Source organism: Gossypium hirsutum, chromosome D01 (assembly GCF_007990345.1).
Source record: "Gossypium hirsutum isolate 1008001.06 chromosome D01, Gossypium_hirsutum_v2.1, whole genome shotgun sequence".
Classification (NCBI taxonomy): domain Eukaryota; kingdom Viridiplantae; phylum Streptophyta; class Magnoliopsida; order Malvales; family Malvaceae; genus Gossypium; species Gossypium hirsutum.
The window spans coordinates 8,056,029-8,115,552 of NC_053437.1; the positions used below are offsets into that span (position 1 = coordinate 8,056,029).

Below are 59,524 nucleotides of genomic sequence, written 5' to 3' on the forward strand. Positions count from 1 at the left end.
TCAGCCCAAAATTGCTTGCCCAACCCAGCATTGGACAACATACATCGAACTTTCTCCAGCAATGTTCGATTCATACGCTCTGCCACTCCATTCTGTTGTGGTGTATCCCTAATTGTGAAGTGTCGAATAATACCATACTCTTGGCACACATCGAAGAACGGATCACTTTTATATTCCCCTCCATTGTCCGTCCTAAGCCGCTTGATTTTCTTGCCAGTCTGGTTTTCTATCATAGTTTTCCATTTAAGAAAAACTCCAAGCACTTCATCTTTAGTTTTCATGGTATACACCCAAACTCTTCTGGAAAAGTCATCAACAAAAGTAACAAAGTAGTGTTTTCCTCCCAACGAAGGTGTTTTGGAAGGCCCCCACATATCTGAGTGAATATATTCCAAAATACCTTTTGTATTATGGATAGCAGTGCCGAATTTCACTCTCTTTTGCTTTCCCAGAACACAGTGCTCACAAAATTTTAATTTGCAAGCCTTTGCACCTTTCAACAATCCTTGCTTTGCCAGAATTTGCAAGGATTTTTCGCTGGCATGTCCCAACTTCATATGCCACAACTGCATTGAGTCCAAGTCTTTGTTACCGGAAGCTGCAGCGACTGCTCCAATAACTGTACTACCTTGGTAGTAATACAAGTTATTTTTCCTGATGCCCTTCAATATCACAAGTGCGCCAGATGTCACTTTCAAAATCCCATCTCTCATAGTAACAACTGAACCATTGGATTCCAAGGCTCCCAATGAGATGAGATTTTCTTCAAACTGGGCACGTACCGAACATCAGTCAGAACTCTGGTTGATCCATCTTGATTCTTTAATTGGATTGAACCTATCCCAACAGTTTTACAGGCATTGTCATTGCCCATATAAACAACTCCTCCATTTAGTTCTACTAAATCAGATAACCACTCCCGGTTAGGGGACATATGATAGGTACAACCCGAATCCAATATCCACTCATCTGAATGGAACGACGATGATGATGCAACTAGTGATAGTTCAGAGTCACTAGTATCATGCTTTGCAACACAAGCATCTACAGCAGCTTTTCCCTTATTCTTCAGCTTTGGACAATTTTTCTTCCAGTGGCCTTTCTCATGACAAAAAGCACATTCATCTTTCCCGAGTCTGGACTTTGACTTTGATCTCCCCTTTTGAGTTTTCTTCCGAGTGTATGAACGACCTCGGACTACTAAAGCTTCTGTATCTCTGATTGAGTTTTTCTGTTTGTCCTTCTTTCTCTGTTCATAACTGTATAAGGCCGCACAGACTTCGCTCAGAGATATATCACTCCTGCCATGAAGTAGAGTAGTTTCTAGGAACTCAAACTCCTCAGGAAGTGACCCCAACAGCATCAAAGCCAAATCTTCATCTTTGAATGTCTCATCCATATTCAGCAAATCAGTGACTAACTGATTAAATTTGGTGATGTGATCATTCATTGTGGTACTTGGGACGTATGTGAAGCGAAACAGTCTTTTCTTCAAGTGGAGCTTATTTTGACTGTTTTTCTTCAAAAAATTTTCTTCAAGTGCCACCCACAACTTATTTGCAGAAGTCTCCTTTGAAAAAGCATACCTCTGCTCTCGAGAAAGGCATGATCGAATTGTGCCACATGCCAACCGATTGATCACCTTCCAATCTTTCTCCTGTACATCATCTGGTTTCTCTTCATCAATGGCAATGTCTAGACCCTGCTGAAAAAGGGCATCTAGAACCTCACTTTGCCACATACCAAAATGGCCCGTGCCATCAAAGATCTCCACGGCCAATCTTGCATTTGCAATTGTCGGTCTTGTCCACATGGACGATGTTGAAGCTCCTACACCGACCGTTTTCTCCATAATCTTTCAATATACCTAAGAAAATCTTTTCTGATGTGGAAGATCAGTTTAAACTGCAACCACAGAGCATACTACGAATAACCTTCGGCTCTGATACCACTTGTTGTTCCAATAGGGTCGGAAGCGTGTAAATTATTGTACTAAAAAATCACACAAAGTTCAATTCCCAAGAAAGAGAGGTGGATCACATGGATCTCTTAAATACCAAGTCTTTCCTTAGACAGAATATCCCTTCTATAGTAATTTAATAGCACAATTAAATACTACTATTATACCCTCAAATATTGAAAGAAAAATAGGACAAGAAAGAACACAAGAGTTTTAACGAGGTTCGGTAAATTATACCTACGTCCTCGGGCACTAACACCAGATGATAACTTTACTATCTTCAAAGTATTACAAACAAATAGAATTCCTTAAGAATTCTCAAATGGGAGAAGAGAGAAAACTAAGAGAGAAAGATTGGTTGGGATGGTTGAAATGAGAAATGGTTAGGCCTATTTATAGTTGAAGTTCAGGGACTAACTTGCAAATGGCCTAAAAAATTAGGGACCAAAATTGCAATTATCCCTTTCAACTTTAAACAACTTGCCAACTATTTTTTTTCTTTCGGTGCCAATTGCACCTCCCACCATTTTTGACTTTTCAACCCCTTTTTAATTTAACTTATCAACAAGAACAGCCTACGAAGACAAAACTCTCGTAGTTTTGAAGCATATGTGTGATGGACCTCTTGTAGCACAGATTCCTAAAGAGCTAATTTAGAATCGATTTTGGAAAGTGTTGTGAAAAAATATTTTTGAAAAGTTTTATTTAAATTTTAAATGTTTAGTATTGTTATCAAAAAAAATATTTTAAAAAAGTAAAATGTACATTTTAAACATGTTGTAAAGTAAAAATTATACATTTAAATAACATTTAGATTTATTAATATTAGATATTTCAATAAAAACATAAGAAATTGATTTATTGCGCTCATTGTCATCTTTTTATATAGGAAATATAAATTTTTAAAGTAAGTAATATTAATTGTCTATAAAATTTAATTTGAATATATAAATTATATTTAAATATTAAAATATAACCAATACAAATTTAAATATTAAATATTTAAATATATACAGTTGCATATTTGAAATAAAATTTAATAAAAAATAATTATACACTCATTAAAAATATTAATTTAGATTACATCATAATAATAACAAATTTCACTGTATATCCTATATATAATTTTATATATTTGAAGCTAAAAATTGTAGCTTTTGTATTTAGATTGAAAAACATTTTTTTTATTTAAAAAACTATCTATTTAATTATGAAAATGCTTTCGACAAAAAAATTGTTTTTAAAATTTAATAAAATTAAACAGAGAAAGCATAGACACAGACAAACTCATATTTGAAGTTATCTTTTATCTAAGGTTCAGTTTAGCATTATTTTTCAATAGTGTTTCTAAGTTAAAAAATGCTTTTGAGCAAAAATTAACATTTTTTATTTTTACTTTTTGTTAAAAAATATATTTCTACAAAACATATTTTTTTGTCTCAAAAACATACTATTTAATAATATTTTTATCTTAAAAAGATTTTTTTATTCCAGAAATACTTTTTAAAAGTAATATTAAAATGACCCTAAACATTTGTACGTGACTTTCGACTCATTAAATGAATGATTTTCGATTTTCAATCAATTTATTTATATAAAGAGTAACCTTGAGATTTACAGGTATATGATTTTTAAATTCACAAAGTAATAAATTACATTCTTTCCCTTATAAAAATTGTACAATATATTAACAAAGATCCATTAACTTGGCAACTACTCAATCTGAGAAAAAACCAAAGACAGAAGACAAGAATTAGCCGAGAAACATTAGCATATATTTTATAAAAAAGAAAAGGAAAATTGAAAAATAAAAGAGGAGTTGGACTGAAGGTAGCTATCACACAACTCCTTTTGGGGACATACCCTCGTAAGGTGTCAGAAATATCATATTGCCTTCCATTATGTTCAATGATTAAAGCTTGTCCAATCACATGACTCAACCAAATAAAGAAAACTAAAAATAAAAAAGTTGCAAGCCATCAACTTTTGGGGAATGGGAGAACACATACGCATATTATAAGAACAATGGTCCAAAATATTATCTCGTATTGTTCAATGTAATTGCTCAAATTTAATAAGCATTGGATTGTGTCACACGAGTGGGAACTCAAAGTTGTACCCTAACTCAGCCAATGTGTGTTCAGCATTTAAGTAGCTGCTAATTAAGCTTAGCAAACTGAAGTGTGGGTGACAGTAAAAAATAAGATCAGCAATGCCCAGTATGTTGACGTGCGAATGAGTCTCAATGGTTCCTGACCCTTGTGCCTAGGGGCGTGTGCTTGGTTGGCTTCTAAAGATCTTCATACCTAGATGCTAATAAGTCAATGCGTGGGAGGTGCCGCCCCCGATGCGCGCCTAGTGGCGCCAGGGAGTTGTGATCCGCGCCCGTCCTCAAGTCTCGATTTCGCGCTTTGGGACTCGAATTCGTGTGCGCCTAGAGGTCAAGTTGGTGCTCTTGTTTTCCCAATCTACTCGTTACTTGGATAGACTACTAGTAGCCTCCAGCAGCCCACTAGGGTCTGAACCGGTGTGCGATTCGTGACATTATTGACCATTTGTTGTAGAGATAATATTTTAAACAGCATCACATGGACAAAATGTAATGTAATTATTATTATTTTTATTATTTAAGTAAATGAAATAAAATAAGTAAAAATGGGTAAAATTGTCAACAAAACATACTATCAAAAAAATGTAAGCTAATCAATAACCAATTTTGCATAAAATTCAAGATAAAAAAATTATCATTTTACATTTTATTCCTCTCAATTATTATTTATAAGCTGCTCGATTTTGTTTTCTTGAACCTAGAAGTTTTTAGAACTTATTTCTTCCATTAAGCTAAAGTTTAATTTTAGTAAATAGTTATGTATTATTATTAAAGAAATATCTTGTTCATATATTTGTTCTGAAAAACAAGAACGTTAAGGGGATGTGTGAGAATTGATTATCTTACAATTAATTTTATTTTAAAAATGACATAATGACATTTTGGCCTTCTAACTTTATATATATATATATATATGTATAAAAGTCATTTTAGCCATACATTTATTTTTTCGCCTCTTTTAGCACTTAAATTTGTATTTTTTTTGTCAAATCATTAAAAAATAAATGAAAAATTAATATTTGTTAACTTTGCTAACGTGACATACACGCATGTATATCACATGTCAGCATTTAATTAATTTTTTTAATTTAAAAATATTTTGAAAAAAATATCATTATTGATATAGGTCCTTCAATTATGGCTAAAAATACTAAATCTATAAGCTTAATTTATATATAGTTTTTTTATAAAATTAAAGGACGAGATGCAAAAAAAATATTAATGTTTCGTTAAGGCAGGACGTTAATAATATTTAAGCAATTAATTTATGATTAGTACACGTGAGACCATAATAAAAATGAAAAATCCCAAGCCATAGAATATTAATGTACTTTCTCCTACATCCCTAGCCCTACAATACGAATATAAAATACAGGTGGATGAAAATGATTGTTCAGAAAATGATTTCCATTCACATCAGATTCCGAGATTTCTCAAATGGCATTATTAAAAAAAAACCCTTTTTTAGTTTTGTTTTTTTAAATTGGTCCCTGTCGAAAAATTCAAAATAATTTAATCTATATTAATTTTAAAAGTAAATTTTAAAGACGATTAATTACAATGTTAATCTTTCTCATCAATTTTATATTATTTTAATTGGCATAATAATAAATTCAGCTCTTAAAGTTTACTCATTCTATCAAATTGGTCATGGTTTAAGAAATTTAGCCTCCAACATTTTTGTAGATGTTGAAGTTAAATTTGTCGGCTTTTTTAAAATCACGGTCAATTTGATCAAATATGTAAATATTGAGGGCTAAATTAATTATTATATTAATAAAAATTATGGACAATTGATGGAAGAAATTATTGTCATTATTAATCATCCTTAGTTGTTTACTTTCAGAATTGATAGAAATTAGATTACTTAATTTAAAAAAAGCGGAGTCTTGGATTGAAAAAAAGTGGTGCTTGAGACACATAATAAAGAAGCTATTCTAGCAATTCAAGAATCTGGAAAGGAGCAATGTGAATCTTCTATGATCCGTTCTATTAAAGAGATTCTCCAACGAGTTTACACTATTCACTTACTACATGTTTTTAGAGAAGACAACGGATAGTTTGGCAAAAAAAGATATTTTCAAGACCTTTGGGCAAGGTTACATTCATACAACCCTCAGATGAAATCCTTCAATCTCTACACAATGATTTTTTTTGATGTAGTATAATTTCATCTTATACTGATTAGAGTTAAATCTCTTTTGTATAAAAAAATATTGAAAGAAAAAAAATACTAAATTTAATCCCCGGAAAGAAAATTTGATAAACCTTTTTTATTTTTTCTGGAAACGGGAAAATTAGTAAACCTAAGTATTAATATTGCAGACAAACTCGATAATACACGGTCATGTGTTCCATTTGTTAGAGACATGTTCGTGAAAATTATTTACCTTTTTAATTCTATTTTAATGATGTTGGTAAATGCTAATCTAGTGATTCATTGAAAGCATAAATTGAGAAAGTTTATAAATATATATATAATAATTTTTTAAAGAATATTTAATGTATTATTTTAATTAATCATTTAACACATTAGTTCATCTAATTATTAGATGGTTAAATTATAATAATTTTATCTTCGTGTCTCAAGTTCAATTCATCCTATAAGCACATTTGTATTTTTTTTATTTCATGTTGTTTCAAGTTTTTTTTTAATTAGTTTTTTAATTAATAAATATATTGTTTTCAAAAAAATTATTTTTTATTAATAAATTTTTTATTTATAAAATCAAATAATAAATATGTAATTATATAAAATATATATTTTTATATATATCATTATGTTAAAAATGTTTGAAATTAATGACTCTTTTATTTCTATAAATAAATTAATACCTATATAATAAAAAATATTTTTTTTATATTTATCATTATGTTAAATATATTTTAATTTTTAAAACATTAACTAATTTTTTTATATGTTTTTCTTTATATATAATATTTACATGTCAAATATTTATTTTATCCACCTATATTGTGGGTATGACGATTTTTAATATTATAAAATAAAAAATTATTTAAAATTTCATTATTATTTTTATATGTAAAATATTTCAAATATCATTGTTTTTCATCTACATTGTGGGTATGATATTTCAAATATTTTTATATGTGAAATATTTTAAATGCATATACAAAAATATATAATATTAAAATTTACTACACGATGATATGGATTGAAAAATAAATATTACACATATAAAAATTATGTTTACTACAAAAATAATATTCCAAACAATTATTTGATTTTACCGAAGAATAGAATCTCAATCTCATCTCTCTTAAGCCCTCCCCAGCGTTAGCTTTATGACATAAAGCGATAGGGGTTGTGGCGAAACGAAACTCAAATAAAAGGTTTATTAATTAAAAAGTTGAATTAAAAAGTCTTGAAAGCAATATATTTATTAATTAAAAAAACCTGAAACAACATCATTAGCATTGAATCATCTGACTAAATAAACTAATATATTGAAAAAGTTAGAAAGTGCGCCTATAGGATTAACTACATCCCTTAAATCATGGGATTTACAAGACATGTCATGTCAAATTTAATATAATCATTACAAGATATGATTCTATCAATTTTCTAAGATTAGTTATCAAAATAGCCTAAGCTGCCATATCTTCATTATTGGGCAAACCAAATTTCAATCTGACAGACTTCTCCAACAGGTTACCAAATTGGGCCAGTTCTTGCGGGCCAAATGATCTCCATCTACACAATAGATCTCCATCGGATACATTTAGTGCGATGGTCACAGGTTTTGAACTGCGGCCCGCGCTTTCTGTTTCTCTTCTTAAAATCGAACCATTTCCTTAAATATCACAAAATTCAACCCAAAACCCTAATTTTTTAAAACTGGCATGTATTTAAAATTTAACCGATGTTATTATTCATTGATAATGCATGAAACTTATATACCGACGATGCATCAAATATTATTTTATTTTCTTTCTATTTCTCTTCCCAAAATCAGTCTATTTATCAAAATATCGCAAAATTCAGCCCAAAACCCTAATTTTTTAAAACTGGCATATATCTAAAATTTAATTGATGTTATTATTCACTAATAATGCATGAAACTTATGCCCGGACGATGCATCAAATATTATTTTATTTTCTTTCTATTTATCTTCCCAAGATTGGTCTATTTCCCTAAATATCACAAAATTCAACTCAAAACCCTAATTTTTAAAACTGGCATATATCTAAAATTTAATTGATGTTATTATTCATTGATAATGCATGAAACTTATGCCCCAACGATGCATCAAATATTATTTTATTTTATTTCTATTTCTCTTTCCAGAACCGATCTATTTCTCTAAATATTGCAAAATTCAACCCAAAACCCTAATTTTTTTAAATCTAACATATATCTAAAATTTAACTGATGTTATTATTCACTTGTAATGCATGAAGCTTATGTACCGACAATACATAAAATATTAGTTAATTTTCTTTCCTTGAAATATGTTAGTTTCTAGATGAATAAAACGCTTTTATATTATATAAACAATCTCGAATTTCATTTGAATTTGATTTTTCTTTTCTTTGATGAATTTAAAAGTATTTTCTTTCATAATAGATTTTTTTTTTCAGATTGATTTTGTTGCGAGTTTTTTTAATACAAATTCTAATGTTTCTTTTAAGACATCAAAACAATGTAAAACCGCTACATGCCTTGGACATAGAGGTGCTCATGAGCCAAGTCGGTCCGTGTTCAAGTTGGGCTCAATTAAAAATTTAAGCCCATTTATTAGGCTTGGGCTTGGTCCAAAAAAGGGCCTAAAATTATACTCAAGCCCGACCCGGATAAAAATGCTAAAATTCAGGCTCAACTCGGCCCGCCCGTATTAATTTTTTATATAATTTTTAAATATATATAATACATCAAAAATACTAAAAATATCAAAATAAAAATTTTCCAACAAATTGAAAATAAAATTTTAAAAACATGTATACTTAAATAACACTAAGATAAATACAACTTAACAAGCAAATGCTTTTAAGAAATTAACAAAATTAACAAATGCCTTTAAAATAATAACAAAATTAAAAATAAAATAAGTTTTATACAATATCCAAACATTAACAATAAAATAGTAGCAACATAATAGTAAAATGATAGCAAAATAGGGAGAAAACAACAAGAAAATAACATTCAAAAACAAAACAAAAAAAAGAGCAGATTTTTTGTCTTTTAGTGATTTCAGGCCGAGCTCGGGCCAAAAATACCCTGCTCAAGGCTCGGCCTACTTAAAAAACGGGCATTATTTTTTTGTCCAAGCCCATTTTTTGAACCTATATTTTTGCCCAAACCCTCCCACATATCGGGCACCCGGCCCTGGCCTGAAGGCCTGACCCGTGATCAAGTCTACTTGGATAGGAGCAACCCAAATTGCAATACTTTTTTTTATTTATATTTTTCATAATAGATTTTGGTTAATATTTTATGGGTTATAATTTTACATCCACTATATTACGTGATATTCTATCACTGAAAACAGGGTAAATTATAATCATAGTCACTAATTTATTAGTAAATTTAGGTTTTGATTACTCGACTTTAAAATTTTATAAAATGATCATTGAATTATTAAAAATTTTATATTTAAATCAGTAGGTTGTTAACGTTTTTTTTTTAAGTTTGACTACCAATCTCTAAACAATTATTTGATTATTAGTATGGTGAATCAATACACATTGACAAGTAAAAGATCATATCTCAAATCCAAGACGATCTAGCGATCAGTATTGAAGATCGAAGAATAAATATGTTTGGATTTCGCTTTGTAAATTCACGACATTTAAAGTAGTTTCACGAAAAAAAATTAAACCTAGAATAGAAAGAGAAGAAAAACTTCCAATTAGTGCAGATGGTGCGAATGAGAAAGTCGTACAACAATTATTTTTAACAACTCAATGACTTAAACGAAAAATTTTAAATAATTCAATAACCATTTTATAACTTTTTTTAAATTAAGAGACCAAAACGTAAACATACCAATACTTTAATAACTTTAGATATAGTTTACTCTTAAAAATAAAACTAGGTGATTTCAATTTTAAAATTCTTTTATATATCATTCACAAATTGTGCATAAAATTACAAGATATCAATACATCAAAAACTAATTCATAGATTTTTTAAATAATAAAATTAGTAGCCTCTTAATTTAATATTAGATTTTATCACACCTATGACGTAGGTAAAAAATATTTTATGTTAAAAATATTATATTTTAAGGTTTTCTCAACAATGAATATACGTGACGTGGTAATAATTTGTATTTTAATATTATTGTACATGTGTTCTCTAATTGTATCTGTAATTTTTAATTCTTTTATTTAAAAATTATATAAAAATATGAAAAAGAAAAAAAATATTAATTATAATTTAAAATAAATAATATTTTATAATTTTATAACTAAATTCATCACCTGATTAAGGGTAATACAAAATTAATAAAATACTTAAATATAAATATTAGATTAAATTAGATATTGTACTAGGTGAAAATAAAAAATAAACAATTGTACTATAGTTTTTTTAACAGTTGTTTAAACTGTAAAGATAGTTATAAATATATTATATTTACTTTTATATTTTTAATTAATTTAATAACTAAGTTGATATTAATTAAATTGTGACTGACATCAAACTCAAGTTTAAATCTATTTCATAAAATGATTTTAAAACTGTGAAAATTGAACATCGATAAGACAATAAATTGCAAAGAAAGAAAACAGAATATACAAAATTTTACGTGAAAACTCCTTCAGAAAAAAATTACAGATGGAAGAGAAGAAAATTCACTATGTCAAATTCGAATGATACAAGAGGAGAGACGATTACGCCTATTTATAGGTTTAAAAACCTTATTTTAATTAAAGTTTAATAGAAATAGTGTAATAAGGTTAAAACACATTATTCTAATCAAATATCAAATAGAGGAAGTAAACTTTTATATGAACTCCACTTATGCGACTTGTACCGTACTGTGGGTCCAGTTGCAACCCTAACTCAGTATTTTACTTATTGAGGATCTGCGATGGACTACGACATTTATCCTCACAAATCCTCCTATTTTCCCACTTACATTTATTTTAACAGAAATTTATGTCACACAGCTCTAATAAAAATATTATCTTTTCTATTTTTATATTTTTTAAATGATAAATTTTTAAAAAAAATTATATATCCTCGATAATCACATCTAACTTCAACTAAAATTTTGTATTTTATTTAAAAAATATTAAATTATAGTTACAGGAACTAACAGAAAATAGAAATAATTGGGAATAGTTGAGAATGTGGAGAAAGCAACGTAATAGGGAAGCAGCAAAGCTGCAGAGTGCAGAGAAAATGAAAACTATCTCACAGTCTCAAATTTCGACAACTTATCGTACTTCGAGACATGCTTTAGTTTTTGCCCTGCCAATTCCAACTTTGCCATATAAATAAATAAATATTTTTATATAATAAAAAATGTGAACCCTAAGCAAGTTTTCTTCATCATTATTGAGGTCTCTATACAATCACCCGTATTCATAATTCCAAACTGAAAATATAAAATAAATGTTTAGAAAAAAGATTTTAAAATTAAAAAATTAAAAAGAAATACTTGTTAATTTATCATGAATGAGATCATATAAGTCAGGAAAAATAATAATAAACACCTATCGTCGATGATAAACGGTAAGTTCTATTAATTCAAGCGCAATATATTTGAAGTGATTACAAATACTTAACATGATAAAAAAAATCAATTCGAATGGTCTAAAGCAGCAAGTAAAATCGACAAAAGAATCGAGTATCACCAATTAGAAAGTAAGACGATAAAATCATCTCTAAAATTACTCACAAACTCAAGACTACATGCATAAATAAAACTACAAAATTACAAAACCTTGTACTAGACAAGACAAAAACTTCTAAAATTGAAGATTTATTAAACAATTGAAATGAAAAAAAGAAACATACAATATTTAAGACAACACGAGTCTAAATCAACTTATAAAATAATTTATTATTCTGAAATACTCTCAAAATATAAATAGGTTAAGAAGTCAATGAAGAGCCACAATTTGAGTATCTACGATCGATTCACTTTTCGAGAGAAACTACTAATGGCAGTAGAAGTTTAACGACAATAGGCACCATCTTTTGTCCATCACAAACTTGTAAAAATAACGAAGATGCCCACAAAACAAATCTGTAAATTAAAAAGAGAAAATATATGTGGAGTAAATGAATACTTAAAATTGAAATTAAAATATTATGATCATGCTTAACTGAAAAAATATGTTTAAATATTAAAATTACATTTAATTGTTTTTTTAAGTTTATAAGTACAAACATATTAAGAGTTTGAATAATTCAAAATAAAATTGATTAATCGAATCGAAACTCACACATGACAATTGTACATAATGAGACTTAAAGATTCGCACATATGATTACACATAGTGGATCTTAAATCTATGTATTTAAAACTCATAACCTTCGCCTTTGTCAATTATGCCAATGCCTCGTTGGCCTTAATTGATTCTGACAATAAATTTAAAAATGAGATTTATTTTCTAACCAAAACATAAACGAATAAATAAAATATTTATGTTTAAATTTTCAATAAACATTAATTTCAAATTTCATCATTAAACCATCTCTACTCTTATTTTTTTATAAAAGTATTTTTAATAAAAAGATATTAATAATTGGAAATGGGTTGAATCAAAACGTGTCCCTGTGTCCATTTAGAACATAAATTAAGGGAAATAAACAAGCAATAGAGTTCCAACCTCGACGGGATTAGGTAGTCTTTTTCTCCATTCAAATTTTATTACAAAAATTGCAGATGTTTTTTTTTTCTTTCTTGTGGTTTGACTTATTGTTGCTTGGCTTTGCCTTTATCACAATATTAGTAGGGGCCACGTTACCGTTATGATTAATCTCGAACACCACTATTTATTTCTATGGATTAGGGGAAATTAGAATTACCTACATGCCCTTGTAAAGGACATCAATTTTCAGTTATTAATGGATGGTTTTGTCAATAGATTTAATCACACATCTACCCTTTTAAAATACCAAAATTTATTAATAAAACATAATATATTAGTCACGAAAGCAACCATTTTCCATCCTTCTATTCTCACCCATCTCACCTTGAATGCCAAGAATAAAATTCAATTATTTATAATTTTTTTTAAACCCCAAAAAACCCCCAATATTTTAATTGTATTTTTTCTAGGCAAGTAAACTTCAAATTACTATTTTTATTGAAAATGTTAATTAACTATGTTATTGGGACTTGAATTTAAATATAAAATAGAATAAAAAGTTATTTTGTTTAGGGTGTTTAAGTTTCCGTTAAAACTAAATTAATCGATTAAACTGATTTAATTCGGTTAATCGATTTAATTTAGTCGGAAGTCGATTAATTATTTTTTGGAAGTTTGGTTATCGAGTAATTAACCGAACTTAATAATTAATAATACAAATTATATGTAGTTTTAATTTAAATAATTCGGTCAAATGAACATTATCAATTTAATTTATTTTTATATATTTTATACTTGTTTTAAGAAAAAATAAAAAAATATAAATTTTAGTTAATTCAATTAGCCAACCGATTAATCGAAATATTTTGGTTCGGTTATTTAAAAAAAAAATTGGTTCAATTAATGGTTAAAAGCTTAAAAAGTTTGATTAATTCAGTTAATACTAATTCGATTCGGTTAACTGATTGAACACCCCTATGAAAAAATATTCACAAATAGGATCTAAAAACATAAAATATATTTTTATATGTGTATGTATTTGAGTCCGTTCATAAAATTAAAATATTTTTCATCGAACGTGTATCAAATATTAACTTCACAAGTCAAAAATAATAATTTAATTGTTAATCCTAAAAGTTCCTTATTATAAGTTTTAAACTTCTAATTATTTGAATTTTCCTCCAATAGTCCAACAAACTTTGACTTACAAGGTACCTAATCATACTACAACTTGTAATCAAACACAAAAAAAAATAAATCAAAACAACTTTGAATTTTAATCAATCGACTGAATTTTAAAAAAAGAAAGAAAAAAATTGTCTCAAAGGACAAAATTTGTTTGCATTTCATTTTCAATCCCATTATCTTCATAACAAGTCAAGAAACATGCCCTTCAAGTAAAGAATCCTAACGCTTTGGGCAAAATCAAAGCAAATGTGTAAACCTAATTATTGCAAAAAAAAGGACCACAATTACTCAATATTTCATGCACCCATAATCTTTATTTGCCTTATCATTAAATTTTTAACCATCAGCATTAAATTTGGCTAATTAATTCTCGTTATTCATGGTTTTCTAAATCAAAGCTTAAAATATTTAATTGTTTTTTTATTTAGTCCTCCTACAGCTTGGATTTGTTACAATTTGATAACAAAAAATAAGGGTTTAATGAAAATGAAAATGAAAAATGGGCAATCTAAAAGACTTGATCTACCTACCTACCAAAGAGTATTCTAATGGAAGTTGTATTGTTAAGTGGTAAGTAGGCCATTTATTCATTGGATGCAATGATGTTTGCATTATAATTTGTAAACAAAATAAATAAATAAATAAATAATTGAATATATACAAGAAAAAAAAGGGGGAAGAATAAAATAAGGGTAAACCATCAAAATAGTCACTTTTGTTTGCCTCAGGTTACATTTTAGTCACTTATGTTTGAAATGTTACGTTTTAGTCATTTACGTTATTGTGTTATAATATTTTAGTTACTGAGTTATTAATTACCGTCAATGGTGTAATGGTAAACTGATGTGGCACATTAAATCATCATTTCAAATGAAAATATTAGGTTAAATTCTACAATTGATCCTTATATTTTTTCATATTGAGCAATTTAATTTTTTTCTTTTAAGTTCTTTTAACTTTTTTTTTAAATTTTCCATTATCTTCTACTTCTCCCTCTATTTTCCTCTCTTATTCATTTATTTTAATGTAGTTTTTTAGGGTTTCTGTTTGTTAAAACTAATCCACAAGCTCGTCTCACTTGAAAAAAAAATGCTCAAAAAAATAAAAGTATAGGGACTAGTTTTAACAAATGGAAAACATAGAAAAACTACGTTAAAAAAATTAAGAAGAGAGAGAAATAGAGGGAGAAGCAGAAGAGAATGAAAAAAAAGAAAAAGTAAAAAAGTAAAAAATTACTCAAAACGAAAAAAATATGGGGATTGATTGTAAATTAACCTAAAATTTTTGTTTGAAATGATGATTTAACGTGTTACGTCAGCTTACTATTACACCGTTAACGACAATTAATGTCTCAGTGACTAAAATGTTAGAATGCGATAACGTAAGTAACTTAAATGTAATCTGAGGTAAATAAAAATGACATTTTTATAGTTTATCTCATAAAAAAATGGTTATTATTAAGTGGATTATCATTTTATAGAAAGTGTTTAGTTTGCATTTTTTATATGATATAAATCACGAATAGTAATCTTAAATACTTCTATTTCCACTCAAGTCAAGCTCACATATTTATTTTTTATTTAAATATACTAAAACATTAATAATTCAATTTTATAGTTTTCATTATTTTCATAATTAAATTAAATAATTTTATTTATTTTATAATTAATAATTTATTACAAAATCTTTGATTTATTTCAATAAAATTGTTTTCTACCTACCTATATAAAAAAACATTTTTTTGTCTAAAATATATTCTTTGAATATACATTATAACTACCATTTTTGAAAGCTAGTAAATAACTAATAAAACAATAAAATGGTACCTTTTTGCCATGAACTGTGTAAGAACTAAATAAGAAAAAGGGAATAAAAGAAATTTAATAAAATTTCAAAAAAGAAAAGAAAAAAGGACCAATAACGGTAATTTTATCCAAATTCAGGGCCTAATCCAAATCTTCTTTTTTTTTGGTTTTTTCCTTCTTCTTCTTCTCTTCAGTTGAGTTGTTTTTTTCAGGTCCCTTGAGTAACGCCTGTATTTCAATTCAACCAGCACCAAGCCGCTTTGTTTCTACTTTCTATTTTTATTTTAATTTCCCAATAATAAATTAATTAAAATATATTTTCAAAAATATTATTTAAACCTTCTTCATCAGATCCGAATCGTTTTTTTTCTTTTAATTTTTGATAAAACCCAAAGTAAAATAGGAAAAAAAAAACCAGAAGCTCAGTTGTTTGTAAAACAGTTTTGTATTTTTTTTTGGTTGAAAGCTTTGTTTCTGAACAACCTTAATCTTTCTGTAAGAACTTTTTTTATTTTCCTAAATATTATCGCTGTGGTTTTTTTGCTATTTCTATGTTGTTCAGTTTTTTAACTGACGCTAGTTCCCTTGCAGTTGTTCTGTTTCTTTTAACGAAGTTTTAAACGTTTTGATTCACTGTTTTTCATTCTCCGTTCATTTTATACGGTGTTACGATCTTCTTTTCGAAAAATTTCAATGCAAGTTTAGCGAAGAAATTAGTTTGAATTTCTACGAGAAAAAAAAGTTACTTTTCTTGTCCAAAAAAATGATGTTATCGGCGTCGCCGACGAGTATAGTGAAAAGTTCGCTAGAAGAGATGTTAGAGTCTCTACGACGGCAAGATGAGGACGAGAAGCCTAAAGACTTGCCACCGGCTTTACCGTCTCGGCCAACATCCAAGGCTAGACTTCCCTCGGCTCGCCGCTCCCTTCCGACGAACTTCAGAGTCGATTCTAACGGCGAAAGCGGTGGAATTTCAACTGAAGTGGAACGGAAAGAGGAAGGTAAAAGGAAGGAAGAAGAGTTGGGAGTGAAGAGACATGTTTTTGGGAGCAGAAAGATGAGGAAATTTGTGAATGTGGATTCGCCCTATAATTTGGAGGCAGTTGAAGGGAAGAAAGGGGAAGATAGGGTTTCGGATGCTAAAGTTGAGGTGAACGATAATATTGGGCATTTTATTAAAAAAGTAAGTGTTAAAGTTGATTTTTTTTTTCAATTGCTTTGTTCTATAAGCTTGTTATCCGTGTTTTAATACCATTTAGGAGGGCATTTAATAATTCCTGGGGAAATTTGAAGAAAATTTTTGTTTTGTTTAACATTGATCCTTGTTTTAATACCATTTAGGAGGCATCTAATTAGAAGCTGGAGGGGAAAATATGTGATCTTTTATGAAATGAGAACCTGCAGATTAGTTTAGCCTCCTTTTTTTCTTTTAATATTTAAGTAAATCATTTTAATAGTTTTCTTCAACAATTAGTAAATACTAATGTGTGTCAAAGAAGTATTTTTCTTAATGAAATTGTAACAAGGAATGCTTTTGATGAAATGGGTTTGGGGGTGCTATGCTACAAATTGAGTACAATAACTTAATGGAGTCTTACTTTATAATTATAAAAATATGGTTTCATGACAACGAATTTGCAATGTTAGAAAATAGGCAGTATGGTTCATTTTTTATACTGCACTAGGGTTTATAACCCGGGATGTGTGTGATTGTCGAACATACTAGGAGGTTGGTTTCAGTTTTATGTAAATGCGATTTTTCCATACAGACAATGATATAAATTGTTGTTCAAAGGTTGTAAAGAGTGTGTTCGCTTCAAAAAAAAAAAAAGGTCTATACAAAATTTCGACTAGCACTTAATTTTTCTTTTGTTGAAACATAAGTAATGGGAAGCATGTGCTTGAACATTCATCTTCTGTGAAAATGATTACTAGTTTAGGTAAATGTATTCAATTTAAATAAATTGTATTTACTATGAGAGGATTGGTTACAGAAACTTCGTGTTTGGTGCCGGCTATCAAATGGGCTGTGGGGATCTGGAACTATACAATCTGCATCAGGAGAAGAATCATTTGTCTCCCTTTCCAATGGAAAGGTAAGTTCGGATCAGTCATGGTTTTTAAAAGATTGGATAATTAGTATTAAGTATTCATTTTAGCATGTTTTTATTTCGATTTACATTGTATTGTTGGTATAGGTTGTAAAAGTCTCAACCAATGAGCTCTTACCTGCAAACCCAGAAATTTTGGAGGGTGTGAATGATCTCATACAGCTTAGTTATTTGAATGAGCCATCAGTTCTTCAGAATCTTAAGTACAGATATTCTCGTGATATGATATATGTAAGCAGGATATAACCCTTACTTATGCACTTACTAAAGAGGATTATCTCTGCTTTCGAGCTTCATTTATACTCTTTTTTTTTCTTTATGTAGAGTAAAGCAGGTCTAGTTTTGATTGCAGTCAACCCGTACAAAGATGTCCAAATTTATGGGGAAGAGTTTGTCACGAGTTATAGGCAGAAGGCTACTGACATCCCTCATGTTTTTGCTACAGCTGACACTGCTTATAATGAGATGATGAATGGTGAATGAAGCCATTCTTTCCTTTTCTTTCTGAAGTTAGCATAAACAAGTGATAGTTTGTTTGTGTTGTTGTAATAACATGTTTCTGATTCTCTATCAATTGCCTGTTTTTAAAATTTTGCAGATCAAGTAAGTCAGTCTATAATCATAAGGTCAGTTGGAAATTTAATATTTGTTGTAATATGAGTACTGTAGCTTTTAAGCACAGATTTTTGTTTATGAACCGCAGAATCACATGAATAAATTTATCTTGCAGTGGGGAAAGTGGAGCTGGGAAAACTGAGACAGCAAAAATGGCAATGCGGTACCTAGCTGTCCTTGGAGGTGGCAATGGCAGGATAGGACGTAAAATCCTTGAGACACATTGCATACTTGAAGCATTCGGGAATGCAAAGACATCCAAGAATGACAATTCTAGCCGATTTGTGAGTTCCTTTTTCCTTCCTCTCTTTTACTATAAATTATTCTCATGGCTAAAAGAATCCTTGCTGATTGTATGTACCCTAGTGGACCAATTTCTACTTTGGTTTGTGTTTTTCACATTTGCTATAGCTCAGTAAAGTACTTCTTTATTACTCTGTTATGGTGCAGGGCAAGCTTACTGAAATTCATTTTACTGAAATGGGGAAGATATCTGGTGCCGAAATTCAAACTTGTAAGCATGTTGAATTTGAAAATTGCTATCATAACTTTGTAGTAATAAAATAACATAGATTAATCCTGGCCACTGACTTGATTTTTGTGCTAATGTTGATTCATCAACTAATAATCGTGGATAGTTCTTCTGGAAAAGGTGAGTTCCTGACCCAGTTACACTTTATATTGGATTTTATCTCTGTTATCATGTATGGTATCTGATGTGGATGTTTTTTATGTCACCTTTGAGCAGTCGAGAGTAGTTCAGTTGGCTGCTGGTGAACGGTCTTACCATATCTTTTATCAACTTTGTGCTGGTGCTCCACCAACTCTAAGAGGTACTATTTCATTTTACAGCATTTCATGGTCTAGTTCAGAAAAGTTTGGGCTCTGGGAAATATTTTTATGATCCTTGGAATCATGTCTTTGCAGAGAAACTGAATCTTAAAATGGCCAGTGAGTACAACTATCTTATCCAGAGTGACAGCTTGGTGATTAATGGTGTTGATGATGCTAAGAAATTCCTGAAGCTTGTGGTAATTTGAAAGGCTGGATTTAATGTCACCATAATAGTGTAGGCATTTGTTTACCATTTAATTTGTCACATGTCTTTTAAGCAATAGTTTCCCCATTTCTGCAGGAAGCCTTAGACATTGTTCAAATGTGCAAAGAAGAGCAAGAGCAAGCATTTGCAATGATTGCTGCAGTGCTGTGGCTGGGAAATATATCATTTCAATCAATTGGCAATGAACATTACGTAGAGGCATCAGCTGATGAAGGTAATAATATTTGTGCACAGAGAGAGAGAAACTGGATTCCTTCTTTGTTTTAGCATCTTTCGGTTAACTGGATTTGCTTGCGCCTTACATGAAACAATGAATATAATGCCTGGTAGTTAGCCCTTTGTTTTGCTTGCTAGTATAAGTGAGATCTTTTTCTTTTCCCCTTGTTTCAGCTTTAACCAGTGCTGCCAGGCTGATGGGTTGTACACCCAATGAACTGAATCAAGCTTTATCTACCCATAGAGTCCAAGCTGGCAAAGATAGTTTTGCTAAGAAATTGACATTGCAACAGGTTCGTTCAGTTTTTATTAGCAAAAGTATTCTTCTTCAATTCTCCCATCATAAGTCACATTCTATATTAGCTGTGGTGCACACATTGATGACACGATAATGTTCTTTTTGTAATATAGGCGATTGACTCGAGAGATGCATTGGCAAAATTCATCTATGCTAGCTTGTTTGACTGGCTTGTGGAACAAATCAACAAGTCACTTGGAGTTCATAAAAAATACATAGGCAGGTCCATAAGCATCCTTGACATTTATGGGTTTGAATCATTTAAGGTGAGTAGTTTATAATTGGCTGTTTAGATATTATAATTGTGTAGAAAGTTTGTTCAACTAATAATATTTCTTTTCTGATTTTCAGAAAAATAGCTTTGAACAATTTTGTATAAATTATGCAAATGAGAGGCTGCAACAACACTTCAACCGGCATCTATTTAAGCTTGAGCAAGAGGTAAGCAACTCAAATCTTAAGCTGGGTTTCCATTACTCTGCCCTTATTTTACTTGGCTTACAGATTGATTTTTAGTAGTCAAATTTCTATATGATCTGCTTCCCACTATCAAGAGTCTCTTCCTTTTTTGTATTTCAGGAGTATGGGTTGGATGGGATTGATTGGACCAAAGTTGATTTTGGAGACAACCAAGAGTGCTTGGACTTATTTGAGAAGGTAACTTGGTTGAATAGTTTCTTTGTCAGCAAAGCTCATTTGAAATCCATTGGAAGGACTCTTTTCAATATATATTGCGCGGCATGTGGTTCTTGTGTATTCTGTGGTTTTCCTTCTATTTAGAAATTGAGCTTGGTTTTATTGAAGTATGTTATCTTAGCTTCGGTGCTGATGCAGGCTGAAGTTTTTATTTCCTTGTCATATCTCGTTTCATTTCAAAGCAAAATGTTCCAGGTTAATCTGTTATTCTTCTTTTTAATTGTTTATTTTGCAGAAACCATTGGGGATATTTTCTTTGTTGGATGAGGAATCAAATTTCCCCAATTCAACTGATTTTACCCTTGCTAATAAGTTGAAGCAGCATCTGCATTCTAGTTCTTACTTCAAAGGAGATAGAGGCAGGGCCTTTGGTGTACGGCATTTTGCGGGAGAGGTCAGTCACTGGTCTTTCGAGGACAGTTAGAAATTCATTTTAAGATTTCCTTTCATTCAATTTCAAAGGAAACATAATCAAACCCTGAGTTGCAATTAAGAAAGTCTAATTTTTGGAAATGTTGAATTTGTTTACAAGTAGGTTCAAAGGTATTGCGTACTAGTAAAATTGTAATGCAAGAAGCATGCATGAAATTACTGATTTTTGGACTTCTGCCAGGTACTATATGATACTAATGGATTTTTGGAAAAGAACCGAGATTCTCTGAACTCTGAGTTAGTCCAACTTCTATCATCCTGTAATAGCCAGTTGCCACGATTGTTTGCCAGAAAAAGAATTAATCGATCTCTGAAACCAACAATTTCATCGGACACTCCAAAGCAAAGTGTTGGTACAAATTTTAAGGTAAAATTGCTTGCTTAATTGTTTTGATCCAACTATATCTGGTGTTGTCATGTAGTTCAAACTGATTGATAAAACTACAAAGATTTTTATGGTCTCCATTCTAATGGAGAAGGTTTTTTAACATTAATCTTCATCATAAAGCATTTGTACATTTGCCAATCCTTTGAATGTAATATATTATTGAGTGTTTTTGGTTCTTGTGTCTTTTTCTTGGGTATTTGACATGAATTTCCCTTTGAAATCTTTTACATTACTTTGGCAATGCCGGAGTATCTAATATAGTAGTATGAATATTGGTGTTTACTGCACAATGGCATGCTTTGTAGATGTTTAGGTTTTTTCTTCTGTACTCGCAGGGCCAACTCTTCAAACTAATGCACCAGTTGGAGAATACAAAACCTCACTTTATTCGCTGCATAAAACCAAACTGCAAGCAGCTTCCTGACACGTATGAAGAGGAGCTCGTCTTGCAGCAGCTTAGATATTGTGGAATTTTGGAGGTTGTTAAAATCTCAAGAGCAGGATATCCCACTCGAATGACACACCTGGAGTTTGCAGAAAGGTATCAGCTAATACCTTCTGTAGTTTATGGCTTGTTTTAATTAATTTTTTTTTAAAAGTATTCTCTCTTCAGCATACTTCTCATATATTCATGCATTTCATAGGTATGGGTTCCTCCTGTTGGAGACCAATGCTTCTCAAGATCCATTAAGTATTTCAGTTGCTGTTCTGAAGCAATTTAATGTCCTCCCCGACATGTATCGGGTTGGCTATACAAAACTGTATCTTCGAACTGGGCAGGTAAGTTCTATACTCCTGTTTTTCATGTTTCTTTTAATTTTTGTGCTGTGATTTCCAATATTGGTGCGTCTTTCCCCAAAGACTTCCAGTACCTATATGACACTATAGATGATTGGAAGAGCCAACCAACACAACTCTTGATCCATGTAAGATGGTTCCACTTGAACTGGGAGAAATGACTCCTCTTTATGGCTAAAAATCATGTTAGCCAAATTGGTCACAGACCTTTTTCAAGTGAAGCACAAATAACCAGATTGATATATAAATGTAAATGGATCATTGTGTGGCAAATAAAAACCTGAAATATCTCTTGATGCTCAGAGTTTGACATTAGAGTTGAAATACTGAAATTTGGAACATAGAGATGCCATGCCAACTTATTTCATTCTGTTCATGATTAAATTACATAACAATTTCTTTGATGCTGTTATTGTCTGACTGTGGCCGGCATACAGATTGGTGCTTTGGAGGATAGAAGAAAACAGGTGTTGCAAGGAGTAATTCAGGTTCAGAAATACTTCCGTGGTCACCGAGCTCGTCGCCTTTTCCATGAGCTCAACAAAGGAGCAAAAACCATACAATCATGTATTAACTTCTCCCAATCAACACTCCTTTCCAATAAAACTTTTTTTTTTCGTATTGAGGGTTTCGTTGCTTCTTTTATATTTTTCTTGTCTTTTTTGGTCATAATTAAGCATGGCTTCATACACTTAAGCTTTCTGCAGGATATTTTAGACTTCAGTCTTTAAGAACCAGCACCCTTTTTACACTTCAGAGGCTTGAAGTATAGATTTATTTATGTTTGTGGCACTAGTCCTTTTCTAGATTATAGGCACCCAACTTGGATTTTTTATTTATTTTCAATGGATTGACGGATATTTCCTTTGTGATGCAGTTGTTTGTGGTGAAAATATCCGAAGGAAGTATGCTATTGAGGCAAATAGGTGCTCATCGTTTGCTTCTCATTTACTTGATGAGCAGTTGGCGTCAGTCATATATTTACAATCCGGTAAAATCTTTGTCTGCTAGTTAAATTTGTGGCTTTCAGGTGTCTACAATTTTCTTATCATTATCTTGTTTTTCACCATTGCAGTAATCCGCGGGTGGTTGGCCCGCAGAGATTTCAATAACATGCCTAATTTGAAACAGTTGAACCGTGAAAGTGTAAAATCTAGACGAAAGGTGGGTAGGAAGATTTCTGAAGCAAAGGTATTCGCTACACTTGATACGGTAACATTCTAAGAGTACTCCTTTTTCAAGGAAGTTTTCTAAATCATTTTTATTCTCTTAGTTGCATGCTTCTGAGCATGTTTTACTTTCTCAATGGTCTGTAGTCTGTTGGATAGCTCTGACAATTTTTGCTTGACCAGGACATGCCACATGAGCAACAAATTCAAGTTGTACCTTCCGTAATGGCAGAACTTCAGAGAAAGGTTCTCAAGGCAGAAGCAATCTTGGGGCAAAAAGAACAGGAAAATGCCACTTTACGTGAGCAACTACAACAGTATGAAGCAAGGTGGTTGGAGTACGAGGCAAAGATGAAATCAATGGAGGATATGTGGCAAAAGCAAATGGCGTCGCTACAGGTGAGTTTTATGTTTATACATAAATATAAAAACATGTTTGCATTAAGGTGATTGTTGTTGACCAACACAAAAGGTCTTGATAATTGTTGGAAGTAACTGAAAAACCATTATGATCCTGATGGTTGCAGCTATTAACTTAGAATAAATGCATGTTTAATAATTTAATAACTTGATATCTACTGATTGTGATTGCATTTATTGCAGACAAGTCTTGCTACAGCCAGAAAGAGTCTTGCTGCTGACAGTAATGCTGGTCAGCGAAGAGGTGATGTGGTATCACCTCGGTACTATGATTCTGAAGATAATGTGTCCATGGGATCTCGAACTCCTGTTGGGAATATGCCTGATGTTGTTGGGGGTAGAGAGAATGGATCTTTGAATGCAGTGGGCAATCTGCTAAAGGAATTTGAACAGCGCAGACAAACCTTTGATGACGATGCAAAATCCTTGGCTGAAATCAGAATGGCACAGCCAACTTCTAACGTGAATACTGATGATGAATTTCGGAGATTAAAACGCAGGTTCGAGACATGGAAGAAAGAGTACAAGTTGCGATTGAAGGAAACCAAGGCAAGACTACATAAGCGTGGATATGAGTCAGACAAAACTCGAAGAAAATGGTGGGAGAAGCTAGGTTCAAGATCCTGATTGAATCCCAGTTTGAAATGATCATCTCCGTTGATTGGAGAATTGTTGCCAAAATTACCTGTATCAGTTCTCGGGTACGGTTAGTTAACATTTATGGCAACGAACATAAATGTTTCTGGCAGTCCATGGACAGGGAGAGAGACATTGTATTTGTATATCTCACCAATTTTTGCTACTTGTTGGGAGGAATTATCATGTGCATAGACAAATAGGGATTCCTCGCGTTGATACTGCTCTCTTCTTCGAGTAGTTTGGTTTAGTTTATGTATATTCTGTTGTCAAGTTATGTAAGATCCGACTTTCTAGTTTCTTGTATACAAACGAAATGATAATTGTTCATATGTTTTTTCCCTAAATTATTGTCATGTAATCTGCAATTTCATTGTGTGCTATATCTCTCATCTTTGTCAAGCATTTGACAGAATTAAAATTTGGTTAATCATTCTCATATGAATGGAAATCCCAGCCATCACGAAACCCTACACCGAACTTGATCATGAATTTCATTGACTTCTTAGTGATACAGGTTTAAAATTTCAGAGTGATGCGAAATCTACAGGTACATAGAGGATAGATACAAGCAAATAATGGAACAAGTTCGATCCAGGGCTGTTAATTTACGATCCAGGCACAAACTTGGTAGCATAGACCCAAGCATTGTTGGCAACAGGGTTGTCAAGGTGGTCCAAGAGATTTTCCAGTGGACCTTTGCCTGTGACAATGGCTTGAACGAAGAAACCAAACATAGAGAACATGGCTAGCCTGCCATTCTTGATTTCCTTAACCTTAAGTTCAGCAAATGTGACAGGGTCATCAGCAAGACCAAGAGGGTCAAAGTATTGGCCACCAGGGTAAAGGTCATTGCCTTCCCCGACTCCGGGGAGACCATTGATGCGGAATCCTTCGACTAGTCCCATGAGGACAACCTGGAACCCGAGGACAGCGAGAATGCTTTGAGCATGAACAAGGTTGGGGTTGCCTAGGTAGTCCAAGCCACCTTCTGAGAAAATTTGAGCTCCTGCCTTGAACCATACTGGTTCCTTGAAGTCAACTCTAAGCCATTTCTCAAGGACTTCTGGGGTGATGCAGCCTAGTGCTCCCAGCATTGCCCATCTTCCATGGATTACCTATAAAACAAGGAAAAATGACATTGGATCTAGCTTTAAAGGAGGCAAACAGTTTCAATTGCTAAGAAGGTTTACCTCAAGAGCCCTGTTCCTAGCAAAGGCCTCAGGGTCAGCTGACAAACCGGCAGTGTCCCATCCGTAGTCACCAGGGAACTCGCCGTTCAAGTAGGATGGAATCTGAGCTGAAAAGGGTCCCAAGTACTTCACTCTGTCTGGTCCATACCACAGTTCATTTCCCTACACATTACATTACATTACACACCAAATGCTTAGGAAAAGATAAAAGAAAAAAAAACCTTACCATTGTGTATTTGGCAGTGCCCACGGAGACATCTCTGAGAGGGTTAGCATTTCTGTTTTGGCCAAGAAATGGGGTTGGCCTAAGGACGGTTCCTGAGCTAAGCATTGAAGCCATTGCCTTTCAGAGTTAGAAGGGGGCAACCCTTTTTAAAAAAAATATATATATTCAGTTGATTTTAGCTGGATAGGAAAATGCAGAGAAAAGGAAGTGAATGTTTTATATACAAATATGTAGAGCCGAAGAAAGAAAGAAGAGAAAGAATGGGTTGGTAATGAAAATGAGATCAGCCAATTAAAACGCTGCAAAGGATTTGAAGTATCTCCAACTTTTATCCTTATATCCACATATATTATCTTCTTTTTCTTATTAGTCCACCCCTCCCCCAAATAATAAACGAAGCGAAACATGGTTATGGTTTGGGCTTGGGCTTCTGCATATAGGAAAGGAAAATTTAAAATTTATGCGGTGAGCGTGGATCGAACACGCGACCTTCAGATCTTCAGTCTGACGCTCTCCCAACTGAGCTATCCCCGCGAGTTGATTATTTTCATGTGGATAACTTATTTCAATACAAAAGCAACCAACCTTTCTTAAATAAAGTTATTTTACTGAATTAGCAAACGCCAATACAGCCATTGCTTGTTACATTTGGACATTCTTAAACTTTAAACAAAATTTATACTCTGCTAATGCTAAACTTTTTCCAATATATAGACTTTGCATGAGGAAAAAATAAAAATCGACCAGCATTCATTATGTGCAAAAACAACCACAGATCATTTACTGCCTACCATTTACAAATCTCATCTGTACCTATTTCTCCCTTGAAAATCATTCACGTCTCTGGGTTGCTGCTGGATTTTTGTTGCTTTTCAATATATCATCATAATCATCTAGGTTGGTGTTAAGATGCTCAAAGGTTGGGGAAGCGTGATGAGACTTTTATCTTCTCAAGGCACCATAACTTTTTGTTACCTAAGAAACATGAAGGAAGAGGTTCAGACTTCGGTTGGCGAGTCCAACAACACGGTGAAGTTACGAGTGGAAATATTTGTAATTTAGAAGTAGAAACTGCCGAAAGTGACACTGCCAAAAACAAAGAATAGAAGAACAATCACTAACCCGAGGTTGAGGCTTGTTAAATCTCCTTATAATCTCTTCAGCATCGTCTTCTTCATCATCATCATGCTTGTTCATGAGCACTTTGTGAACTAAAGAGTCTTCAGATTTCCTTCCTCCCTTAGATGTAGACCCTCTACCTCTTCCCCTAGGACCTGCTCTCTTGCGCCCTTTACCCTGAACAATTTCATCCTTTTCCTTCAATATATACAGAGCATTTGTTCAGATTGTATTTACATCATTCTTGAAACTGTGATTTCTGTGTACAGTCGCATAGAGAAGCAATAGAGTGGCAACATAGGATTGAAATTGACTGGGAGGTATTTCATACCAAATTGTTGTCAACCTCGTTTATCCCATGTTCTTCACTTGAAGCAGAGTTAACGTTTTCCTCGTCATCAGCAATACTTTGGACTGCAGCTGATGCGGAAACTGATGCAGACCTGCATTAGGAAAATCACCCATGAAATTTATCCAGTGATGACAAATTTCCATACTTTTAAGGAATTAAAAACTAAAACTTTAGTGGAATAGAGAATATGAATACTTCAAATAACAATTAATATAGTTGTGGTAAACTCAGTAGTTTCATTTTCAAGTAGCAGCAACATTGGCAGCCCCAGTATTACAAAGCAAAAAGGATTCAAGCAATAAAAGAAGAGCGTTTGCAGTTAGAAAAGGTTGAATTTTCCTACAATTGATATCGGATTGTACCCGATACTTATTTCTCTAGTCATAAATCAAATTACTTGTCAACAAGTTAAATCGAAGTGTCACCTCTGAGAATGGCGAAACCCCAACGTAGCATCAAGAGTTGTCTGGTTTAAGCCGCTAGAACCTCTGCCTCTGCCTCTGCCTCTGCCTCTGCCTCTACCCCTTCCTCTAGTAGAAGTTTTACCTTTAACAAGTTCTGAAGCATCCCCAGATGATCGAGAAGCGGTCAGTAGCCCTTTCCGGCCTCCATTGGCGGAGCTTAGTATCTGTGCTGTATCTTCATCATCACTAAAGGAGGCTGCACTTCCTATTCCTTTATCATTTTTACTGCAGACATTCTATAATATTGAAGAGCCAATAGTTTAGATGCAAAGAATGTTATATAAGAAAACATAATCAACATTTAAACAAATAGAAAGTGGAACATATGGAATCTTTGTAAGATTACCTCAAAGGATTGCACCCTGGAGGTGAACTGAAGGGTATCCTTAGGGTGTGAGGACCTTTCCTGAACACGTTCCTGCAAAATTAATAGATGAATTGAAGGTATAGTGTACTATTTCCATCCATTGAAGGCACTCAGTAAAGAATGATTGACTAAGGAACATTTTTGCTGTTGGGAATATAGCATTAAAAGTTTGCAGTAATATTTATATCAATCAACTTGAAATTCTTGCCTCCAAGCGTTCCCCAACTTTAAGAACTAAATCTTCTTCACATTTCAAAGCACCTGAATCCTTTCCAATTTTGTTCTGTCAATAAAAAGAGTGAAGAAAACAGGAAAAAGATTAAATAAGAAAGTGTCAAACTAATACGAGCAATTGAGCGAACCATAAGATTCTATCATAATATATTACCCAAAAGGACTTTATAACAGGAAGCTTCAATCGACATAAAATAAAACAAGAATTGAAAGCTAAAAGTTAAAACAACACGAAGCCTTTAACCAAAATGCAAGGTTGACTATATGGATCAGATAAAGCCATTTAGCTCTATTTAGGACCATATCTGCAGTTAAATCAGTAAAAGTAAGGTCCTTTATAGTACTTTCTGCCATGTCATCTTTGGTCTTCCCCTCCTCATTCTAACATTATAGTTTACACTGTTTTAACTACATATTTCTAACCTATAAAATACTTACAGGAGTTTCTTCGAGATTGTATTGCACACGGTTATAGAAAGCCAATTTTTCATCCTTATTAACAAAATTGTGCAGTGCGACATCCAAGTCATTGACCGGAAGGATCTCCATTTTCTGCAAAATGGACATGAAAAGGATGGGGCTAAAGGTGAAAAAACTTCATTATAAATATTTGATCCCAGCATGAGAGTCCCCATTTAGTCCAGTAACTGAAAGAAAACAGGAATCTGATACAATTTTCATGTCCAGAAGCACTCGATCAATGCTTAGTTATCATGCAAAATTTTGTTTTGCATTGAAAATACAGTATTTGCAAAAAAAAATCACTTTCTGTGAGAACAATGTTTTAAAATCATTACACAAATTGTGTAGTACCCTCCGGACTACACTAAAATAAGAATTAAGTGACATATGTAAAATAATCAAGACGAGAAGGAAACAGTGAATGCTGATACCAAATTGTTTTCAGCGACTAATGCTTCTATATTCTGTTGATTCAGTTCTTCTGGACGAAGTCTTTCAGAATCATCAATTTTGGCTACAATCATAAAGACAGTTAAATTAAACTTTTGTTAAACCATGTTTCTAGAAGCTAACATCAAGCAGATAAAATTAAGAAAATAAAGGAGCTTCGACAATCCAGATGCTGCTATTATGTTTATAGTAAAATATTGCTCCAAATAGCATCTATTATGCAATAGCTTTCAAAGTGAAAATAAACTTCCAAGCCAACAGCTGTTTCAGTATATACTTGTGAGTTCTGCCCCATGAGCCTCGTAATAGAATATTTCACTGGCCACCTATTCTTATCTTTTCTTTTCCTAAAAAAATTTAGGGGTTTATGCGATTGATTTCAGCAGGCAGAAGCTTATTTATCTTTGCAAATAAAGCAACCAATGTTGCATGTTGTACAAATTCTTGTTTGCGACTCTCTCCCCCCCCCCCCAAACACAAAAAAAGAAAAAGAAAAAGAAAAAAGAATTTCCTTTTCTTTTTTATTTTTTAAAAAGGTATGGCTGAGAAGTAAACGGTTAAATTTTCTGGAACCAGTCAGAGTTGAGTGCATTATGAAGTCTGGATGATTAAATTACCTTCTTTCTGACTCCTTTTAGAAGTCTTTGAAAATATAAGAATATCTTGGGGGTTTGCAACCTGGATTCATTGAATCTAGTTATTTAGCGTCTGAATGAGAAAAAAAAAATACATATAACCCATTCCTCATACAGTATGAACAATAGCCTTAAGATACCTTCCCAACATACTTCTGTCCAAACCTTTGAGGATTTATTGTCATGAATCCAGAGTAATCCACCTATAATGTCAAATGGAATATTGAAATAGTTATCTCCAGATGCTAGAGACACTCTCCTGGGAAATGAATGACTTACATTCTCAAGATAAGAATAGAGTAAAATTTTTTCAAAAAAAAAAAAAAATTGCACACCAGATCAGTACAGAAATTTTCAAATGATAAAGCTACTTGGTAAAGAAAGATTAAATTCATGAAAGAGAAAAAGACAAAATAAAAGGTCTCATTAAAAGCGAAGGCAAGGATGCTTTACATCCAACATACTAGATGGATGATTTCAGACAAAAGGTTTAACAAGATGTGTAAGCAATTTCCAAAAGACAACATGCTAGCAACAAAGATCCATGTTGAAAACTTTCCCAATGTAGTAGAAAAATGAAAACAAAAACGGGAGTCACCACCAATCCTTTTTTGATAAGGTGTGATCGGATCACCTTGAAAAGTGGTTGTTTTTAATAAACGATTTAATTTTATTAAAACAACGATTTTGGTCTACGAAATTCAGAAAAATGGGTTCGGGAGTCGGTTACGCACGAGTAAGGATTAGCACCCTCGATACGCCCAAAATTGGTACCTAATTGATCACTTAATGTCTTAATGTCGAAAATTGAGAACTTTGAAGAATTTTAAAAATACGATCATTGTATTAAAACGTTGAAAATTTTCAAGAAAAAAGGCATATTTTACGTTATTCGAGAAAGAGAATCATATCCAGTAAGTTAGGACACAATGTCTCGAATTCCCGATACGCGGACGAAAAATGCTTATTTAAAAGATATTTAACTATCTTGGATTAAAAAAAGGGATCACGACCAGTAAGTTAGGACACGATCCTTTTTTAATTTCCGATATTGTTTAAAACTTGAGTTTGAAAAAAAACGTGTAATAAAGTTTAAAAGAATATTCAATTGTTTAAATCAAATTAAGAAATCGCAACCTAATACGTTAGGGCACAATTTCTCAAAATATTAAACATTGAATATTGCATTTATTTTAAAAATCTTCATCTCGAGGAATCAACGTGTCACATCCAATGCATTAGGACACGACGTATTGAATTCTCAATAATGAGCTTTTTATTTATGTTTTTTATAAAAGAGTAATCTTGATTATTTTGATTCAACAAAGAAAGTCGGAACCCAATACGTTAGGACTCGATTCTCTCGAAGATCCAAAATACCGAATATTACTTATACTTTTAAAATTTCTTTTTGAAATCTAAATAAAAATGGGTGTAATGGAATAACAATGATAATGATGTAAGTAAACTAATACAATAAAAAACAAAAGATAAATAAACAAGAAATCACATATATATAAATAAAATCAATCACGTATGCACCATAACAAGAAATAAACAAATAAAAATTCTAAAGCATAACAAATAATAATAACAGATATGTAAATAAATAAATAAATAAATGAAGAAAATAAATAAAAGATATAAATATAAGGATTATAAAATATAAAAATATAAAATATAGGTACGTACGTTATAAAAATGTGTGTATGTACATAAATTTATAAAAATATGAAAAAAAATGTATATGTGTATATGTATTTGTATTTACAAAGGTTAAAATATGTACATATATATTATAAGAAAGGTATACATAAATATTGCAAAATATAAGAATATATGCATATAGATGAAAAGATATATACATATGTGGAAAATAAAATAAAATGAAATGACATAATATATATAAACAACATACGTATTTTAATATATATAAAAACATATATATATGCATATAAAATTGAGTAGGGATATTAAATAAGTTAAAATATATATATACGTATATGTATATAAAAACAATTGTATAATAATAATATATTAAAACAAATATATTTAAAAATTTCATAAGTGAATATAAGAAAACATAATACTAACAATAGTATTAATAAATATAATAATAAAAATAGTAAAGATAATAATGATAATAATAATAACTAAATAATAATAAAAAAAATGCTAAAATATGGACTGAATCGAAATAAAAACGAAAGTATTGGGCGAAATCGAAATAAGAAAAGGCAAAAGGGACTAAATCGTATAGCGCGCTAAAAGAAGGGGGACCAAAATGATAAATACCCCAAAGCCCCAAAACGCTGCGCTTAGATGAGGACTAAACTGAATCAAAAATAAAACTTTATGGCCAAATTGCAAATATGCGAAAAACTTCCATGAAAGCGCTACAAAATCAAAGGGACTATTTGCGCAAATATTCCAACTGAAGAAAACACGCAGATCCTCCCCCTGGGTCGGGTCACCGCGCGGGTCAGAGACCAAAACGACGCCGTTTTTTAGGGCATTTAAACCCATTTTTTGCTTCACAAAAATATTTCAGCCATTTTTTTTAAAAAAAAACTAAAAGGGAAACCCCTTTTCTCTCAAAGAAGTCCGGTCATGTGGGGTTCCTGATGCGCCACCGCTAGGCTCGCCGCACCGCCACTGCTCCGACTGCCGACGAAGCGCCAAATCGGCGCGGCAAACCCCGTCCCGGTGAGCACCTCTCCTTTTTTATTTATTATATTGTATATACGCAAATAGATAAACAAAAAAAATAAAATAAAATAGGAAAACGATTAAACTATCAAGAGAAAACCGAATACAAAGACACTAGAAATCACCTTTGAAATTTAATTTTTATTTCTTTGCTAATCTCTTTTTTGATACATAAGATTGCTAACCCAAAGAAGAAGCAAAAAAGGGTACATATTCGGCTTTTTATAGCCGATTTTTGGCTACTGTTTTTGTTGTTTGTCTTCTTTTTTCTTTGTTTTGTTGTTTCTTTGCAGGTGACGGCGCAAGTGGTGGTGGTGACGTGACCGTGGTGGTGACGACGTGACGTTGGCGGCGGCGGCAGGCCAAAAGGCAATAGGCGCGGCGCCTAGGGTTTCAAAAACTGAAACCCTAGGCAGATTTTTTTTAAGGGAATTGGGCTTTAGGTTATTGGGCCATGGGTGTTGGGTTTGTAAAGGACTTTGGGGTTTGGGCTGGTAGCTGGTGGGTTTAGTTTGGGAATTGTTTTTGGGCAGGTTCTGTAATGGGCTAGGCTAGTTGGGTTTATTTTTAGGTCTGTTATTGGGCTAAAATTTTGAGTTGTTGGGCCCCGGGCTAAATTTGGCTTTGTACAGGTAGCATGGGAGTTTTCAAGTGAAATCCTTAATACCAGTCACCACATCACCACCACACACTTCTGTCAATAAAACTTCAAAAGAAAAATATATTATTTTTTATTTTAAAAAAGGCATTTTGATGTAAAGATTTGAAAAAAAAAGAAGAAGGCAGGAGGGAGAAAAAGAGGACAGAGGTGGTTTAAAAGACAAATGCATGAAAGAAATAATGACTGAAGATAAAACTAAGGAAGAAAAGGATTTGCTAGCCTTAGTTGGGTTAGAGATCTATAGCAGTCTTTCTTTGATTTCCTTTGAAAATGACATAGAAACATAAGAATGCAGGGGAAAGGTGCAGGCTGCTATACCTCTAAAAAGTGAAACATGTATGCAATAATCAGCTTTCATAGTAGCATTAGCATTGTTAACAAAGCAGAGGCCGAAATCACCTTAACTCGGACTAATGGAAGCTTGGGCTCTGATCCATTGACAGCCTTCCTATTAGACCACTGACCTAAAACGGAATTTTAATTATTACGATAAAGGCAATAAAGGATTTTGTTCTCACCATAAATGCTTAAAAGATTTAATCGTTAGACTTCTCTATTAGATAAAGTCTAAAATTATCTCATGCAAGAAAGAGACTTGCCACTTTGTCCAAATGTTCAAGAATTGAATTTTGATCATTGGGATCAATGTCAGGTTCATCCTTCAACACAACCTAAATCATGAACATTGAATAAGACAAAAGAATTCTTCTCAATTTATTGCCTTATATAAATAGTTTCAAAAGTATTTAACAATGATACTGCTTTACCTCTATATATGCAAAAGGTCTCACTGCTGTCAAAGGTATTTTGGTTGGACGATATTGATTGCCCTAAACAATAGCAACAAACCATGGTGTGAAAATATATATAAGAAACCAATACTGCTTGATTAAATGACAAATCCAATCTTTCAGGTGTAGAACCTTAATTTCTAAAAGAAGCACATGCTTTGGCTTTGATTCTCCATCAATCAGTGATGTTGCAACTGAGGAACCTGGCTGAGTAATGTGAAATCCCATCCCTGGCACTTCCTATGAAGTTAAAATCGACCTTCAATCTTTTACATCCTCAAAGGGATAAAAAATAATACATTGGAAAGATTTTACAAATCCACCTGAGGGTCAATAAGACATTCATGTTCGTGTCCCCAAACTATGAAATCAAGGAAGCGTGGTAAGAAGCGCTCATTTATTGCATTTTTAGCGTTCATTTTCACTCTGCAGGCCACGTGAGTTGAAGGTTTTAATATGTACACATGTAGTTTTGCACTATAATGTCTTCTTTTTCCACTTTTAGTTTAGGTCATGTATGAAATAACTCAATCACGAAGCAGAACACTTTGAGCATGATACACACTAATAAGGACATGCAACATCCACACACAACCTGTTCTGATGAAGTACCAGAATGGTGAACCAATCAGACACTTCGCATCCTTCTTGAGGTTCAGGTCGCGTCCATTGCACAGCTTGAGGTGTCTGAGAAACCAAATATAAACCACATAACAGATATTTTAAATGAATATCCGGGAAGTCAGAAACTAATGAGCAGTAATAAAAGTTCAATCTAAACTTATAAAGGCACCTGAAACATTCTATTGAGCCGCTCATCTCTAATATTCCCAAGACCATAAAGGGCTACAGCAGTTGAACCCTTCAATTCAAAAAGAGACCTAAGTTTCCCAACAAATGTGCAATTACCCTTCTAATTCATGTTAACGAAATCACTAGCAGACCTTCCTGATAAGAATAGGGTAGAGAGTAATCTGGCCAACACCCGAACCCGCAGGAACCATTTTCCCAAAATAGTTGACAATGTTACATACTGAAAGAATATCAATAGCAGAAAGGTTGTCCTGTCACCAATAAACAGTTGAGAACGGAATGCTCATAGAAATATTAAGAACAGTGGACTTGTGCACTCTATAAAGCATGATTATCTAACAAATCAAGAAAGGGAGTAAACAGCTGAAAAGTTTTCTCTACAATTATTCAGTCCCGCATATACAGATAGGCATGCCATTGGTGAATGGTGATGAATGGGACTTTATAACACTAACTTAGGATGGGACCCCAAAATTGGAACAAAAAATATTGAGCAACCATGATTTATCTCTAAAATGAAAAAAAAAACATAAGAAAAAGGGGAGGGGGGAGCATGTTTCCATAAGTTCCATACCACTCCAGCTGGATCGTCATGGTTCCCATGAATACTAAACACTGGCAAACCAACATTGAAGTGAGGATCTTCATAATTCACATGCCCAAATCTGTAAAGAGAGAAATGGTAGTAACAAGCTAAATGTGATCATAATCTTTGAAACTTGTCAAGCAACAAATAGAAAGAGCATATTTGCATATTAACAATTGGAGCACATATACATCCAGAATATAAGTTATAAACTTAGTTTAATTACATTAACTACATTAATCAAGCTGAGACAAAAAGAATGAAGGAAAATACAATTCGGACATTAAATCAGCAACACATAACACTGAGAAAGAGTGAAAACCATTACGTATTTGGAAAATTCACAGTCTGGTCGCTAACAACTTGGAACTGGACCGGTTGATCATTAAGGCAATGCCGACGAAGAATCTCAATGGCCTTAACTAAAGTTGACCTCGACGGCTTATTTTTATGGAAAAGATCTCCACCAAGGAGTAAAATGTCCACCTGATACCAAATACAAATCAGTGCATACTAACACTACAAAAACATGAAGTTCACTATAAATTAACACAGAAATTCCGAGGTCTTTTTTTCAGGTGAAAATCATATCGAATATAAAAAATTCCTTGGAATATAACAATGTGGAGATTTCAAAGAAAAAAAAAAGAATCACCTGTTTTTCCTCTGCTATTGAACATATTTCATCAAATGCTTGAAAAGAATCATGCCGTCGTATTTCGTCTTTCTCCATATAATCTAAATGACAATCCGTCGCTACAAGTATTCGAAGCGTGTTGCTAACATCCTGTCTGAAAATTTCTTTTCTTTATTACATCATATCCAAACTAAAATAAAATAAAATGGATAAATTTTACCTTCTAGAATCGTTCATAGTAATAGATTTCGCTCTAAATTGAAAACCTGAAAAACAGATGGAAAAATAATGTCAAGAAACTGTAAAGTATTTTTCTATAATATAATACCTGAAGCACTATAATCTGCAGCAAGTAAATCAAACAAAAATGAATTAAGAAAATGAGAGATATATTAGCTACCAAATAAGTTTCGACTCTTGTGAAGTTGAGAAAAGTGGAAGAAACGGCGGGGAATTTCAAAGGGGAGGGAGAAAATAAGGCTAAATTTTGGAGAGATTAAACGGGTCGGGTTTGTATTATCCAGTTAAGTTTGGTCCATTTTGATTCAAATGGGTTTCGATCGTCTTGGTCCATTATTTAAGCTCGAAGTTGGGAACTTTCTACAGCCCATGTTATTACCTTATAAAGTCTTTCTTTGGTAATTGGCATTGAAAATCTAAATAAGTTTCTATATTTTTTTTTTGAGTTTTAGTTCAATTGGTGTAGACATTGTTGTCAATACAGGAGGATATAGGTTTGAGTGCGTTGAAACGCATTATCTTTTGATCTATGGGTAGGAAGGGGTTATTGATAATTTTAGGTATTTTGACAAAAAAATACAAACATAATATTTTTTTGACAAAATAATGGTCTGACAATTACTTGGTTTAGTTAAAAAAATGTAAAAACTAACCGCTTTATTTTATACTTTAACCGATTAACTTGCTACTGATAAAAAAATACAAAATTGAATAGTTGGGTGATAATTTTTATAACTTTTTTATAGTTGAGTGACAAAATAAAAACATAGTTAGGTAATTACTAATGTAGTTTATCCTAAAATTTAAAATGTGTTTGATGAACTAAAAAATTAAGCACTGAATTTATATTATAAAACTATTTGATATATTAGTAAAAATTAATCATTGAATATAATTATTTTGTTTAATAATAATAAGCTTTAATTTTTGAAAATTCATTATTTCTGTTGAGTGAGGTCAACTATTTCAGATAAGTCTTCGAAGTCTCGTTCGACAAGCAATCAATGTTGCCCTCAACAATCAAATGTATTGTCACTGTGTCGGGGTTTTATCCTCCGACCTTCACGGAGAGTCATGTGCGCAGTATGATTCACAGAGGGAATACTTAGATTGATGAAGATCAATACCTACAAAGTTCAAAATTAATGTTAATATTAAGCATATGGATAATTATGAAAATATCTAAATGCGTTGTAAAACCATATTATAAGAAAATTGAATTTATTTATAATAAGGGTATAATGATGAATTTATCCCTAAACGTTTACATTTTCTATCAATTTGGCTTTTATTAAATTTTTAGTTAAATTTAGTCATTAACCTTTCAGAAAAAGAGTCAAATTCATTATTTTAATGGAAATGATGACTAAAACATTAATTTTTAACATTGTTGGCTTGGCAACTCACATGGTAGTCCATGTACAATTAATGTTAACGTAACATCATTTTTCTTATCTTTAACGTCAACAAATAATTCAAAACTTTAAAACTTTAAAAATTAAAATTAAAATTAAAAACATATATATATAAAGTTCATTAACACCATGTTTGGGTATGATCCTACTAATTTGAGCTATTTATGGTTTTTTTATGTGTTAGGGATTAAATTGAAAGCAAAAGAAAATTTATAGGAAAAAAGAATGAATTTAAAGACAAAATGGGAAAACATGCGAAATAGAGAAAAAGTGGTGTCGAAAGTACAAAGTACGAAAGACTTAAGGTAAAAATTCAAAGAAGAGATTTATAAACAGAAGACTCTATTTAAATTTGAATTTTATTAGGATTATTGTTAAGATTATTAGTTAGATTTAATTTCAACTTTTATCTTTATTTATCTTTTAGAATTTAAGTAGGAACAAACTAGATTTTTTTAAGTACTATAAATAGGGGATGGAGTGATACAAATTGGCACTCATCTTTTCTGTAAAAGCTTCCTCTTCTAAAAAGCTCTAGCTTTTTGTTCTTTTTATTTTTCAAAAAAATTTCATTTTATTAAACTTATTTCTTTTTTCCAAAAAGCATGAGCCACTAAACTCATCTAACCAAAAGTTTTCGAGATTCCCCAAAAAGGGTTCATAAGGCTTAGAATCCGCACTTAGCTTTCTCAACGAGTATTCATCATTTCTCTGCACTACAGGATTGGCGCTTCCGTTCATATCCCTTCAAAAGTGATCTTTTCATCTTGTGCAAAGGCGGCCGCTTTGTATGTTTTGCGAAGGTTGCACAGTCGGTTCGTTAGCTTATTGCGTCAGTGGTTGTCGAGCCCAATAGACAAAGTGGTGTGGCATTCGCCATTGAGAAGTGATGATCTAGTGTAAGACAATCCCACAAAAGTGACAATTCGCTAGAGTCAAGTTCCCCTATATCGTAAGTCTAAATTCTAAGTGGAGCTGATGATCGTAGGCGTCCTCTTCCACTATAATTGGCTTATTCTGTCATGAGAAGGACCATCTAAAAGCCTAGGATTGAACCAAAGGAGGATCGAGATAACCGAAGGCTGGAATCTCTCAATCCAAGAATCTCTTTTCTCGACTCTGTTTATTTTTACAAATTCGATTTCAATTTACACAATCTCAATTCATCTATACTTTTAATTCTGTTTTTATTTTTATTTTTTTCAAGTACGCCATTTTTCTTGGGCACGATTGTGCCTGAGATTTCGATGAACAAAAGGTTGTGCAAATCCAGTCCCTGAGAATTTGATTCTACTTCCCTTTTACTATTCTTTTCGTTATTTTATAGGGATAAGATATTTTTGGTGCTCTCAATGACGCACCAAATTTTGGCGTCGTTGTTGGGGATTGGCAACATACTAATCTTGTTTCTTTCTTTCTTATGACCAGATCTGCTCCGAGAATTCTTGCATTTGATTCAGAAATAGAGAAGTAAGGACTCAAAGTAACCCACCGCTAGAGATAGAAGTAGACGACGAAGTTGAGTCTAGGGTTAACGAAAACCCTACTTAAACACTAGAAAACGAAAGAGTAGGAGTCGATCCACCAGAAGAAGTGCTTAACGCGAGGGTTAACGAAAACCTGAATCTAGCACATTAACCTATAGCTCAAACAATTTGGTAAATGGCCAAAGCTCCTATAGAACAACCGCTGTTATGCATTACGTATCCTACTATAGATACTGATTTTGAACTAAAGTCAGGATTAATCCAGTTACTGCTGACTTTTCATGGGTTGCAAAACAAATATCCCTATAAACATCTAAAAGAGTTTCATATAGTTTTTCTTAGTATGAAACCTCAGGGTGTAACTGAAGATCAAATCAAATTGCATGCTTTCCTTTTTTCCTTAGCAAACTATGCTAGGGAGTGGTTATTTTATCTACCCCCTAGGTCTATTACAACTTGGAGATCATTGGGATAAGGCAAAAAGAAGTAGAGTCTCTTTACAACTATTAGGAGCGATTTAAGAAGTTGTGTGCAAGTTGCCCACAACATGGGATCACAGAATAGTCTCTTCTCCAGTACTTCTATAAAAGCTTGGAGCCCATAGAAATGAACATGGTAGATGCCGCCAATGGAGGAGCGTTGGTTAACATGACTCTCCAACAGGCAAGGGACTTGATCTCCACGATGGCTGCAAATACGCAGCAGTTCTGAGCCAATCCTAAATCCACTAGAAGGGTTTACCCGCTAAGTAATTCAACCTTAAAAGATAAAGTTGATAGACTTACTAATATTGTGAATTCTCTTGTTACAGACAAAGCAAGACCAACCCAACTATGTGAAATCTGTGTAACACTTGAACATACAACTAATGCATGTCTTAGTTTGTATGATGATACTATGGCTCATTTAGATGCGGTGGGGAACTTTCCTAAGCCACCACAAAGGCGATATGACCCCTACGCTAATACCTATAACCCAGGATGGAAAGACCATCCTAACTTGAGTTATGAGGCCAATCTACGGTATAACCAGCCACACCCAAACAGATTTAAACAACAGCCACGAGATTTAGGTACCTCTTTGGAAAACATGGTCAATAAATTAGCAGCTAATGTGCTTGATTTCCAACATCAAATACAACAAAAAACTCTTGATTTCTAAAAAGGAAACAAATGATTTTCAACAGAAAATCGAGGCGTCTATAAGAGAATTGACTACATCAATGGAGAAAATGAACTCACAAGGAAAGCTGCCGTCACAAACAGAAACTAACCCAAGAAAACATGCAAATGTAGTGATCTTGCGAAGTGGAAAAGTATTGGAACCTAATCTTGGAAGGAATCTTAATTAAGATTTTGCCCAGAAAAAGCAGGTGAACGAAGAACAGGTCTGAACGAAACCTCAATTGCCCACAATTCAACCTTCGTTTCCAGGACGATTGGAACCAAATATAATGTTTATGGTGCTATTAGTCATCTTAGTGAAATTTTGAATGTAAACCATGTCGACATAATTGACTCATTAGTAGAAGAAACTTTTGAGTCATCTTATGGAGATAAACCTAAAATGATGTTTGATGATTTGGAATCTGTTAATAAATTATTGTCTTTGATGAATACTAAACGTCTACCTTCTATTGTGTAGGCACCAGATCTGGAATTAAAACCACTTCCCGAGCATCTCAAATGCACATTTTTGGAGAGTGATGAGACCATTGCAAACTTAAAAGAGATCAATCCCTTAATATGCACACATAAGATTTTCTTGGAGGAAAATACGAAACCAAAGAAAAATGCGCAAGGATGATTGAACCCAAATATGGTGGATATGATAAAAAGGAAAATTTCCAAGCCCATACGAACGAAAGAATTCAGCTGGAACATCCTCAATACTAGTTGAGGCGTCAAGCTAACGACGTTAAATAAGCGCTTGTTGGAAGGCAATTCAATTTTATTTTATTTATATTTATATTTTATATTTTCTTTATTTTCTTTCATGTTAATAAATTTTATCCTTCTTCTTATATCCAGGAGAATTGAGGAATCGAAAAAATTAAATTTGCAAACAGGAGAAAATAGTAACGAAAATGACATGTGGAGTGTTCTAAACCATTTCTTTTCATCATATTTATTAATATTATTTTTCACATCAAGGACAATGTGTTTTAAGTAGGGAGAGACATTCTTTATTATTTCTGTCTGTTTATCTGCTGCTTTTACTGATATGTTACTGTTGCTTGCTTTGAGCTCGTTTCTACCCACATTTTTTTAGAATATTTTGCCTCTTTTCATGCCCAAGATTTTAACCAGGAATTGCCCATTGTTTGACCTACGAGCATGATTCTTGTCTACTGAGTTAGTTTTGATTTTTCTATATTGATTTCATATCCACTGTTTTATTTCTATTAGGCTAAAATAATTATGATTAACAGAGTTAACCCTATCTTTCTTATAGTAAAATCGATTAAGTCTAAATGCAAAGAGGACACTTAATACAATTGTATGCTAAATTTGTGTTCATGACTGTTAGGTAGTTGCCAAAACTTATTTTTGACAATGGATTGTTTTTCCTAGTGCTCCAAAATTAAAATTTTGTTTCACGATAATAATAAATTTTGACGCCTTTTTGGTTATGAGCGCTGCTTAAAACATGACTGACTGAGTAACCAGTATAGGGTGCTTGGGTTGTCATCCTACTTCGCGTCCAAAGGTTATGTGACGTGTTAGGTAAAACTCCGCTAACCAGAATTAAACAAAAAAATTTTAGGAATGTGTTGGGCTGAGTAACCGAGGTGCGGTGCTTGGGTTGTCATCCCTCTTTTTATCTATTTGATTATTATCAAAATAAAAATTATATATTTTATATAATAACACGAATTCAAATTTTATTATTCTTCAATCCTTCTTTAATATTGTATAAATAATATTGTTAAAGAAAATAGTTAGCTGTTAAGGTTCAGTTAGTCTATTAGTTAACACTCATCTATAATATGTACAACGCCTTTGTATTAAAGAATAGCTTAATAAATAAAGTCTTCTTAAGTATCATTTCTGTTTTCTCTTGCTTATCTTCTATCCCACAAAAACCATTAGTTGTTTTAAAAGTCTTTTCACCATGAATTTCAGCTTCCCACGAAAACCTCTAAGAAGGTCTCTTGATCTTTCTAAACTATGCGCTTTTATCTTACGGAATACTTACCCACCACCATTTCCTCGGAATGTTAGCCCACCACCTAATGTTTAACTCCTGAAAGTAATAAAAATGCGTTAGTTATTGTTGGAAAGATGATAACTTAGGGTTTGTTTCGTAGTTCTGTTGCTTCACATCAGGAAATTCCCCTCCTGCCGTGAGGTATCTTACAAGGATGGAACTTAGAATTGGAACCAAATATAACGTTTATGGTGCTATTAGTCATCCTAGTGAAATTTTGAACGTAAACCATGTCGACATAATTGAATCATTAGTAGAAGAAACTTTTGAGTCATCTTATGGAGATAAACCTAAAATGATGTTTGATGATTTTGAATCTGTTAATGAATTGTTATCTTCGATGAACACTAAACTTCTACCTTCTGTTGTGTAGGCACCAGATCTGGAATTAAAACCACTTCTCGGGAATTTCAAATGCACATTTTTGGAGAATGATGTGACCATTGCAGACTTAAAAGAGATCAACCCCTTGGCATGCACGTATAAGATTTTCTTTGAGGAAAATACGACACCAAAGAAAGAGGTGCAATGATGATTGAACCCAAATATGGTGGATGTGGTAAAAAAGGAGAATCTCCAAGCCTATACGAATGAAAGAATTCAGTTGGAACATCCCCAATACTAGTTGGGGCGTCAAGCTAACGACGTGAAATAAGCGTTTGTTGGGAGGCAATCAAAATTTATTTTATTTATATTTATTGTTGACACCATTTTTTTGGATGAAATGAAAACGGGGTCGACTTGGATTAAAAAAACGAAAACGGGAGTCGCCACCAATCCTTTTTTGATGAGGTGTGATCGGGTCACCTCAAAAAGTGGTTGTTTTTAATAAATGATCTAATTTTATAAAAACAACAATTTTGGTCTACGTAATTCAGAAAAAATGAGTTCGGGAGCCGGTTACGCACGAGGAAGGATTAGCACCCTCGATACGCCCAAAATTGGTACCTAGTTGATTAATTAGTGTTTTAGTGTCGAAAATTGAAAATTTGAAGAGTTTTAAAAGATGCGATCCTTAAAAGAAAATCTGATATCGTGAATTGAAACATAAGATTCTCTTGCTCCGAAGGAATATCACATCCAGCACGTTAGGACACGATACTCTAAACCATCGAAACCAAGATCACCTTATAGTTTAATGAAACCATACTTTGAAGCTTTAAGAGGATATTTGGCTATTTAGTCAAACGAGAGATCGAAACCCAGCACGTTAGGGCACGTTTCCTCGAGTTTCCAAACGCTAAATATTGCCTCCATCGAGAATGTTTTCCCCTTTTTTGAAATATGGCATTTATATGCATAATAGAATTATAAATATGATATTGGGCACAAAATAATATGCGTAAAGAATGAACTAAATAAGTAAATAATCAATCATCGATATACAAGTAAATAAAAGAACTAAAACATTTTAAAGAATAAACATATGAATAAATAAATAAATGAACATTGAAATTAACAAATAATAACGAAAAGATTGATCCAAATTATAAAATATATATAAAATATTCATGCGCATATAAGGAAAACATTTCTATATATGTATAATTATAAAAAAAAATATGAAAACATATATATGTATAAGTATGATTTAAAGCTATTAAATATAAAAGCTTGTATAGGTATATACATATATGTATGTATGCGTGTATAAAAAGGATAAAAGAGGATATATTAGTATATATGTATTCGTAAGAGAAATATATACGGGTCTATATGTATATATATATAAATTATAAAGTATAAAACATACATATAAATGGGTACAAGTATATAAATTAAAAGAGTGTATATAATAAAAATAGTAATAAAAGATAACAAATATAATAATAATAGTTAGTTTAATAATAAGAGTCTTAAAAAAAAATTAAATTAACCAATAAACAAAATATAGGATGAAATCGAGAGCAAAATGAAATTACAGGGTAAAACTACAATAAAACAAACAAGAAAGACCAAAATGGAAATGCGCGCAAATATCAGGGACCAATAGAGTAATAAAACCCTTATAGGGACACGTGTATGTTGCTCGGTGCGCCAAAGGGGTTGGGGACAAAATCGAAAGACAGGCGAAAGTTCAGGGCCGAATTAAAAAGACAATAATATTGAACAAAGGAATTAATTTAAAATCGAATAAATACAGAAGGACCAAAGTTGCAAATAGCCCCTCAGGTATGGAAACACGCGGACCTTCCTCGGGTCGGGTCGGGTCGACCTGATCCATGCCAAAACGACGTCGTTTTATTTGTTTAAACTGGGGGTCCAAAACGGTGCGTTTTGACCCCCTATAAAAGTCAAAAAAATTTCAAAAAAATCATTTGTAAAGCTGAGGGAGAAAAAAAAGAAAAGGGAGAGAGGAGAGGGGAGCCCGGAGCGATTTCCGGCAAAGGGGGGAGTCACCGGACGGCCACCGGAGGCTCGCCGGCGCCGGCGCCGGCCACCGCACGCGGTGGCCGGAAAGGTAAAATTTTTTATTTTTTTTGTTATTCTTTTTTTTTATAAGTTTATGCTATGTATAGATATATATAATAGATGAATTTTCGAATAAAAATAAAAGAAACCTTAGATCTCTCCCTTTTCTGTTTCGGATCTTTTTCTCGCTTCAATCTGCCTTTTTTTTGTATTTTAAGTAGTGTTACAACTAAAAACGAAAGGAAAAAAATCATCCTATTCCCCTGACCGATTTCGGCTTTTAAAGCCCATATATTCGTTTTGTTTCTTTAGTTTATTGTTTTCCCCATCATTTGCATGCTTTCCTTGCTGTGGTGTCTGTTCTTGTTGCAGGTGGTGGGCACGGTGGGAGTGTCAGACGCGTGGGCGTCGTGGTGGCCAAAGCTGAGGCGTGCGAGTGGGGGGCAGACGAGGCTGAGCGGCGCGCCCTAGGCATGCTGCGCCTAGGGTTTTCTGCCGCAAACATTTTTTATTTGGGCTAGGGTTTCGGGCTGGTGTTGGTTTTGGGCTAGGGTTTGATGTAAATTGGGCTTGGGTAATTTAGTTTGGGCCAGGCATAATTGGGCTTGTACATTTATATTTTTTTTCTTTTTTTTTATTTCATGTTAATAAATTTTATCCCTCTTCTTACATCCAGGAGAATCGAGGAATCGAAAAAATTAAATTTGCAAACGGGTGAAAACAGTAACGAAGATGACATGGGGAGTGTTCTAAACCTTTTCTTTTCATCATATTTATTAATATTATTTTTCAAATCGAGGACAATGTGTTTTAAGTAGGGAGAGGTATTCCCCATAATTTCTGTCACTTTATCTGCTACTTTTACTGTTATATTACTGTTGCTTGCCTTGTGCTCGTTTCTACCCACATTTTTTTAAGAATATTTTGCCTCTTTTCATGCCCAAGATTTTAACCAGGAATTGCCCATTGTTTGACCTGCGGGTAGGATTCTTCTCTGCTGAGTTAGTTTTGATTTTTTATATTGATTTCATATCCACTGTTTTATTTCTATTAGGCTAAAATAATTATGATTAATAGAGTTAACCCTATCTTGCTTATAGTAAAATCGATTAAGTCTAAATGCAAATAGGACACTTAATACAATTGTATGCTAAATTTGTGTTCATGACTGTTAGGTAGTTGCCAAAACTTATTTTTGACACTTGATTGTTTTTCCTAGTCCTCGAAAATTAAAATTTTGTTTCATGATAATAATGAATTCTGATGCCTCTGTGGTTATGAGCGCAGCTTAAAACGTGACTGACTGAGTAACCAGGGTAGGGTGCTTGGGTTCTCATCCTAGTTCGCGTCAAAAGGTTGTGTGACGTGTTAGGTAAAACTCCACTAACCAGAATTAAACAAAAAAAATTTAGGAATGTGTTCGGCTAAGTAACCGGGGTAGGGTGCTTAGTTGTCATCTGTCTTCGTGTCAAAAGGCTCAATATATTCTTAAAAAAACATATATATATATAATTTTAAGAGTATGTTGGACTGAGTAACCAAGGTGCGGTGCTTAGGTTGTCATCCCTCTTTGTAGCTATTTGATTATTATCAAAATAAAAATTATATATTTTATATAATAACACGAATTCAAATTTTATTATTCTTCTACCCTTCTTTAATATTGTATAAATAATATTGTTAAAGAAAGTAGTTAGCTCTTAAGGTTCAGTTAGTTTGTTAGTCAACACTCCTATATAATATGTACAACGCCTTTGTATTAAAGAATGACTTAATAAATAAAGTCTTTTTAAGTGTCATTTCTGTTTTCTCTTGCTCATCTTCTATCCTACAAAAACCCTTAGTTTTTTTAACAGCCTTTTCACCATAAATTTCAACTTCCCACGAAAGCCTCTAAGAAGGTCTCTTGATCTTTCTAAACTATGTGCTTTTATCTAACGGAATACTTACCCAACACCATTTCCTTGGAAAGTTAGCCCACCACCTGATGTTTAACTCCTGAAAGTAATAAAAATGCGTTCGTCATCGTTGGAAAGATGATAACCTCGGGTTTGTTTCGTAGTCTTGCTGCTTCACATCAGGTGATTAGGGCATTGTGTACATCAGGAAATTTCCTTCTTGCCGTGAGGTATCTTACAAGGATGGAACTTAGTATTGGAACCAAAAATAACGTTTATGGTGCTATTAGTCATCCTAGTGAAATTTTGAATGTAAACTATGTCGACATAATTGAGTCATTAGTAGAAGAAACTTTTGAGTCATCTTATGGAGATAAACTTAAAATGATGTTTGATGATTTTGAATCTGTTAATGAATTGTTGTCTCCGATGAACAATAAACTTCTACCTTCTGTTGTGTAGGCACTAGATTTGGAATTAAAACCACTTCCCGAGCATCTCAAATGCATATTTTTGGAGAATGATGAGACCATTGCAGACTTAAAAGAGATTAACCCCTTGATATGCACACATAAGATTTTCTTTAGGGAAAATACAAAACCAAAGAAAGAGGCGCAAGGACGATTGAACCCAAATATGGTGGATGTGGTACAAAAAAGAAAATTTCCAGGTAGGGAGAGGCATTCCCCATTATTTCTGTCTTTTTATCTGCTACTTTTACTGTTATATTACTGTTGCTTGCCTTGTGCTCGTTTCTACCCACATTTTTTTAAGAATATTTTACCTCTTTTCATGCCCAAGATTTTAACTAGGAATTGCCCATTGTTTGACCTGCGGGTATGATTCTTGTCTACTGAATTAGTTATAATTTTTCTATATTGATTTCATATCCACTGTTTTATTTCTATTAGGCTAAAATAATTATGATTAATAGAGTTAACCCTATCTTACTGATAGTATAATAGATTAAGTCTAAATGCAAAGAGGACACTTAATACAATTGTATGCTAAATTTGTGTTCATGACTGTTAGGTAGTTGCCAAAACTTATTTTTGACAATGGATTGTTTTTCCTCTTCCTCCAAAATTAAAATTATGTTTCATGATAATAATAAATTTTGATGCCTTTGTGGTTATGAGCTCAGCTTAAAACATGACTGACTGAGTAACCGGGGTAGGGTGCTTGGGTTGTCATCCTACTTCGCGTCAAAAGGTTATGTGACGTGTTAGGTAAAACTTCGCTAACCAGAATTAAACAAAAAAAATTTAGGAATGTGTTAGGCTGAGTAACCGGGATTGGGTGCTTGGTTGTCATCTATCTTCGTGTCAAAAGGCTCAATATATTCTTAAAAAAACATATATATAATTTTAAGAGTATGCTGGGCTGAGTAACCGGGGTGCGGTGCTTGGGTTGTCATCCCTCTTTGTATCTATTTGATTATTGTCAAAAACAAAATTATATATTTTATATAATAAGACGAATTCAAATTTTATTATTCTTCAACCTTTCTTTAATATTGTATAAATAATATTGTTAAAGAAAGTAGTTATTTGTTAAGGTTCAGTTAGTCTGTTAGTCAACACTCCTCTATAATATGTATAGCGCTGTTGCATTAAAGAATGGCTTAATAAATAAAGTCTTCTTAAATATCATTTCTGTTTTCTCTTGCTCATCTTATATCCCACAAAAACCCTTAGTTTTTTTAACAGTCTTTTCACCATGAATTTTAGCTTCCCACGAAAACCTCCAAGAAGGTTACTTGATCTTTCTAAACTATGCGCTTTTATCTTACGAAATACTTACCTATCACCATTTCCTCGGAATGTTAACCCACCACCTAATCTTTAACTCCTGAAAGTAATAAAAATGCGATAGTCGTCGTTGTGAAGATGATAACCTAGGGTTTGTTTCGTAGTTCTGCTGCTTCACATTAGGTGATTGGAGCATTGTGTACATCAGGAAATTTTCCTCATGCCGTGAGGTATTTTACAAGGATGGAACTTGGTATTGGAACCAAATATAACGTTTATGGTGCTATTAGTCATCCTAGTGAAATTTTGAACGTAAACCATGTCGACATAATTGAGTCATTAGTAGAAGAAACTTTTGAGTCATCTTATGGAGATAAACCTAAAATGATGTTTGATGATTTTGAATCTGTTAATGAATTGTTGTCTCCGATGAACACTGAACTTCTCCCTTCTGTTGTGCAGGCACTAGATTTGGAATTAAAACTTCTTCCCGAGCATCTCAAATGCACATTTTTAAAGAATGATGAGACCATTGCAAACTTAAAAGAGATCAACCCCTTGACATGCACACATAAGATTTTCTTTGAGGAAAATACGAAACCAAAGAAAGAGGCGCAAGGATGATTGGACCCAAATATTGTGGATGTGGTAAAAAAAAGGAGAATTTCCAAGCCCATACGAACGAAAGAATTCAGCTGGAACATCCCAATACTAGTTGGGGCGACAAGCTAACGATGTTAAATAAGCTCTTATTGGGAGGCAATCCAATTATATTTTATTTATGTTTATATTTTTTATTTTCTTTATTTTATTGCATGTTAATAAATTTTATCACTCTTCTTATATCCCAAAGAATCGAGAATCGAAAAAATTAAATTTGCAAACGGGCGAAAACAATAACGAAAATGACATGGGGAGTGTTTTAAACCATTTCCTTTCATCATATTTATTAATATTATTTTTCACATCGAGGACAATGTGTTTTAAGTAGTGAGAGGCATTCCTTGTGCTCGGTTCTACCCACATTTTTTTTAGAATATTTTGCCTCTTTTCATGCCTAAGATTTTAACCAGGAATTGCCCATTGTTTGACCTATGGGCATGATTCTTGTCTATTGAGTTAGTTATGATTTTTCTATATTGATTTTGTAATAGCCCGATTTTAGGCTTAGTCGGAACAGTGGTTTCGGGACCACAAATCCGACGAAAAAAAATGTAATGGCTTGAATTTTCAGAGGTGTTGGAACGGTGATTCGAGATCACTAAATTCGACAAATGGGTAGAAAATATTATTAATTTAGTAAGTATAAGTTAAATATGAAGTTAGGAAAATTTTTGAAATAGTGAATAGTGCACTAGAAATAAATATTAAAATAATTAGAATCGAAATGAGGTATCAAGACCTCGGGGATTTTAAACTGAGCCATAAATATTTTTATAAATATTTATGGAGTGTTAAAAAGTTAGTATTAAAGTTTCGTTAAGAAATTTTAAAGTTCCGATAATTAATTGAACAAAAAGGACTAAATTGTAACAAATGCAAAATTTTGGGAAATGATTAAATAGCTTAAATGATAAAAGGAAGAGGGCTTAAAAAGCAAATAGACCCAAGGTCTATTTGGTCTGGACGGCAGAGGCATGAAATCAGCAAGAAAGTAAGGAGAATTAAGGGCAAAATTGGAAAATTGCAAAATTTGCTTAATAAAGTTAGGACCCAAGTGGAATTATCTAGATTTTCTCTTCATTTTTCTGAATTCTCATCAGCTAAAACACCATGGAAGGGCTTCTTCAAGCTGGTTCTTCATATTTTTATTACAAGTAAGTTCAATTCTTGACTATTTCTTGAAATTTTTGTATTTTTATGACTTTTACAACTAGGCCCACTTGTTAAATTCATTAGTTTTTGATTTTATGAAAGAAGTTGAAAGTTGATATGAATATGTGCTGGAAGTATATGATGATTTAGCATGAAATTAGAGCTTTAAATTGTTCATATGCTGATTTTATTGAAAGAATTGAATAGAAAGTGAATGTTTGGGACCTAATAGTAAAAGAGTTTGAAGATAGAGTTATATGTGGAAATTCTGAATTTCAATAGTTGTGTAACAACTTATAATGTCTAATAAAGTACTAATTGAGAAAATTAGATTAATTGAGGGGTTAATTGAGAAAGAACCGAATTGTATAAACTGTGAAATTTGGGGCAAAATGGAAATCAACATTTTGCACTAAAGCAGTTTTGGACAGCAGCAGTAGTGTAACTTTGAAAAATCACCAAAAATTGTAGAGATTGAATTAGAGGATGAATAAAATATGAAATTAAAGCTTATTGAGTCTAGTTTCTTATAAAAGAAATTATGTGAGCAATGAAATTGTAAATCATGAGATATAATAGATTTTGTGAGACAAGGTCAGAATGAATTCGGGTTCCCCTGTTCTGACTTTGGAAAATCATTAAAAATTGTACAGAAATTATTATGAGTTATAGTTTATATGGTTAGAATCCTTAATGAGTCTATTTTTAGAATAAACAAGCTAAAACATCATCCGAATTCTGTACAATGAGATAATTAATTTTTAGTGAAGAGTGGTCGGAACTGTCAGACAGCAAAACAGGGGAAACTTTAAAGAATAAACTGTACTATTTGGCTGAACCAAAAATTATGAAAATTTTATGGTATGAAGATATGTGAGTCTAGTTTCAGGGAAAATTAACGGATCTTAATTTGGAGCTCCGTAGCTCCGGATAAAAATAATTTAGTGACTCTGACTCAGATAAACAGCTTTGAATATACATGTTAGTGAATATTGAAATTATGGTTAATGTTGTTTAAGTGTGTTATACACATTAAGGATGTGGAATGGAGAGGAGGAGGAGGAAAATTGGGAAATATATGAATGATTCGTGTATAAATGGTCATATGTTTGATTATAACTCATAAACGATGAAATATGAATGATGCTTATTTTTGTGCATTATTGGTCATGGTTTCAGCTCATGTGTGAAAATAAAGTTTCATAGTATGTGTGTATGGTATATTCAGTATATGATTTGGCATGAAATAATACCATGAATGGTTTATGAATTAACACATGTTGGTAAGCCTGATATATGAATAAATGATCAAATTGAGCGGAACGCCGGATTTGAGTACTTCTGATCAAGTGATAAAGTGATAAGTGGTAGCTTTAGCTACACTTATCTGATCAAGTGACAAGTGGAAAGTGATAAGTAATAGCTTCGGCTATACTTATCTGATCAAGTGATAAAGTGATAAGTGATAGCTTCGGCTATACTTATCTGATCAAGTGACAAGTGGAAAGTGATAAGTAATAGCTTCGGCTATACTTATCTGATCAAGTAATAAAGTGATAAGTGATAGCTTCGGCTATACTTATCTGATCAAGTGACAAGTGAAAAGTGATAAGTGATAGCTTCGGCTATACTTATCTGATCAAGAGACAAAGTGATAAGTGATAGCTTTAGCTACACTTATCTGATCAAGAGACAAAGTGATAAGTGGCTGCACTTATCTGATCAAGAAACAAAGTGATAAGTGGCTACACTTATCTGATCAAGAAACAAAGTGATAGGTGGCTACACTTATCTGATCAGGGACAAGTGATAAGTGATCATACGTAAGACCATAGTTATACTATGGCAAAGTGAAAGTGAAGTACTCAATTTTCCGTGACCGTTCTCTAATTTGATTAAGGATGGTAAGTGACAAATGGGCCCAAAAGAATTAAAGTAAATGGATAAGTGGTAGTGTATTTATATCAGGACGATGTTGTTATTCAAACTAAAGTGATATTTTCATTGCTAAATTGAGAATTTCATAAATGTGTTATTGAATGGTATAATCAATAAACATTGAGTTAAATGGTAAATACGTATTAGTTTTGAATTTGATGTCATTGAATTGTACGTGAATTAAATGGAAATTTCTAGTGATATGATTTAAATTATGAGCATGAGAAATTGCGAATTGAATGAAATGGAAATGAAGCATTAAATTGCATGAGTATGTATCGGGTCTCGCAGGCCCTAATTATTATGATTATAATATTTTGAGGATATATTGTGAAAAGTTATAGAAACATGTTAATTATTTTTGAAAGTTTTAATTTTGATGAAATTTTATAACTCGGTTAAATACGTTTACAAGTGTATGTGTTTTGGTAATGCCTCGTACCCTATTCCGGTGTTGGATACGGGTAAGGGGTGTTACAGATTTCATATCCACTGTTTTATTTCTATTAGGCTAAAATAATTATGATTAATAGAGTTAACCCTATCTTACTTATAGTAAAATCGATTAAGTCTAAATGCAAATATGACACTTAATACAATTGTATGCTAAATTTGTGTTCATGATTGTTAGGTAGTTACCAAAACTTATTTTTGACACTTGATTGTTTTTCCTCTTCCTCCAAAATTAAAATTCTGTTTCATGATAAAAATAAATTTTTATGCCTCTGTGGTTATGAGCGTAGCTTAAAACGTGACTGACTGAGTAAACGGGGTAGGGTGCTTGGGTTGTCATCCTACTTTGCGTCGAAAGGTTATGTGACGTGTTAGGTAAAACTCCGCTAACCAGAATTAAATAAAAAAATTTTAGGAATGTGTTGGGATGAGTAACCGGGATTGGGTGCTTGGTTGTCATCTCTCTTCATGTCAAAAGGCTGAATATATTCTTAAAAAAAACATATATATAATTTTAAGAGTATGTTGGGTTGAGTAACCGGGGTGCGGTGCTTGGGTTGTTATCCCTCTTTGTATCTATTTGATTATTATCAAAATCAAAATTATATATTTTATATAATAACATAAAGTCAAATTTTATTATTCTTCAACCCTTTTTTAATATTGTATAAATAATATTGTTAAAGAAAGTAGTTAGCTATTAAGGTTCAGTTAGTCTGTTAGTCAACACTCCTATATAATATGTACAACGCCTTTGCATTAAAGAATGACTTAATATATAAAGTCTCCTTAAGTATCATTTTTGTTTTCTCTTACCCATCTTCTATCCCACAAAAACCTTTAGTTTTTTTAACAGCCTTTTCACCATGAATTTCAACTTCCCACGAAAACCTCCAAGAAGGTCTCTTGATCTTTCTAAACTATGCGCTTTTATCTTACGGAATACTTACCCACCACCATTTCCTTGGAATGTTAGCCACCACCTAATGTTTAACTCCTGAAAGTAATAAAAATGCGTTAGTCGTCGTTGGAAAAATAATAACCTCGGGTTTGTTTCGTAGTCCCGCTGCTTCACATCAGGTGATTGGAGCATTGTGTACATCAGGAAATTTCCCTCCTGCCGTGAGGTATCTTATAAGGATGGAACTTAGTATTGGAACAAAATATAACGTTTATGGTGCTATTAGTCATCCTAGTGAAATTTTGAATGTAATCCATGTCGACATAATTGACTCGTTAGTAGAAGAAACTTTTGAGTCATCTTATAGAGATAAACCTAAAATGATGTTTGATGATTTTGAATCTGTTAATGAATTTTTTTCTCCGATAAACACTAAACTTCTACCTTCTATTGCGCAGGCACCAGATCTGAAATTAAAACCACTTCCCGAGCATCTCAAATGCACATTTTTGGAGAATGATGAGACCATTGCAGACTTAAAAGAGATCAACCCCTTGACATGCACACATAAAATTTTCTTTGAGGAAAATACGAAACCAAAGAAAGAGGTGCAAGGACGATTGAACCCAAATATGGCGGATGTGGTAAAAAAGGAGAATTTCCAAGCCCATACGAACGAAAGAATCCAGTTGGAACATCCCCAATACTAGTTGGGGCGTCAAGCTATCGACGTTAAATAAGCGCTTGTTATGAGGCAATTCAATTTTATTTTATTTATATTTATATTTTTTATTTTCTTTATTTTATTGCATGTTAATAAATTTTATCCCTCTTCTTATATCCAGGAGAACCGAGAAATCGAAAAAATTAAATTTGCAAACTGGCGAAAATAGTAACGAAAATGACATGGGGAGTGTTCTAAACCATTTCCTTTCATCATATTTATTAATATTATTTTTCACATCGAGGACAATGTGTTTTAAGTAGGGAAAGGCATTCCTTATTATTTCTGTCAGATTATCTGCTGCTTTTATTATTATGTTACTGTTGCTTGCCTTGTGCTCGTTTCTACCCACATTTTTTTAGAATATTTTGCCTCTTTTCATGCCCAAGATTTTAACCAGAAATTGCCAATTGTTTGACTTGCGGGCATGATTCTTGTCTACTGAGTTAGTTATGATTTTTCTATATTGATTTCATATCCACTGTTTTATTTCTATTAGGCTAAAATAATTATGATTAATAGAGTTAACCCTATCTTGCTTATAGTAAAATGGGACAACATGCGAAATAGGGAAAAAGTGGTGTCGAAAATATAAAGTGCGAAAGACTTGGGGCAAAAATTCAAAGAAGAGATTTATGAATAGAAGACTCTAGTTAAATTTGAATTTTTTAGGATTATTGTTAAGATTATTATTTAGATTTAATTTCAGCTTGTATCTTTATTTATCTTTTAGAATTTAAGTAGGAACAAACTAGGTTTTATTAAGTACTATAAATAAGGGATGGAGTGACACAAATTGGTACTCATCTTTTCTGTAAAAGCTCCCTCTTCCGAAAAGCTCTAGCTTTTTGTTCCTTTTATTTTTCAATAAAATTCCATTTTATTAAACTTATTTATTTTTTCTAAAAAGCATGAGCTACTAAACTCATCTAGCCAAAGGTTGTCGAGATTCCTCAAAAAGGGTTCATGAGGCTTAGAATCCGCACTTAACCTTCTCAACGAGTATTTATCGTTTCTCCGCACTACGGGACTGACGCTTCTTTCCATGTCCCTTCAAAAGTGATATTTTCATCTTGAGCAAAGGCAGCGGCTTTGTATGTTTTTGGAAGGTTGCATAGTCGGTTCGTTAGCTTACTGCGTCAGTGGTTCGAGCCCAATAGACAAAATGGTGTGGCATTTGCCACTGAGAAGTGATGATCTAGTGTAAGACGGTACCACAAAAGTGACGGTTGACTAGAGTCAGGTTCCTCTATATCGTAAGTTTAAAATCTAAGTGGAGCTGGTGGTCGTAGGCGTCCTCTTCCATTATAACTAGCTTATTCTGTCATGAGAAGGACCATCTGAAAGCCTAGGATTTAACCTAAGAAGGATCGAGATAACCGGAGGCTGAAATCTCTCAATCCAAGAATCTATTTTCTCGACTCTGTTTATTTTTACAATTTTGATTTCAATTTACACAATCTCAATTCGTTCATCATTTTAGTTTTGTTTTATTATTATTTTTTTAGGTATGTCGTTTTTCTTGGGCACGACTGTGCCTGAGATATCGATGAACAAGAAGTTGTGAAAATCTAGTTCCTGAGGATTTGACCCTACTTCCCTTATACTATTCTTTTCGTTATTTTATAGGGATAGGATATTTTTGGTGCTCTCAACGACGCACTATATAGTCCATATTTAAAAGAGAGCAAAATATTATCACCACCTAATCCTACCCCCAGACATCAAATATGCTATTCAAAGTTTCTTATGTCACTGCAATTAATTATATATAGAAAGTATGTCAAATGAAATCTTCGGAAATGATTAATTATAAATTAAGAATTGGAAATGAGAGACATCATCGAGTTCATAGTTACGTCCATGAAACTAAAGTTAACTTAACTCATATTTAGTGAGAGCGAAAGTGATTCAAAATCAGTAAAAGCTAAAATCCAAATCCAAATACCTTTTGGGGCCATTGCTTGCTGCTTTCTCAAACCCTTCTAAATTTTAAACAATAAATGAATTGCAGACAAAAAAAGTTTAGAAATATTGTTTTTAAAGAAACAATTGAAAGATGATAGAAATGAGAAGGACCCATCAATAGAGAAGCTAATGATACCTACAGCCATCCATACAAGGTGCTTAGGGCCAGGGTTAGTGAACTATAATCATACCATTACAATATAAGCAACCAACTAACCTTACTCAGTAAATCAGAGAGTTTTTTCATCTTGGCCTCCATCAATGCAATATGTTTCAGACTGTTAAGGATTTCACAGGCAATTTGCTTAACTGCAAAACAATATAGTAAGTATACACATTTGCATAAAAAGCTTCACAAAATTATGGCAATCAAAACATACCTGCATACAAAAGTAAGCTCTCAAACTCACCGTGTCGTCCGAGATAGAGCACCGGTACCCTTTCCACCAGTTAGACCCACGAAAAAGGTTATAAATCATCAGAGTAACCTCTTGAAAACAAATGATATCAGGGGAATGAAGTTGAATACAGATTTCACAGTTGGATTTGTTGTAAAGGTTCAAAAAAGTGCAAGCTTTACAAGCCTATTTAGACGGCGAAGACGGTTATGTGAAGACGATTTCACTTAATTCAACGGGTCTTCAACAAATTACAAACAAAAAAAAAACAAAAACAAGGAAACCCAAACTTTTTATACGCAAAATAAAGAAATCGAACCTTAAAAGTCTAATTCACCAAAAACCAGAATCGAATGCCACCTTCTTCGTCTTCTTTGTGTGGGTTATGTAAGTTTGCAAGAAACCCAAACATTGAACCTTTTCCTTGTAAGTAAAAAAAGCAACCGAGGAATCAGGGGTAAGAAATTGACAAAGCAGTGATCTCTCTGGCTCTGACTGATAATTAGAGATTTCGATAGATAGGGCATTTGGGGCTGGGAGCGGGGAATCAGGAGAAAAAAACCGATTTATGTTTAAAACGACGACGGTTTCTATTTCAACATTTGCGGCGTTTACAGAAAAACGCCACTAATTTTACAACTTTTCCTTTAATTAGTCAATGAAATAGCGCCGTTTTGTTAGATTTTTAATGTATTTTTTGCGGCGTTTTTATATAAAACGCCACTAATATTTAATTCAGCAATGAAACGGCACCGTTTTGTTAAATTCTTAATATATTTTTTGCGGCGTTTGTATACAAAACGCCACTAATATTTAATTCGTCAATGAAATGGCGCCGTTTGGTTAAATTTTAAATATATTTTTTGCGGTTTTTGACCAAATGCCGCTAATGATTTCACTTTTAAATATATATGTCTCTGAAATAATATTATATATTTATAAACTTTCAATTTTTAAATAGATTTATGAATTTCATACATTCTTGTAGACATTATTTTTAATTGATACATCATTATTAATATTATTTAAATAATATTATTTAAAATTTTGATAAGATTTAAGACATTACTTTTAATTATTTAAATTTTATAACTTTTATAAATCTTTTACAATTATATAATATATCGAATATCCATATCAATTATATAAATCTTTTAAAAAAATAATTACCTAAATATCCATATCAAATATATCAAATGGTTTAGATTAAATATTTTTAAATATAAAAGCATTAATTAATTGTATAAAATTGTATCATTTAACAAATCTCAAATAAACCTTAAACCCTAAATTAGCCATTCAATATACATAAAGTCTATCTATTATATATTTCTTAAATAATATAAACTATACTCATAATTTTAATATATTAAATTTATTATTATCTCTTTTATAATTATATACGAACATATTTAATATATAAATTAAAAAAACTAATTAATCTAAACCCTAACTCGACCCTTGAATCCTTAAATCCTAAACCCTAAATCCCTAACCATTAACCCCTAACCCCTAACTCCTAACCCCTAAACCTTAAATCCCAACACTTAAACCATAATCCCTAATCCATAATCCCTAAATCCATATGTAATTATTTGATCACGAAGGGGGCAAGGCAAAACACGCAAAAAATTGAACTGGATAAAAAAACTGAACTGAGCACTAAAAATGATGGGATAAGACGGGGATATCCTTGGATATAGCTTATATCGATTTTGAAGAACCAAATCTTCACACAATTTTGAAGAACCAAATTAATATTATCTCTTTTACAATTATATAAAAAAATAATTAATATATAAATTAGAAAACACTAGTTAATCTAAACCCTAAACCATAAACTCTTAACACAAACCTCTAAACCTTAAACCCCAGCCTTTAAACCATAAACCATAACCCCTAAACTCATAATCCATAAACCTTAAAATGGTAACAACTAAGTCTTAAACTCCAAACCATATACCCTAAACCAAAAACCCTAAACTATAGTGATAATTAATTCAATCTTTTAAAATTAATACAATCTCTTTTACGATTATATAAGAAATTATTTAATATATAAATTAAAAAAATCAGTAATGTATCCAAAAAACTTTAAAATTATTTTAAATAATAGTATTTTAATTTTTCTATTTTTAACAAATATTTTAAATTATTTTAAATCCCTGAGTATTAGCGGCGCTTCTCAGAAAATGCCGCTAAAAAAAGAGAGTTAGCGGCGCTTAATCAAAAACGCCGTTAAAGCCCTGATCATTAGCGGTGCTTTCTTAAAAACGCCGCTAAATCCCTGAGCATTAGCGGCAATTTCTTAAAAACGCCGTTAAAACCCTGAGCATTAGCGGCGCTTTCCCAAAAACGCCGCTAAAGCCCTGACCATCAGCGGTGCTTTATCAAAAACACCGCTAAAGCCTTGAGCGTTAGCGGCGCTTTATCAAAATCGTTGCTAAATCTTTGACCATTAGCGGCGCTTCCTTAAAAACGCCGCTAAAGCCCTGAGCATTAGGGGCGCTTTATCAAAAACGCCG

General features: G+C 32.4%; 3 protein-coding genes, 1 long non-coding RNA gene and 1 other non-coding gene across 7 annotated transcripts; 1 reads left to right on the forward strand and 4 right to left on the reverse strand.

Annotated features, from left to right (window-relative positions):
• Nucleotides 1–16,048: 16,048 nt before the first annotated feature.
• LOC121213803 (myosin-2) lies at nucleotides 16,049–25,037 on the forward strand. Of its 3 annotated transcripts, none has more exons than XM_041086930.1 (24): nucleotides 16,049–17,034; nucleotides 17,846–17,947; nucleotides 18,050–18,193; nucleotides 18,287–18,437; nucleotides 18,561–18,588; nucleotides 18,693–18,861; nucleotides 19,028–19,091; nucleotides 19,216–19,229; nucleotides 19,326–19,410; nucleotides 19,505–19,608; nucleotides 19,713–19,851; nucleotides 20,028–20,146; nucleotides 20,265–20,417; nucleotides 20,503–20,592; nucleotides 20,731–20,808; nucleotides 21,083–21,241; nucleotides 21,461–21,646; nucleotides 22,003–22,208; nucleotides 22,312–22,447; nucleotides 22,903–23,032; nucleotides 23,343–23,456; nucleotides 23,541–23,677; nucleotides 23,818–24,033; nucleotides 24,238–25,037. In XM_041086930.1, exons 1-24 carry the CDS (start codon nucleotides 16,615–16,617, stop codon nucleotides 24,679–24,681), a joined length of 3,588 nt encoding a protein of 1,195 aa, XP_040942864.1. In that variant the 5' UTR covers nucleotides 16,049–16,614; the 3' UTR covers nucleotides 24,682–25,037. The 3 variants fall into 3 exon arrangements, with proteins under 3 accessions (XP_040942864.1, XP_040942865.1, XP_040942866.1); XM_041086931.1 differs by having other exon boundaries at nucleotides 23,541–23,656; XM_041086932.1 differs by having other exon boundaries at nucleotides 16,895–17,038.
• A 124-nt stretch (nucleotides 25,038–25,161) lies between these two features.
• LOC107917723 (chlorophyll a-b binding protein 13, chloroplastic) lies at nucleotides 25,162–26,469 on the reverse strand. The gene is made up of 3 exons (XM_016847010.2): nucleotides 26,110–26,469; nucleotides 25,884–26,045; nucleotides 25,162–25,808 (listed from the first exon to the last, which is right to left on the reverse strand). Exons 1-3 carry the CDS (start codon nucleotides 26,221–26,223, stop codon nucleotides 25,299–25,301), a joined length of 786 nt encoding a protein of 261 aa, XP_016702499.1. The 5' UTR covers nucleotides 26,224–26,469; the 3' UTR covers nucleotides 25,162–25,298.
• A 101-nt stretch (nucleotides 26,470–26,570) lies between these two features.
• TRNAF-GAA (transfer RNA phenylalanine (anticodon GAA)) lies at nucleotides 26,571–26,643 on the reverse strand. The gene has a single exon. It is a non-coding gene; the product is annotated as a tRNA-Phe (tRNA).
• Nucleotides 26,644–26,701: 58 nt separating this feature from the next.
• Nucleotides 26,702–36,751, reverse strand: LOC107917195 (double-strand break repair protein MRE11). Its single transcript, XM_041086933.1, has 22 exons — nucleotides 36,610–36,751; nucleotides 36,408–36,543; nucleotides 36,081–36,238; nucleotides 35,741–35,831; nucleotides 35,298–35,417; nucleotides 35,147–35,215; nucleotides 34,949–35,040; nucleotides 34,677–34,779; nucleotides 34,486–34,593; nucleotides 34,330–34,392; nucleotides 34,158–34,233; nucleotides 33,962–34,026; nucleotides 30,333–30,395; nucleotides 30,175–30,235; nucleotides 29,539–29,621; nucleotides 29,084–29,197; nucleotides 28,620–28,694; nucleotides 28,391–28,462; nucleotides 28,006–28,280; nucleotides 27,560–27,671; nucleotides 27,232–27,426; nucleotides 26,702–27,084 (listed from the first exon to the last, which is right to left on the reverse strand). The coding sequence occupies exons 1-22, from the start codon at nucleotides 36,624–36,626 to the stop codon at nucleotides 27,052–27,054; spliced, it is 2,181 nt and encodes a 726-aa protein (XP_040942867.1). The 5' UTR covers nucleotides 36,627–36,751; the 3' UTR covers nucleotides 26,702–27,051.
• Nucleotides 36,752–56,818: 20,067 nt separating this feature from the next.
• Nucleotides 56,819–57,201, reverse strand: LOC107917564 (uncharacterized). Its single transcript, XR_001689752.2, has 2 exons — nucleotides 56,982–57,201; nucleotides 56,819–56,910 (listed from the first exon to the last, which is right to left on the reverse strand). It is a non-coding gene; the product is annotated as an uncharacterized lncRNA (long non-coding RNA).
• Between the last annotated feature and the right edge of the window lie 2,323 nt (nucleotides 57,202–59,524).

Excerpts from the sequence above, each read along its gene's own strand:
- LOC121213803 (XM_041086930.1), top strand. The coding sequence starts at position 16,615 with ATGATGTTATCGGCGTCGCCGACGAGTATAGTGAAAAGTTCGCTAGAA. Across the intron at positions 19,609-19,712 it reads AGAAATTCCTGAAGCTTGTG|GAAGCCTTAGACATTGTTCA; the intron begins GTAATTTGAAAG and ends CCATTTCTGCAG. Across the intron at positions 23,457-23,540 it reads AGTCATATATTTACAATCCG|TAATCCGCGGGTGGTTGGCC; the intron begins GTAAAATCTTTG and ends TCACCATTGCAG.
- LOC107917723 (XM_016847010.2), bottom strand. The coding sequence starts at position 26,223 with ATGGCTTCAATGCTTAGCTCAGGAACCGTCCTTAGGCCAACCCCATTT. Across the intron at positions 26,046-26,109 it reads GCACTGCCAAATACACAATG|GGAAATGAACTGTGGTATGG; the intron begins GTAAGGTTTTTT and ends TGTAATGTGTAG. Across the intron at positions 25,809-25,883 it reads CTAGGAACAGGGCTCTTGAG|GTAATCCATGGAAGATGGGC; the intron begins GTAAACCTTCTT and ends CTTGTTTTATAG.
- LOC107917195 (XM_041086933.1), bottom strand. Across the intron at positions 34,780-34,948 it reads CTGGTACTTCATCAGAACAG|AGTGAAAATGAACGCTAAAA; the intron begins GTTGTGTGTGGA and ends CGTGGCCTGCAG. Across the intron at positions 27,427-27,559 it reads ACGAGGTTGACAACAATTTG|GAAAAGGATGAAATTGTTCA; the intron begins GTATGAAATACC and ends TATATATTGAAG.